The 72,089-nt window shown below is 46.6% G+C and overlaps 1 protein-coding gene across 1 annotated transcript; it reads left to right on the plus strand.

The window, feature by feature from the left end:
- The first annotated feature begins 4,251 nt into the window (after positions 1–4,251).
- LOC147417743 (U-box domain-containing protein 44-like) lies at positions 4,252–57,957 on the plus strand. Its single transcript, XM_086506684.1, has 3 exons — positions 4,252–6,253; positions 55,450–55,753; positions 55,835–57,957. Exons 1-3 carry the CDS (start codon positions 4,997–4,999, stop codon positions 57,304–57,306), a joined length of 3,033 nt encoding a protein of 1,010 aa, XP_086362810.1. The 5' UTR covers positions 4,252–4,996; the 3' UTR covers positions 57,307–57,957.
- Positions 57,958–72,089: the final 14,132 nt, after the last annotated feature.

Genomic DNA, 72,089 nt, shown 5'->3' on the forward strand with positions numbered 1-72,089 from the left:
CAGTGGGCAGTCTCATGTATGCTATGGTGGCCACAAGACCAGACATTGCTTTTGCAGTGGAAGTGGTGAGCCGATATATGGAAAATCTTGGCAGCAAGCATTGGGAAGCAATGTAGCACATTCTTAGGTACCTCAAAGATACGGTCGGTAGGTGTTTACGCTTCGCGAACAGTGATGCATCCATCATGGGTTATGCGGATGCAGACTATGAGGGTTGTGTCGACAATAGGAGATCGACATCTGGCTATGTTTTTCATATTTGTTGGAGCAGCAATATCTTGGAGGTCATGTCTTCAAGATTGTACGTCGTCTTCCACTACGGAAGAGAGTACGTTGCATCGTCGGATGCAACTAAAGAGGTTGTATGGTTATCTCGCTTGGTCAGAAATCTTGGCATTGATGAGACTCCAGTAATATATTGTGATAGTCAGAGTGCTCTTGCATTGACAAGGATCCCGTGTTTCACTCCAAGTCGAAACACATTGAAGTCAGGTATCATCTCATCAGAGATTTCTTGGCCAAAAAGCTCATTGATTTGATCAAGGTACACACTGACGACAACCCATTAGATGCTTTGACAAAAGGCTTAGCTTTGGAGCGGTTTACACATTGCAGTGAGTTGATGGGTATAGGTTGAAGCCACTAGATTGCTTCACGGTTGTACATACTAGGTCATTTGGGCTGCGTTGGCCTTCAAGTGGGAGTTTGTTGGGATTCAGGCCAACTGGCCGGACATCCCACTTACTACTAACCCATCTACTAACTTAACCTATGCATACACTTATTCTTTACTACAACAGAATAAGGAGCTGCAACAACAGGATAACATTGTTGTACGCTCCACCCAAAGCATGTCTCTCTCTCTCTGCTCTCGCACTTGCACTCGCACACGCTTCCCGCGGCACCTTCACAAGACACTTGTTTTGAAATTCATGTTGTGATCAGGTTTCCAACCAGTCTAGGGAATCTCATTGGAAGGAGGCATGCATGTTCTAAAGTATATTAAAGGTACTTTGGGCCATGCCATTTTCCATGGCATTGGAACAAATACCCTAAGTAGGTATTGTGACTCTGATTGGGCAGGAGATTTTGATTCTATAATGTCAGTTTTTGGATATCGTTTCTCACTTGGTGTTGGAGTGTTTTCCTAAATTAGCAAGAAGCAACCAACCATTGCTCTTTTTTTAATAGAAGTGGAGTATAAAACTGTTTATTTGTAGCTTGTGAAGGAGTTTGGCTCAAGAGAGCTCTCATGGACTTAAGTGTTCCTATTGATTCAACAACGACAATAAAATGTGACAACTAAAGTTGTACGACAATTGCCAAGAACCTTGTCTTCCATGCATGCACAAAGGATATTGATATCCAATATACTTATGTTCAAAAGATTATTGTTGAGGATGAGATTGTGGAGCTAGATTAGCGTCCTACTAAAGATAATTGTGCACATATCTTCACCACAGCTCTTGGGAAAGACCAACTACTTTGACACCTTCATCGATTCATAATTGACGCGTGGCCAACATCATCAATTCAAAGTTGATGAATGGCCAACATAAAGCATTTTTGGGTGTTCATTGAGGGAGGGTGTTAATATACCTGCAATGTGCACCTACCGGCTTTGTCCACCATCATGCATGCTATACAGATTGTAAGGCCCCCATATGAGTAGAAGCCAATAGTGCACATCTATTTGGTGGATTCTAGCTTGCACACGAATGAGATATTTATTTGTGATTGTGGATGGTACGGAGTTAATTCGAGAGCCCCAACTTGGGGTCTGGGGTTTTGAAAGAATATTCCTTACAATATTAGGCCATATGCACATTCCATGAGTACTATGAGCGGTGGTCAGTGGTTGTCGGCTGTGGTTGGCATAGCCAATACCGCACATGCTACACACACGCCTATTTGCCACCTACTCGTAGCACCATATAAGGATGCAACTCCATGAACCATGGCATCTTATATTGAATGATAACCCACCCCTTGTATTCCTACCTATTAGTTTTAGTTGTCTATATCACCATCTAAGCTCTATCTTGAGAGCATATCGGTGAATGGAGCCATGAGCATATTGGTGGATAGCGCCATCACTTTGTAATAGTGCTAATCTAAATTATGGTTTGTCACTAATCTAAAGTGCATCGTATCTCCTTCTACTCTCCTTGCTACAAGTTCTTATTTGTTCTACATTTCTTATACCATTGCCCAACAAAAGAAAAAGGTTGTGGCAAATATTCAATCCAAAGAAAATGAGAGGCACTCCTCAAACTCCCATTAAACTGATTTTCTCTCCATATAATTGGCCATTCTAGAAAAAGAAGGCAAAATAAAGAATCAAAAGATTGATGAATACAAAGACTTTTTGCTGAAAGGTGCATTCATGAAATTTTAGTGTCAAAAGCATGATGCTACCTCAAAAATTCCTAGGGCATTCCTTGTTGTTAGGGAGCGGGATTTTATTGTGTGAGCACCCTCTTACAAGTGGATGCCCAGTCAACTTGTGATCTATGATAGAGTATGCAATCGAATTCATGTCGAAGCCTAGTGTGCAATCTACTTGGCAATCCCTGTGACATCATCACTTATGTGTGCATATATCCTTAACACAAAGCTATAAATTGAGCTTGTCTATACACTCAATGATCAATCAATGATCATTGTGTGCCTATGCTATGCTCTTGTGTGTATTAATTATCTAAGTGTGTGATTAGCATTCTTAGTCTCTTAATCATGCCACTAGCATGAATGTTGCATTGGATTACCCACCATAATCCAATAATAATTGTGTGTATTGATTATCTAAGTGTGTCATTAGCATTCTTAGTTTATTAATTATGCCACAAGCATGAATGCCGCATTGGATTACACACCACAATCCTACACATCTAAATTTCGGTGTGATTTTACAACACCAAAACAACATAAAAATGGGTCTTGAAGCCTTCGGAAATGTGCTAAAGGGTCAACCAAGCGAGGGGGAAGTGGGTTGAGACAAAAGTAACCAAAACTTCAATGAAAAGTGGTACTAGTTGATCCAAATTCACTTTTGGGACAATGTTAGTTCCCATATGCATTCAGTCATATTGGGGTCCAATTACATTTTGTGATTTATAATTCCTCTAGTGTTATTGAATCCCTTGAGTCCTTTAGTCATAAAAGGGTATCTCATATTAGGTTGACGTGGTAGGGATATTTCTCACGTGTATAAGTAGGACTTGAAACGTAGTTTTGCACTTGCAATCTACATTTGCTTTGTTATTAACACAATGGACAGGGGTTGCAGGAGCTTGAGCCTTCTGTCCATGCATATGAAGCGGCATCTCTCAAGAAATAAGCAGGATATTTTGAATTTCCTCAAAGGGCGGAGTTGAGACCTTTCAAGTTTTACTACCTCCCCCCCATTATCCTCATGAATTCCACTCCTCTCTTTGAAAATTTCAATAGGGTAAGAAGTGCTTTCTCTTCCCTAATGGTCTCCTCGCGACTAAGATCTACTCTAAAAGGAATCTATGTTTACAAATCAACACTAAGAATGTAGCAATCTTTAGCCATTAATTTGTTTCACAGTGTGAATTGAGAGTTAACTGGGTGGAATCTATGTAGAAGTAAAGTTGATGTGGCCTTGAAGTGAACAGAGAGTAATCTAGAAACACAAGGAGACTAAAGAAACTTTTTGGTAAGGACAACACTAAAGGGGTAATAATGGACAATGTCATCATGTCTGATCACTTTACCGTAGTTTTTTTAAACCATGTAGACCTCCTACTAATGCAATTTGAACAAGCTTATCATGACCTCGTTCTACCCATAAATCTCTCTTTGAGGTTGAATGTCCTTTAGAGCATGGTCACGCGAGGCTTAGTTCTCACTAAGCTTCGACAGCTATACTGACAACAGCGCAGAGCGTCCACCGCCGGGCAGGTAGAGAGAGAAAGGGCAAGGCGCAGGTAGGAGAGAGAGAGAAATAGTTGACCGGGAGTACACCGGCATAATTTTGTGACTATGCCTAAATAGGCATAGTTGGCGTACTAAGCCGGTGAGAAACTTTGGAAAGCTGCCATGCATCAGGGCCTGTCGGCTGATCTATGGAGAACTAAGCCTCGCGTGACCATAGCCTTAGTATGATAGTTTTTTGAATAGTAACTTCCAACATGATTGTGGTGGTGGACCGTGGTGGGGTGGGGGGAGGCGGGCCGCGGGCCATGTTCAAATGGATCAAGGTGGAGGTGAAACTTGAAAGTCGTGGTGTTTCAAGTAGTCTTTAAGATAGTCAAGCCAATTCACTGGAAGCCCGAAGTAATGGGCGTATCGCGAGCATTGGTGTAATGAGCAGATCGACTACAGTTCTCTGTGACTAGCAGAAACTCTAATCAGCAGGGGTTTCAAGTTCTTAGCAGAAATTGGTGCGCTTTCCGGCTGTGGAAAGTACAAGTTATTTGGGTTCAATCACATGATAGCTGTATTGCAGGAGCTCTGCGATGGTGATCACCAAAGTTTACGCTTTGCAGGCCTCGTCTTCTCTTAGGTTGAAGCTGCAAGTGGTTCTGCCCTCTATATGCAAAACTTAGCTTAATTCAGATGTGACTTCTAGCATGGAGATATATCACACAGCTGCGAAAACCTGACATGCCAAGTATGTAAACAGAAGAACAAGACAGAGTTCATGCAACTCCAGGGTTCCAGTAGTTTAACTTTGCGCCACATGGTTATTCAGAACAAATCTTAGGCTGTTAAAAGAAGAATTCTGGTGAGTTGCTTGCTGTATCTTGCACCTAAAGAGACTTTTTGGTTGCTTTTCATTCATCTGCACGGAAGCTTTGAGAGTACGAATTACAAATGCATCATGACATAACAGCTTTTGATCAGCGCTTGGACCCCCCTCTGGAAGTCCTGAGGTAAAACATGGGTCCAGGAATACAATTGGTGCACTTTTTGGGTGGATCCAGAGCAGCTTATTTTTTGCCTTATTGATCATCGTTCCAACCTAAAGATGTTGAGCAGCTCCAGAGATGATGGGCTTTTGCTCACTTCACCGAAAGGAAATGGGGAGGACACTGCTTCCGAGTGTCTCAGTTTGGTGCAAAGTATGCATCATTACATTGAAGAGACTCGAAAATTGGCTCTAGAGATGACAGTTAATAAGGCCAGTTTTCTTATGATGGTGTTGCACTTGAAGGAACTTACACCTGTGCTTGAATGTCTAGTAGAAGTGCCTGAACTTCTGAAAGTGCATTCTATCTGGCCAATGGTAAGACAGCTTGCAGAAACTCTCAGAGCTTTATACGACTTTACCCATGGCTGCTCTTCAAGAAGTCGAATTTTCCTTCTGTATAACAGCTATTCAATAGTCGATGAGATCAACAAGCACTTCCATCAGCTAAGTCTCTGCTTGGGTGCTATTCTTGCTGGCTCTGATCTACGTTTGGACCTCAAAAGCTCCATGCAAGCTATGCAGGTGAAGTTCATGTCGTCGAGTGTATTCCACGAGCCAGGTTATAGTGCTTTGTCTACAGAGATCTTAACTTGCATGAGTGATACCAGCTGTGATGAGGCTTGTACAACTGGCCTATTAAGAAGCATTGCAGAGTTCCTGCAAGTTCCAGAGTTTGAAGCAGCAGAGCTTCAGCTGGAGCTTCAGGATGATCTTGAAAAGGCAGAGGCAAATGGACTCCCTATTACAGATACTTTACAGGCTCTCAATGACCTCTTTAGCTCAGCACAACTTCTGAATGAAAGGAGGCGGCTTGCTTCTGTAGACTCTCCTTTGCTCCCTACTGGCATCTCACCTATTCCAAGCTCCTTCTTTTGTCCTATCACCAAATCTATCATGCGTGAACCTGTAATGATTGCTGAAGAAGGCTTTACATATGAGAAATCTGCAATTCTGGAGTGGTTTAGCAGAGGTCACAAGACATGTCCAGACACTGGCAAAGTTTTGCAAAGCTTGGCACTTGTTCCAAATTTGAAACTTCAACAGGCCATGGATGAGTTTTTTGACCACATGTATCAAGCACAGATAGTATATGTCCTGCAGGCTTTGAGGAATCAAAGTGTGGGGATGACGGTGGAACAGGCAGTTCATAGTGTAAAGAGGCTGACAGACTTGGGTTCTAAATACAGGCAATTAGTGTTCTCTCTAGATGGAGTGGAAGTTTTAGTTGGTCTTCTTAAGCCCTCTGCTCCACATGTTCGAGAGATGATCATCAAGATCTTGATTGATGTGTGCACCGCTGGTGATGTACAAAAGGTAAGGCTTGCATTTAAATTTGAGTTTTGTCTTGAGTCTGAACACCTATCAGTTTGTGCTGGTTTCTTCTGATCCTGGAGTTGGTCTCTGTGTGAAGTGCTTGTCTGTGATGCCGAGCAAACCTTTTTTGTTTGTCTTGGCTTCAAGCATAATCAAATTTGGGTATGCCTTAGTTGCAGGGGCTGGCACCTTTGATGATACCCAATTGTTGTAAATGTTGTGAAGCATTGGCAATTATCAAGGTGAATGAATGTAACTGAGGTACAAAGGGAGCAAACAGTTTTTGAGATGGACTCTTGTTCATGATAGATCTGGTTTCAGCTTCTGGCTTTACGCCTTGTCTCATACTGGTCAAAGATCTGCTTTTAGCATGTGGCTGTGGAGCTAGGTATTTGTTAACGTGCACCTTGTTTTGGTTATCACTTGGTGATTAGTGTCTTTTATACCTTATGTGTGGATGTTCTTCTAGGCAAGATGGCTCTATGCATATGGCATGCTTAAAATTGTGCCATTTGTCTGAGGGCCGTGAGAGCCATTTGACACCCAGCCAGGCTCCTGTTGTCATGGAGGAACTTTGATTACGATTGAAACTGTCACCAAAGGGAAGCTGGAACCAACCATTGAATTCTAGAGATTCTTGCAACTGTAGCCTGTGAGAGGAGTCCCAACAATTTGCATGAAAAGAGCTCGTACATATCACAGTTAAACATAACCAATTCTTGCTCAGCTCCTTGGTTCTTTCTATGAAACTGAATGCGCCTTGCCCTTAAGGACCAGATAGAGACTCTGACGGATGTCTTGATTCTTTTAATCTGTTTTTTTTTTTTGTGCAAAAAACGAGATCCTTCTATTAGTTAATGAGTACTGCCCAAAGGCTACAAACCACCTACGAGAGAGGACTACAACAGAAAAATGGGGAGACTCTCCCAGTGAGAAAAAATATGTACAATGAAGGTTAGATCACGAGATGGGAGGGGGAAAATGCCACGCTGGTGGCCTGTAGTGCCAAGATGTGGAAGCAGAGGACCCGCCAAATGAACCAAAGTGTCAGGCCGCATATGAGCTCCCAACACCACTCTCTGCCACTGCACCACTCCTGAGGGATGAGCTCTGTGGCAAGCTGTAGTGTAGGTCGTCCCTCCTGGGCCACTATCATCCTGCTGGTGGAAGGCAGCTCAAAGTGGAGTGCGGGGCCTGTGACCACAAGTGTACTCTTGGGCTGTAGAGAGGGCTAGCATCAGCCGGAGAACCCGAAGCCAACCTGCTGTGCCATGGGGCAGTCCCATAAACAATGTCACTGACTCTCCACTGGATGGCCACAGGCCGCACATGCTGCCGAGAAGCCGTTGAGTACCAACCAACTCCCAACTGCTGTAGCCCTGTGCGCTACCAGCCACTGAAAAATAGTAACTCTCCTCAGCTGCTTGCTGTCCCACAACCGCTCCCAAAAAACTGACAAGTACTCAGCCTCCTCCTGCCAGTGAAGTGCCGCAGCTGGGTGAGCCTCTCTGTGCTGTCAGTATGTGTTGCCCCAATCAAGCTGTGTACTAGAAAAAGGGAGTCCCTGTATGGTCGGCTAAAGAGAAAGGATCCCCCCAAAACTACTCTCCTGGGTCCCACTGCACTCGCGCCAAAGGGCAGCTCACCCACGTCCAAAGCTGCGAGTGTCCTGACTCGAGGTCTGCTGGGTCAGGATCGATGACGCAAGTCCTCCCATAGATGCCCACAAGTCTAATCCTCTGAAAACAACACTCTGCAACCTGTGGCGCCTCTACTGAGACTGTGAAGCCGGCCCTCCCCTTGAATCTCGAAAAACATGGGGGGTACTGTCTCCGAGTAAGCCCTAACTGCAATGAGGACCTCCAAGTGCATGAAGGCCCGCATCCACCTAGGAGCTGCGGCCTCTAGAGGGGTGCAACTCAGCTGGGATGGCCTCTGTAATATGCTGACACATGCTCTGTACTCTCCTCATGCCTCGTAACTAGATGCTCTAGACCTCCTGAGAGAGGTCTAAAAACTGTAGCTGTCACAAACTGGTGACGTGGCTGCCCAGTTGGTGATGTGGCTGCCCTGTACACACAGCCTCCCCGCATGGACAACCCTTGGAAATGACCCCCCGAATTGCTGACGTGACAGGCACTGTACGGATAGCCCGCGTTTTGGGACGCATTTCACGGAATTCCGTACTGCTGATGTGGCAGTTTTTACGGCGCTGCTTTTGGGCAGTTTTGCGTGGCCTGTTTTTGGGTAAATGATCTGAGAGACCAGCCTCTCAGATCATTTACCCATCTCATTGTTTATCTCCTTCACTAGATCCTCTGCACAGAGACGAGGCTGCCGCATCCCTGATAGTGTTCTCACCACTGAAGTTTTGCAGCAGCAGATTCGTGACTTATGGTCCACGGGTGCTTCTTATTGTGGTCCCCCTGGAGAGTTCCTTGCTCATTGCATTACTCGGTCTAGTATTTATTGCCGTGATCAGACTGCTATTATTCATCGTCAGTTGAGAGTACGCGAGTCTGATCTTCACATTCCTCTTGGTTGCACACAGCGCTTACTTGAGGAGTGGCCTCAGGATGCTTCTCTCGCTGCTAGACAGACAGAGCTCACAGAGGAGATTCGTCACGTACAGGAGGCTAGGTCTGAGTTCACTCATCATGCTTCAGTATCTCATTGGATAGCTAAAGCTGATCGAATGAATAAAGCCTTCTTCACTGCGCATAAAGAGCGCCCACCTGGCACCACCCTTCGGACTTTGTGCGATGCTCAGCGGACACTACATATGCATCCTGATGTTATTCTTGATATGTCTGCAGATTATTTTGAGGCATACAGACACTATGGCAGAGATCTTGTTGGCACCCTTCCCACGTGCAGAGCTTCATGTTGCTATCGAGAGTCTAGATCCATCCTCCTGTCCAGGAGAGGATGGCCTCACTAGAGCTTTCTTTTTGACTTATTGGGATGTATTGCATATACCACTGCTTCGCGGTTGTTAGGACATCTTTGCATCAGGATATATGCATCCGGATCTTTGTTCAGGTCTCATATCTCTTATTCTGAAAGGGGGTGACACCACTCAACTCCGCCAGTGGAGACCTATTACCCTACTCCCTTCGGTCTATAAGATATTAGCGTTACTGATCAGTCATCGCTTGCGACCGTTCTTACCAGATATTATTCATACTTCTCATACAGGCTTTGTCATGGATCGATGCATACTGGATAATATCTTCACTTTTTATGAGGCAGTAGAGTGGGCCAGATCATCTTTTGAACCTCTCGCTTTTTTCATCCTTGACTTCGAGAAAGCATACGATCGTGTTGAGTGGGACTTTCTTGAAGGATCATTAGCCAGGATGGGTTTCCCTGCGAGATGGATCTCCGGCATTTCCGCTCTGTTCAGGACTGCCAGCAGTGCTATTACTATTGGTGGTCGTGTCAGTCGTAGTTTTGAGCTTTCTCGATCTGTCCGTCGGGGATGTCCTTTAGCAGCATATCTGTATCTGTTTGTAGGAGAGACTATGTCCGACTTTCTTCGTGCTCAGAGTCATGCATTTCGTGGCTTGACCATGCGAGTACCTTCAGCTTCGGACCTTATCGATCAGGAGTTTGCTGATGACACTATGCTGATGTTGCGCTATTTGCTAGCAGCTCTTGATGCCATGCGGGAGGCCCTGGAGGTTTTTTGCATTGCCAGTGGTGCACGCATTAACTGGCATAAATCCTATGGGTTACTGGTTGGCAGTGATGACATACCTACTTGGGGGGTAGCTGATGGTTTCACATGGCTGCAGCCGGGTCAGACATGTAGATATCTGGGCTTTCAGGTTGGATTTGACGTTTCCTCACAGCAGCAGTTTGCACCCATACTACAGTCTATTCGCAGGAAGCTATGTCATTGGTCTTCACGTCATCTGTCGGCTGGCCGTGCATTGGTCGCCAACCAGGTCATTCTGGCTACAGTATGTTATGCGGCCTCTTGTTGGATGCTACATTCTGGTGTGATAGCTCAGCTCCGCCGACTAGTGCGGAACTTTTTATGGAGTGGCACAGATGGGACTATTGATACTCGTGCTCGAGTTCGCTGGTCCACGATTATTCGTCCTAGGTTAGAGGGAGGCCTTGGGAGGCCTTGGCATTATTGATCCAGAATTACAGAGCCGCGCCCTTTTTACCAAGCTTATTGTTCGGGGTCCTTTTCCCGGCCAAGAACCTTGGAAGATGCTTCTTCAGGCTGCTCTTTGCACAACGACTCCACGCCTCGGCACTAGAGATGGTCATACTTGGCATACAGGGTATCGTTTTCTCTTTACGGATGCCCCCTTGTTCACCAGCACTCTCTCACCCTTCATCCGATTGCTCCTTTCGATTGGGTTTCCATGCGACGGGCTATCATACGCTCACCTCCTTCATGTCGTGAGGAGATTGAGCGCCAGCCTCTCATTTGGAATGATGCAGTTCTTGATTCTTCGGTTAATCCACCCTGTCAGCTTGGAGAGAGGACTCACATTGATTTGGCTGCTTGGGACACTGGCCTTGCTGCCTCTATGCGGTTGTTTCATGAGACACGTATGCTGGATGCAGATTTTGTGGCAGAACATTATGACATTGGTTGCGGGGTGACAGACAGACTGCTTGAGATCGACTCCGCCGTTCCTTCACAGTGGGACGCAGTCATGCGCGGCACGGTTCAGATGCCTCCACATAGTGGCTGGGAAGGTCTCTTTGCTCAGAGCACTCTCTTATTAGTTCGTTTAGACACCATGCTGTTCACAGTTGATACTGACTACTCTCAGGGGATTCATGCTAGATTGACATATGATACCACCTCTTCGCACCTTGTCTACCCCGACGCTCGATGGGAGGCCATACGAGTAGCTGGCTCCCGCGGGAAGCGTCGTTGTGTTGACCCCCGTTTCGCTTCCGCTGATGCCGCACTTTGGAGGCTTTGGGTGTGGGAGGGTCGTGCCCTATCTCAGCTTTACTGGGACCCAGGAGAGTGGCATTGGCCTCACTCTAACCCCACCGGTGCACCTGTATCATTCTTTGAGTACACTGTCAGAATTGGAAGATTAGCATTGATGAGACAGCACCCAGAGCAGCCCACTCGTATGCGTTTCTGGTTACATTCAGGCCTCTCCCATGCCTATCTACAGCAGTTTTGGTCAGCCATCTGGGATTTACATGCGGCTCGTCGTATTTCTTTTTCATGTGGATGATTGCACATGCAGGACTTCCAGTTGGGACTTGGCTAGCTAGTATGGGTCATGATCCGTTATGTACTCGCTGTCCTTTGCGACTACATGAGTCACCTGCACACTGTCTTTGGCATGCTCATCTTCTCATGTAGTGTGGCTAGCAGTTTGCTTTTTACTTAGCAGAGCCGGTGTTCAGCATGGATTTCTCACTTGGGGATCTGTCTCATGGTTGATGCCGATGCCCAGACCCGCATCTTTTCTACGAGGGCTCAGACACAGATCCAGCTCTTATGCTTACCTCGACTGGTTATCGGCGAGGGACTTTGGCTATGTTACCACAGATTGCTTGGCAGGGGGATCCTCAGACACGTGATGAAGTTTTTTCAGTCATCACTAGCATTACACTAAGGAATGTTTGGAGAGCTCGTTGTCTTCACATTCTCAGTGCGGCTCCACAGCTCCTTCAGGATACCCTCACTGCCATTTGGCTGGACATCATTCACACCCTGATTTGGCAGTGGGATTCTTCCTCAGGTACATCTCGAGCAGCCGAGGCTCGTCGATTTGCCTTCCTTCGGCGTTGGGCCCGATCTCCACTCTTCTTCACACTTACAGGTGGCCAGATTACATGGCATTATGCCCCCCCTCGGTGGTTTCTCCTCCACTCATCACACAGACCACCATGAGATTGTTCTTTGTCACTATAGTGGCTCTCACCCTTACATTCAGCTTGTACACCCCACGTGATAGGCTATTTTGGCATCCGCTGGGGATTATATTGTGCTCAGTAATATACAGCCCTGATTTTTCCCAAAAAAAAAAAAAAAAGAGAGAGAGAGAGAGAGAGAGAGAGAGAGAGAGAGAGAGAGAGAGAGAGAGAGAGAGAGAGAGAGAGAGAGAGAGAGAGAGAGAGAGAGAGAGAGAGAGAGAGAGAGAGAGAGAGAGAGAGAGAGAGAGATGAAATGAAATGTTATATTAACTTCTTCAAAAGGCCAAAATGACCTATGAGACCAAAAAGTTACAATTGGTGAATCTGATACCATGTCTGAGTACGGAAATTACAAAGTTACCAAGTTAGAGAGAACTAACACTAAAACACTAAGGAGAAAGGAAAGGAAATAAGGGGGAGGGAAGGGGGGGTTTGTGGGTTCAGATGAAATCTCTCATCGGTCGTTGTCGGATCTCATCGACCTCTTCCATGGTCAGAACTCTGGTTGGGCGTCTTGCATGTCGAGCTAGAGTGATCTTTATCTTTTGTTGCAACTTTCGTCGGTAGTGGAAGACCCCCCGAGGTCGTGGACGTTTGGATCTGCCAAGTTCAGTGGCTCTGTCAAGCAGTGTACCTCTAGTATGAGTAGGCTGTAATGACCGCTCCGTTTGCTCTCCTTTGTCTGGTGTAAAGAACTTTGTGATTCGTCTCTGAGACTCTTTCCCTTGATGTCCTCAGCAAGCTCTCCCTAAGTCTGCGCAGCTCTAGCAGGAACAATCCGAGACACTTCTGATCCTTATATCTCATGACTCTAGAAAAAGGTCCAAACCCTTCTCTGAACAGGCAGTGGAAGCGTCCGCGTATCTCATAGTGTGCCGGGCAGTGGCATGTGTAGTGCAGCTCTCTGGCTCTAAGTTACATAGGTGACATATCCTGGCTCCTGCCGGCACCCCTCGAAATCGGCTAGTCTCGATCTGGAGCTGATGTGAGGATGTGCGTATCTGTCCAATAGCGCATCTTATCCCATGAGATAAGTGTGTATCCATGTATGCTGGCCTAGTCACAAAGCCGTCCTCCGTGAGTTGGAGAAGATGCTCTCTGTAGAAGGCCATCTTCGTGCCCAACTCCTGTGTCAGCTGTATCCATGTGCTCCTGGTATTTAGTTGAATCAGAGCCTTACGTATGAGCCTGGTGATCTCTGTCCGTGTGAGGGACAAGGAGGGTGCATCCAAGGAGTATTGAAGCGGAGGTAATCTGTCCATGTTGAGACCATGCGACTGGAACCATGATGCCATCTGTCCATACCAACATGTTGTATCGCCTTGTACAGCTAGTTGTCGTGATGACTCCAGGGCAAGCCGAGCGTATCTATCTCTGGGGAGATCCCATAGACCGTGCATAAAGGAAACTGATCTTGTCAGTGCCTCCACCACGGGGCGGGGGGGGGGGGGGGGGGAGGGCGGCTAGCTCGGCTCGGATAATCTCATGTGGTACTGAGGCCTTAGCCCGAATCATCCGAGCGATCATAGAGACCAGAGGCCTCTGCATACATCTCCATCCATCTGTGTTGCCAGATCTCCCATGGTGGTCTACTGAGGGTCCCCATACCTGAACTCCATAGAGCATAGCTGGAGTCACTAGAGTGTCAAAGAGCCAAAGCTTTGTTCGCAGTTCCTGAAACTGAACCTGCGAACACATCCTCTCCAGTCCTCCCAAAGTTGCATATGCTCTCGTTAGTCTAGTCTCTGATGCTCTCCTTAGTAAAAATACCGGTCCACCGAATACTACCCCAAGATAGGTATATGCATCTGTGTACTCCACAGTCTCCTGGCCATACATAAATGTGGGTGCCGACCTCCTGACCCACTGTCACCATAACCTTGGTTTTCCCCAGATTGACCGACAATCCACTGTCACGAGCAAATGTATGCAGAGCATCCAAATGACGCTGCATCCCCTCTAGGGAGTCTGAAATCAGCACAATATCATTAGCATATAGTAACAACAGAATCCATGTCCCTGCTAGCTGAGCCCCCCTGTCCCCCTGCCGGTCTACATAGTCTGAAAACTCATCCACATACATCCCAAAAAGAGTCGGGGATAGTGGGCATACCTGCTTTGCTCCAATAGTGGAGTGGACCATGTCAGACATTCCCTCAGTGGTGCGTACCCGCCCCATCACTGTCTTGTATAGAGCCAGAATACCCCATATCAGCTTTGTAGGCACACCCATGTCCTGTAGTCTGTGCATAAGTCTGGCTCTCGGCACTGTGTCAAAAGCTTTGCGGAAATCCACAAAGCTACAATAGATTCTCTTGCCATGGTGTCTACCCTCCTCAATAATAGCTCTGAGTGTCAGAATCTGGTCAAGAGTGGAGAAACCTCTCCTGAAACCTGCTTGCCCTGGTGCTCTTTATTCCCTCTCGCTCTGCCTATCTACTTAGCTCCTGCTCAAGAACGGATGCATACAACCTAGCTAATATGTGGCCAACCATGATGGTGCGATAAGTCGCGGGAATCATGGGATCTCCTGACTTGAAAATAGGCACAATCGTAGACATACTCCAGGTCTCCGGGAAGCCTTCGTACATGGCTCGATTAAACATCATAGCCAAGAGCTCTGCAAGCATATCCTTGGCATGGATGAAGTGCTCTGCTACCAGACCATCATGATCATGCGCTCTCCTTGTCTTCATCCTGTCAATGGCTTTCCTTACCCTCTCGGCAGTAAAGATAGAACATGTCTCTGGGCATGTCTCTAGTGGGTCCGGCAGAGGTGGTTGCCCTGATGCTGTGTAGAGAGATGTGGCATATTCCCCCCATGTCTCAGTGGAGGTGACCGCGGGCGGTGGTGAATGCTCGTGGAATAGCCTCCATACTTCGCCTGAGTCTTGACTTATAAATAGCTGATATAGATCCTGTTCTAGCTGAGATAGATAGGCCCTTTTCTTTTGTCGCACTAGGCGGCGAAAGATAATCCATGATTGTCTATGTGTGGTAATACCCGTGAGCACTTCCCTCTGTATTTTGATCCTTGTCTCTCTGCACTTCTCATCATACCAACTGTTCTTGGGCATGTTCCCAGATCGTCTCCGTGTGGGCTGGCTGTGGGGGTATGCCTCTAATGTTGCATCATGGAGCGTCTCTGTCAATATCTGAGTGAGTTCATCTAGTGGCCGTCCCGGCTCCTGGGTGCATAGCTGCTTGTATATCTCATCCATATACACAAAATCCGTCTCTCATGAAGGTATACCGAGTGTGTGTGGGGACCTCTCCTAATGGAGCTGTGCTGAATTGAAAGGTCAGGGTGAAAGACACGATAGCATGATCAACTGCTACTCCAACTGGCCTAGTGCCCACCATGAAATCCTGAAAGAATGGAATGAGACCTGGCTGGGCCATAACATAATCCACTGTGCTGGCCCCATGTCGGTGTGGAAAGCAAGTAAAACCTCGAGCTGTCGAAAATCTTTGTAGGCCATTCACAATGGCCAATCTGTGTGCGGTTCCCATATCTATCAAGTATCTGCCATATTCAGTGTATTCCTCATCTTGTGATAGTCTGGATAGACCCATCTCTGTGACGTCCATCTCCCTGAGCATCTCTTCGGAAGTATCATAAAATATTGTTTGGTGTTCGGCAGTCCTAGCATTGAAATCCCCTAGTATGATAATGTCGCCATCCTTGGAAAACTCCCATATGTCATTATCCAAAATAGCAAAGGGGGATTGTCCTCTAGGTGATGCATATACTGACATACTAGGAGGAAAGTAACAAATAGCAAATGTAGAGGTATCTGCCCGTCTCTGCCCTGAGCCTCACCCACATGTACCTAGCCTGTTCGTCCTTGCGTGCTATATATATCATTGGCTGCAGTTCCTCCCTGAACAGAACTTCCACTCCCCTTGAGCCCCGTCCTCGATGCTCCGATCTGGTCTCCTGTCTGTAGGCTGTCTCCCATCTATATCCGCTCACCTGTGGCATGGATTGTCACAATGCTTGATGCGTCTCAGAGTAGAAAATGATGTCTCTCTTCGTGAAGCTATCCTCAAAGGCCCCTACATCAAGACGGAGTGACCCGTTACAATTCCAGGTTGCCATCTTTAGTGTGGTCCCATAGGTCTCGCACCGTCATGCGGGGTGTTGTTCCAATATCACCACCTTTCCATCCCTGTAAAAAGCAATCTTCCCCTTTTTCCCTTGCTGCTCTTATTTCTGGCATTACTTCTTGCATATGAGCAATCTGCGAGAGGGTGAGGTCATCTCCAAGATAGATGCCCGTCTTCTTTAGAGTCTCTCTCTTCTTCAAGAAGTCTTTCTTCGCTTCCATGGAGGGGAAGCGGAGAATGAGTGCCTTTTCCTTCGAGGTTTCTCCGTTGCTCCCACTTTTCTTAGTGCCCACCCTCCAAGCCCTCGTATGCGTCTGCTCGTTGGCCCCCACCAAGGTCATGAGTTCTTTCACCTCTTTGTCTACATTATCTTGGTCTCTGAGGCCACATATCCTTACGTGTAGGGCCCGAACACGTCTCCTTTGCTCCTCTTCTAGTGTCAAGTTGATGATGGTTGGTGCGGGGGTGGGAGTTATTTCCTTGCCTTTCCCTTTCTTGACAATCTTGATCCATTTTTCGGCCTTTTCTGCTTTTTGCTGGGTCTTTGTGATGACATCTACCCACAAGGTTGTCATTTCTTTTTGTTGCTCCCCACCTTCTTTGATGGCCCGTACTTGTTCCTTAATCGTGTTAAGCTCTTCAATGACAGAGGGTTGAAGTTTTCCCTCTTCGAGGACATTCTGCGATCGCACCTCTGCAAGCTCTTTCTTGAGTAGTGCGATTTCCTCATCTTGGGCCTTCACGCGGTCTTCGAGTGTACGTATCGTGCTTTCTTGTGCTGCCACGCGTGCGTCGAGGCCGTTAATAGTACCTAAGAGGTGGCGGTTGATCTTGCCGATGGACTCGCTCAGTTCTTCTTTGCATTTTTGGATGGCATCCTCCATCGGGTCATCCTTGCTATTCGGCTTTCTCATGATTGAGAGGCCGCGACAGAAGAAAAGGGGGGGGGGGGATAGGGGGTACCGGAGAGAGAGAGAGAGAGAGAGAGAGAGAGAGAGAGAGAGAGAGAGAGAGAGAGAGAGAGAGAGAGAGAGCTAAAAGCTCTGCTTATTTACTCAAGAGAGAGCTCGTGAGAGACAGAGAGCTTTGGCTTTATTTTTGGCAAGGCTTTTGATTTTGAAGCTTTTGGGCTCTGCTTTTAACATTCCTTGTAAACCTATTTATTAGTGGTTTGGGCTCTCACTTTTTAGAGCATCTGGATGCAGAGTCTGTACTTTGAGTTGTAGATTAATACAAAAGAAATACTGAAAGGGGCGCCAGTCTTTGGGGCCAATATCTCTAGGCACGGAACTCCGCGCGGGCCAGTGTCGAATCAATTGTGAACTGTGAACTGTTTTGAAGTGTATTTTTGTGGTGTTGCGGTAGAATCGAGTGTCCAAGTCTGTTAGAGTAGTATCAAAGCACGACCGATTTCTCTTCTACGGGAAATCCGATCCTTTTTTGGTGGCACCTATGGCTTCAGACAGAGATCAATGGACTTTCTCTGCATCCGGAGATGCGGGAAGAGATCTCAACAAAGATTCACGCGAGCCGCCTCGGCCTACTCAGGCGGAGATCGAAGAGATGGAGCGTCGACGATTGATCGGCGATGCAACAAAGATATGCTAAATTTTGCGAAGGATCCGAAATTTACAAAATATATGAGACAGACCTCCTTCGACGAGGTGCATGCACAGTGGCGGCAAACCACAGAACCACCCCTCAAACCGGTACTGAAGAAACCTCCTACTCCAAGGATGTATACAGAGCAAGAATTAGAAGAGGTGGTTGATGCACGAATTGCTCAGCTTTTTGACGCGCTGAACAAAGCAGAAAAGTACGACAAAAAGCAAAAGAAAGGTGATGACTTCCCGGGTTATTTGGGTCGTCAGTTTACATTTTCGTTGGCATGAAAACAGAAGAAGCGTGTTCGATTTGAAGGAGTACCCAGTTCTTCTTCTTCTTCTGATAGTTCTTCTAGCTCCTCTGACTCGAGCAAAGAAGATAGAAAAGGCAAAAAGAGAAAAGCAAAGCTTCGGAAAGGGCAAGAAAAAGGCAAAGAAGCCTAAATCTCGCCCCGTGGTTGGCAGTTCTATAGAGGACTCGTCTTCAGATAGTTCGGACTCTGACGACAGCAGCTTTTATGCAAAGAAGAAGAATTTTTATAAAGCCAACCAGTATGACTTTCTGGAAAATAAAAGCAAGAAAGTCCGAGAGTTTAAGGAAGGTGGACAATCAATTAAATTTGACACGTTTGCTGGTTATAGAGATGCTTCAAAGGCTTTGTCTTTTATGTAGCAGTTTGACATAGCTCTCTCAAGAGGGCGTTACTCAGAGCCTCCAAGATTTGGAGGGCTGCCTCTTACTTTAAGGGAAATGCTCGAACTTGGTGGTCCACGCTTCTATTAAACAAGACAACGCCAGTTAAATGGCTGAAATTCAAAAGGCTTTTTATTTCTTCTTGGTTGACTCGAGAGTATGAACGCGACATACGAACTGCTTGGAACCATCTTCGGATGACCGAGAAGGATACAGTGGATGCTTATTGCGAGAGATTCTGGAGCTCTTTTCTACCCGCCTCTTCATTTAAGAAGATCTCATTCAAAGAACAGATTGAGCGGTTTACCTTGGGTCTTACTACAGAGATCCGAGATCACTGCAGACAAAAGTCAGCTTCCATTCAGGAGCCATCGAGTCATGCGAAATGGGGTTTTGCCATTCACTCAGGCAGTTTGACCTACCCCACAGATGAAATCATGACGCAAAGGACCGAACAGACATCGAAAAATAAAAGTAGAAAGAGGAAGAGCAATCTAGAAAAGAAAGAAAAGGATGCATGACCCAAGCTCACTCCTCAAGAGAGAGCTCTTTACATCAAAGAGGGGAAGTGTTTTGGATGCGGGGAAACTGGGCATATCTCCGCAAAGTGCCCTGAAAAGGCACCGAATGACAAGGACAAAGAAAGGCTTGAGAGTTCGAAAGCAGCTGAGGAACGTGGACGAAAAGGCAAGATGAAAATAGGACTGGTTCCAAATTGCGTGGATATCGACCCAAGCACGATGGACGAGAGTACAGAACTTTGCCGAGCTTGGGGCAAAGTGAAAGACCAAGAAGCCGTGATCTTCTTTGATGAAGGAGCCAAGGCCAACTTCATTTCACATGAATTGGCGGCGCGGCTCGAGATCACACCCGATCGGATGGGACCACTAGCAGAGGCAGTTCTAGTGGCACCCGGCAGGGACGTAGCCATTACACATGTCATTGGCAAACTTTGGTTGCATTGTCAGGGGTATATGGGGCATGAGGACTTCTACATAATGCCTTTGGAAGGTTGTGATGTCCTCTTGGGAATTCTTTGGTACCATAAGAACAATGCCATGGTCGATTATCGGGGGAGAAAAGCAACTTTGACCATAGAGAAGGGTAGAACCATTGTACTCGATGTAAAACTTAAGGGCAAGTCTGTTTATTGTATCTGCTTCGGCCATTTCAAAATTAATGATTAATGAAATCCAGTTTGTTTGTTTACTCTATCTTTTTGAGAGAGATGAATGATGAGAATAGGACAAATATATCTGAACTTGATAAAGAACGCCAAGATTTTCTCCACACTCATGCTGATTGCTTCTCAGAGGGCCTGCCAAGTGAGTTACCACCCGCTCGTCTTGAGGATCATACCATTGATCTGATACTTGGAAGCACACCACCGAACCGGCCACCTTAACGTGTGAGCCGAGCCCAGAACGAAGAAATTATGAACCAAGTGAAAGACCTCTTGGAAAAGGGTCTTGTCCAGCCTAGTACTTCACCGTACTGCTCTCCTGTGTTGTTGGTTTTGGAGGAAGACAGATCTTGGAGAATGTGCATCGATTATAGAGATCTCAACAAAATCACCATCAAGAATAGATTTCCGATTCCTAGGATCGATGATATACTTGACCGACTACAGGGACCCTCGTGCTTTAGCAGGATCGACTTGAAAAGCGGATATCATCTGTCACGTGACACATCCAACCCTATGTGTCCGTGGACAAGCTACAACATGATCAGGGTTCAGTCAATCTAGTTAGTCTAGATTTAGAAGTGATCTGGCACTTTTGTGAGTCTATTCGTACCGTGCATGCCCAGTCACTTAGTGTAGATGCATATCCTTTGGTTGCACACAGCATGATCATCAGTATTCCCTTCAGAATCCATCAGATTCGGTCAGGGGAATTTTCCAGTGCATTTAGCCTATTTTCCCTATTTTTGGTATTTTCACTTATTATTTTTTAGTGACTTTCCAACAAAAGTAGGTAGGGAAATTTTGCTAAGTTAATATATAAGCAAACCCAAGTTAGCACTTTCTGGTAGAAGAGGCAGCAGGAGCTTCCCGCTCAACAGGCACCTTCTCAGCAGGAACCCCTTAGCACCCCTAGTGTTTTTGGATCCCCATCCTTGCCGCATCAGCCCAGCGTTTTAGCTTCACCATACAATCTCCCCTCTTGGCGTTTCCTCCCCCAATAGCCATCGCTAGAAAGGCCTACCTCCTGGCGTTTTTCCCCATGAGCGGCAACCCGACACCGGCCACAAGTGACAAGCCCTAGCGTTTTTCAGCCAAAAACACTGCAGCCTCATTGGCGTTTTTCAGCCCAGAACATAGCAAACAAAAACGCAGATTTTCAGCAGTAAAAAATGCAGATTTTCAGCAGATGAAATCGCAGCAGATTCAGCCCATTGGTTGCAGAAGAACCCCCAATTTCAGCCCATAGAAAACACAGCCAAAACAGTCATTTTCAGCCACCGAAACAGCCCCGAATTTCAGCAGTTAGAAGACCACAGATTTCAGCCATAAAGTCGTCGTCGTCATCACCGTCGTCGTCATTGTCATAGTCCAAGTTGCATCAGTCCATTGCATACGCATTGTACCACTTTGTGCAATCAAAAAGTAGACCACTCTCTCCGACGAGAGTGGGGCCTTCGGAGGAGGGTTTTACAACATCTCTGGTGTCGTATCTCTCTTCTCTCTCTATCTCTCAGTCTCATACACTTGCACGCACATGTCCATTCACTTTGTTCGTGATCATAGCACTTTCCATTAAGAACGGAAGGCTCTCCCTTCCATAAGAACTAAAAGGAACCTTGAGCACAATTCGGAGCACTCATCTTGAGCAAAGTGCAAACAATCATTCCGCTGCACCTTACATTGGTATCAGAGCTTTGGCAGTGTTCTGTATCACTCAAGGAAAGAACCACAAGAATCACAAGATTTTTTTTTGCTTGTTGAGGTCGCACGAACCCAAGTTCGCTTGGGCATGTCGATTCCTAATCGTGTTTTGTTGAAGAGTGACAGGAATCCCAAGAAAGAAGGGCTTGTCCAGCTTCCCCTTGTGTCTCTTTTCACTCATTGAGAGCGGACCGTGCACATAGCGGCCGGCCAATCGACGTGAGGTGGGAAAAAGCAACCTTGGTGTGAGCGCAAGGCCGCCAAGGGGTGCGCCCGCAGAAAGGAGTAGAACTCAGGTGAAGAGAAGATCCTTCTCAAACGCGGTTTGCAAGCGAAAGAAAACCTCAAGAACCTCAAGAACCTCAAGAACCAAGACCCCCAAGAACCCAAGTTCCTCGTGAACTTAAGAACCCAAGTGTCACGGGGACGTGGCAACTGTTAACTATGTCACGAGGACGTGGCAACTGCTAACTTTAGTTGTTGGTTTCTTTCCAAGGGGTTTTGTTTTATTTTTGAGACCCTCTTCTTGAAGTAGCAGACGGTCAGACATTGCATGGCCAATGTGAACGGTAGTTTCACACGCAGATGGGTAGTGGTCGGCACTGGAATTCGTATGGTCAGAGGATGTCTAGGCTCAGAGCAAGATCATATAGGTCCCCCCGTCGCACTTAGCAGGTTGGTGGATACTAGGAAGTGAACTCAATAAAGGCCTAAAGTCAAGGTGTGACTATCAACAGAAAAGTATCCAATAGTTGGGCCACATTGCATTTTTGGATGTGGTCCCAATGAGGATAGATGGTCAGAAGACCAGTGGGAGCCCAATGGAAGCATCCCCTAAAATTTAGGGAATTGCTATGTTGGGCCGAGAAATGTGTTCGCGTCATTACCTCCGGTATGACTAGGGGAACATTTTACAACTCTGCCGCGAAGTCAACTGGGCAACCGATCAGGATATTTTTAAGCGGCGAACCCAAAACGGGAAAATGCTTGTAAATGCGCCAAGTGTCACATTTTTGTGCACTTTCCAATGCAAGGAGGAGTTGGCGCTGAATTTAGAGAAGGGAGGCTCATTTGCAACACTCGGTCACATGTTAAGAGCTATGGAGTGCTTCCTTTCCCTCTTATGTACAGTGCGGTGCCAGGAGTGATGCCCTACACGCTACGCACTGCCCTCTCTCTCCCCTACGAGCAGTATGTTATGTCCCACTATTGGGCTTTTCATTTGACCAATGTACAGTTATGTGGGTTCATGCGCGATTGCCGAGGCAAGAGCCTCTTGCACAGGTACTGGATTAGCTAGCGGCTAATCCCCCGCAGGTACAGGTGAATTCGGAGAGGTTTCACGCCAGAAATCTCGTCCGATTCAAAGGGCAAGTAGCCCTACAGGTGCGGGAGCTCGAGGTCTTGCTACAGATGCAACCAGCACGCAAAACAGAGCCCAAAACAGGGAATTACAGCCTGCTGTGTATTTTTGCAGGTTTAGGGTTTCGGCCCTAAACGGACCCTAATACCTCCAAGAGGTTCGGGGACGTGAGGGGACCGCTGTACATGTGAACTGGCGCATTTTCGGGGCAGAAAACAGAGAATTCAGCGTGTTGCAGATTCTCGCCAGGTTTTGCAAAGTGTCCGTATGCGTCGGGAAAGTCACCTATTGCGTGGGGATACTGACTGCAAAGCGTCCTAGTACAGTTATGCTGCCGAAATCGGGCCAGAACATGTGTTTCTTAGCCTAGATTGTGGGGGGCAGCTTGTAGGAGATCACAGGTTTTATTCCCTCTATTAAAGAATAAAGAAATACCGAAAGGGGCGCCAATTTTGGGGCCTACAGGTTGTTGGTGTCTGCTCGGAGCATTCTAGCTTCCGAGTCGTGTGTGTACTTAGGTGTTAATCCTCGTTACAGGTTACCTTTGCAAAGTGCTCTGTGTGTCTGTCTGAAGTAAAGAATTTCGGGTGAAAGCCAACGTCTACCGCCCCACTATTGGCCGGTTTCATTTTTCCGTTGCCGGGACATCAATCACTTTTTCCTTAAAGAGTGAGCTTGGATTGTTTTGGGTAAAGAGAGAGTGCAAGAACGCGGGGATTACTCTGTGGCCGACAAGGGGAAGGGAATTATGGAAGAGGGTTTCTCTTCAAAGGACAGGCAGGAGATTCCTATGGTTTTTGAGATTTGCGAGAGCTCACGGCCACGTCAGTCTGTACCTCTTGTCAACGTGAATGTCCCTCCAGTAGTACAGGGCTTTATGACTGGGCAACTTGAGGATGATGCGTTCAAGACTCAGTTAGTTACCGCGGTGAATGTCTTTTCGCAACTGGTGCAGAATCCGAGGTTTATGGAGTTCTTGCAAGCGCCACCAGTGCAACAGCAAAATAGGCAACCTACGCCGCGTACGGAGCTTGTTGATGCTCAAGCCCATGTGGCGCAGGAGGAAAGGGAACACTCACATGTTGCGGAGTCGGGGGCTCCAAAGCAGGTTCCTCCCGTGCTTGAACAGGTGGCTAGAACGCCTATTCCACAAGTTATGCCAGTTCAGCCCGCCACCTTTCAGAGCCAACATGCTGTCTTGAATGGACAGGGAGCTGGATACCAGGCAATGCACTCAGTTTTTCCACCACGCACGGTACATCCTGGGTATTTCGGGGGTGGATCAGTGTTCCAAAGTATGGCTGGTTATGCGCCTGGAAGTCAGCCGTACATGCCAGGAACAGTGTTCGGGGGTATGCAAGGCATCATGCCAAACCCCATGTATGGTAGTATCGGCATGCAGCAAGGTTTTCACTGCAACCAGGGCCAGTTTGGGGTGCCACAGGGTCATTTTGGCATGGCTGTTTTTTCTGGAAAACAGCTAGATATCGCACCTCTGACGCAAAATGTGAATGGCCAAGATGTGCCGATCATGCCTACTACAGTGCCCATGTTGCAGACCATTCCGTATGACAACTTGGGGGCACTAGAGAAGCAGAAGGCTTACAAAGAAGGTGGTGCAGCTGTAAAGTTCAGTACCTTCAGTGGTTTCGAGGATAAGACGAAGGCTCTTACCTTCCTCCAGCAGTTTGATACAGCTTATGCGGGAGGGAATTTTACAGAGGCCTCGAAGGTCAGGAAAGCTGCCACTTTCTTAAAGGACAATGCGCTTACATGGTGGACGACATTGTTAATGCAAGGACAGACACCCGCCACTTGGGTTTACTTCAAGCAAATGTTTGCATCTGCTTGGCTATCAAATGAATTTGGAGCCGACGTCATGACAGATTGGCACCATCTTACTTCAGCTTCGTGCAAGAGCTTGCTGGAGTACAATAGGAGGTTTTGTAAAGCGTTACTCTCAGTGACCTCCTACAGATTTGTGCCATTGACAGAGTAGATAGAGAAGTACTGTTGTGGGCTACCTAAAGGGCTTCGCGATTACTGTACAAAGAATAGAGTGGCTACCCTCACTCACCTTATGGAGGTTGCGAACACTGGTCTTGCCTTGTTGAAAGGAGAGGACAGTGGATTTCCAAGCAGTGACAAAGGAGGGCAACAAAAGAAAAATTCAGCGAAGAAGCCCTTTGTGAAAACGGCTCCTGATGCGTCACAGGGGTCAGAAAAGGCCACCAAAGATAAGGATTCAGCCGGGACTTCTGGAGCGCAGGCAATGAAACAGAAAAGGAAACCTTTCGTGCACAAGTCGCTCGAGGAAAAGAAGGTCCTAATGACTGAGAACAAATACTTTTATATACGAGCAGCCCGGTCACTTTTCTATCAGTTGTCCACAAAGGAAAAGACCAGCTGACTCAGAGGATAAAGAAGACCAGAAAGGCAAGAAGCCTAAACCCACGGCAGGTTTAGTGCCAGACATGGTGGGTGACAGGCCCAACACAGATGCCAGTGAGTTATGCAGGGCATGGGGTAAAGTTAGGGATCAGACGGCACTCATCTTCTTTTATCCAGGTGCCAAAGCCAACTTTATCTCACCAGAGTTAGCTATGAAGCTGGGCATCAGAGTTGAAGAGATGGGGTACATAGTAGAGGCAGGGTTGGCATGTCCTGGCCACTCAGAGTGTGTTACTCCCATCATTGGAAAACCGCGTCTGCATATTCAGTCGTATGTGGACACTGAAGAGTTTTACATCATGCCGCTGGAAGGTTGTGATGCCTTGTTGGGGATCCCGTGGATGTTCCGAGTGCATGGAGTCTTGGACGCCTGCAACAAAAAAGATCACTATACAACATAGGGGCAAAACTCACATCTTGGATGTAAAGCTTAAAGAAGAGTCAGTCCCTATTGTATCTGCTTTTGCTATCACTTTTGTAATAAAGAATCATCTTTCTGTGTACTTGATTTTTGCACGTGATGTCTCAGATAGTGATCAATCAAATTTATCTGCGTTAGATAAAGAAAGGTCAGCATTTTTGCAAAATTTTGGTGACTGTTTTTCTGATTCATTACCGTCGCAATTGCCGCCCGAGAGACTTGAAGACCATCGGATAGATTTGGTGCCAGGGTGTAGCCCACCAAATAGACCTCCCTACAGGGTTAGTGCGGCGCAGCAGAAAGACATTATGGGCCAGGTTGAGGAGTTATTAGAGAAGGGGCTGATTCAGCCTAGTTCTAGTGCTCCTAGTGCAGAAGAAGGATGGCTCATGGCGCATGTGTATTGATTATCTTGCGTTGAATAAGAATACCATCAAGAATAGGTTCCCTATTCCTAGAATTGATGATATTCTCGATCGTTTAGAGGGTGCTGCAATTTTCAGCAGGACAGACCTTAAGAGTGGGTACCATCAGATTCGTACAAGGCCAGAGGATGTGCACAAGACTGCGTTTGGAACGACATTTGGTCTTTATGAGTTTCTAGTGATGCCGTTTGGGCTAACAAATGCTCCTGCCATGTTCAACAGAATGATGGACCGGATTTTCCGCTTGCATCAACAGTTTGTTGGAACATTCTTCGATGACATGATAGTGTATTCGAAGAATGAAGAGGAGCATAGGCGTCACTTGACCATTGTGTTCGAAGAGCTGCGCAGTCACAGGTTACTTGTCAATCCTAAGAAAAGCGAATTCTTCCTCGAAGAGATCCACTTTCTTGGCCACATAGTTTCAAAGGATGGTGTTAGAATGGATCCCGCAAAGGTCCAAGCTATCAAGACATGGCCAGACTTGAAGACTGTGCACGATGTCAGAAGCTTCTTGGGATTGTGTTCCTACTATAGAAGGTTTATCAGAAATTTTGCAGAGATAGCATCGCCTCTTCACGCTTTGCAAAAGAAAGAGGTCACTTTCAGATGGACCTAAAAAGAGATTTCAGCTTTTAGTCTCTTAAAGGAAAAGTTGACTTCAGATCCAGTTATTGTTTTGCCAGATCTCAGGAAGTCATTTGTGGTCCAGTGTGACGCGTGTGGCAGTAGCATCGGAGCAGTGCTAATGCAAGATGGACGGGTAGTAGCTTATGAAAGCCGAATTTTGCAAGGGCTAGAGAGGACTATGCAAGTCTATGAGAAAGAGCTCTTGGCCGTGATTCATGCGCTTTCTAGTTGGAAGCACTACCTCTTAGGGGCTGATTTTGTTGTCCAAACAGATCATCAGACCTTGCGATACTTCTTGACACAATCAAAGTTATCCGAAAAGCATATGCGATGGGCAAACATTCTTTCCATGTTCCACTTCCAGATTATGCATGTGGAAGGCAAGAAGAATGTTGTGGCTGATACATTATCAAGAAAGCCACAAATTTCAGCTGTGTCAATTCCTTATCATCATGAGTTAGATGACATGAAGGAACAATATACTGTTGATGAAGATTTTGCAAGGATCTTTGAACAGTTACAAGAGGGACAACATCATGAGCACTACCTCCTCAAAGATGGTTTTATGATGATGCATGGCAGACTTTGTGTCACTAGGCCACTGCGACATAAGGTCATGGAAGAGAGTCATGTCCCACCGTATGCAGGGCATCATGGCATTGATGCAACAATTAAAGCGGTAGAGACATTCTTCTATTGGCCTACCTTGAGGAGAGATGTGGATGCCTTTGTGCGAGCATGCATAGTTTGCCAAAAGGTCAAGTTTGACAGGCAAAAGGCACCAGGGTTGTTACAACCACTGCCGATTCTTCTATTGGCCTACCTTGAGGAGAGATGTGGACGCCTTTGTGCGAGCATGCATAGTTTGCCAAAAGGTCAAGTTTGACAGGCAAAAGGCACCAGGGTTGTTACAACCACTGCCGATTCCAGATAAGCCATGGGAAAGCATTGCTATGGACTTTATCTTTGATCTTCCAAGAACGCCAACAGGGAATGATGATATATGGACCATTATCTGTAGGTTCAGCAAGCAGGCCCATTTTATCCTTGTTTGGAAGAAGATAAAATCTGATCAGATAGCACGCTTGTTCGTGTACAATGTGTTTAAGTACCATGGTATGCCACAATCGATTATCAGTGATCGTGATCCTCGCATGACCAGTTTGTTCTGGAGAGGATTGTTTGAGAATATGGACACTACGCTCAAGTTCTCGTCTTTGTTTCATCCACAAACCGATGGACAGTCAGAAGAGGCTAATTCTACTGTCTTAGATCTACTGAAATGCTATGTGTCAGATAATAAGGGCAAGTGGGAACAGTATTTGCCTATGCTTGAGTATGCGTACAATAATACGATGCATTCGTCTACTGGCAAAGCACCTTTTGAGATTGTTGAAGGCGGCAAAAAGGTTCCTCCCATTTTGCATACAAAGGACAAGATATTTGAGGCAGATCGATATGTTGAGAACATGGATGAGATGTATAAGAAGATTAAAGTTGCCTTGGAGAAGACTCAGGCAAAGCAGAAAAAGGCTGCTGATCGTCACCGTCGTGAATTGTTGTTATCACCTGGTGATTGGGTTCTGTTAAGGTTCGAAAAGGCAAGGTTAAAGAAGATGAAGGGCAAGGAACGGCTGTTTCCTAAGCTCAGCATGCGTTACTATGGGCCTTTTCAAGTGCTCGACAAGATCAGCGATGTGGCTTACAGGCTGAAATTGCCTGATGCGTGGAAGATTCATAATGCGTTTCACGTGAGTCTTATTAGACCCTTCGTGCGTGATGTGCCAGAAAATATGCCAGATGAGGATCAGCCAGAAGTTGAGGAACTTGATGAAATCCTGGTACCTGAGCAAGTTTTGGCACATAAGGACAGAAAAGTTAAAGGACAAGTTGCAAGACGCTATTTGGTGAAGTTCAAGAACTATCCACCTATGGATGCAAAGTGGATGGAAGAGCATGAACTGTCAGAGTCACCAAATGTATTGCAGCTTTACCTTGAAGCCTTTGGGTTACAGCCTACTTATGCCCCAACCCAACGTGTGCAAAGGAGGGGTAATGATAGAGCTAGTACATCAAATGTACATATGAATCCAGTGTAATAGATGGAAATGACAAAAGTATGAAGGCCTCATTAAGTCATTTGTATCTATATGTTATGACCTTTCTTGCGGATACATGCGATGATAAGAGAGTGTTAATAGCACAAGATCATCAGTGGCGTGTATTTATGGTATGCAATCGAGGACGTTTACGATTTCAAGAGGGGGGTATGTCACGGGGACGTGGCAACTGTTAACTATGTCACGAGGACGTGGCAACTGCTAACTTTAGTTGTTGGTTTCTTTCCAAGGGGTTTTGTTTTATTTTTAAGACCCTCTTCTTGAAGTAGCAAACGGTCGGACATTGCATGGCCAATGTGAACGGTAGTTTCACCCGCAAATGGGTAGTGGTCGGCATTGGAATTGGTATGGTAAGAGGATGTCTAGGCTCAGAGCAAGATCATATAGGTCCCCCTGTCGCACTTAGCAAGTTGGTGGATACGAAGAAGTGAACTCAATAAAGGCCTAAAGTCAAGGTGTGACTATCAACAGAAAAGTATCCGATAGTTGGGCCACATTGCATTTTTGGATGCGGTCCCAATGAGGATAGATGGTCGGAAGACCAGTGGGAGCCCAATGGAAGCATCTCCTAAAATTTAGGGAATTGCTATGTTGGGCCGAGAAATGTGTTCACGTCATTACCTCCGGTATGACTAGGGGAACATTTTACAACTCTGCCACGAAGTCAATTGGGCAACCAGTCAGGATATTTTTAAGTGGCGAACCCAAAACGGGAAAATGCTTGTAAATGCGCCAAGTGTCACATTTTTGTGCACTTTCCAATGCAAGGAGGAGTTGGCGCTGAATTTAGAGAAGGGAGCCTCATTTGCAACACTTGGTCACATGTTAAGAGCTATGGAGTGCTTCCTTTCCCTCTTATGTACAGTGCGGTGCCAGGAGTGATGCCCTGCACGCTACTCACTGCCCTCTCTCTCCCCTACGAGCAATATGTTATGCCCCACTAGTGGGCTTTTCATTTGACCAATGTACAATTATGTGGGTTCATGCGCGATTGCCGAGGCAAGAGCCTCTTGCACAGGTACTGGATTAGCTAGCGGCTAATCCCCCGCAGTTACATGTGAATTCGGAGAGGTTTCACGCGAGAAATCTCGTTCGATTCAAAGGGCAAGTAGCCCTATAGGTGCGGGAGCTCAAGGTCTTGCTACAGATGCGACCGGCACGCGAAACGAAGCCCAAAACAGGGAATTACAGCCTGCTGTGTATTTTTGCAGGTTTAGGGTTTCGGCCCTAAACGGACCCTAATACCCCCAGGAGGTTCGGGGACGCGAGGGGACCGCTGTACAGGTGAACTGGCGCATTTTCGGGGCAGAAAACAGAGAATTCAGCGTGTTGCAGATTCTCGCCAGGTTTTGCAAAGTGTCCGTATGCGTCGGGAAAGTCACCTATTGCGTGGGGATATTGACTGTGAATCGTCCTAGTACAGTTATGCTACCGAAATCAGGCCAGAACAGGTGTTTCTTAGCCTAGATTGTGGGGGGCAGCTTGTAGGAGATCACAGGTTTTATTCCCTCTGTTAAAGAATAAAGAAATACCGAAAGGGGCGCCAATTTTGGGGCCTACAGGTTGTCGGTGTTTGCTCGGAGCATTCTAGCTTCCGAGCCGTGTGTGTACTTAGGTGTTAATCCTCGTTACAGGTTACCTTTGCAAAGTGCTCTGTGTGTCTGTCTAAAGTAAAGAATTTCGGGTGAAAGCCAACGTCTACCGCCCCACCACAGGCCGGTTTCACCAAGACCCCCAAGAACCCAAGTTCCTCGTGAAGTTAGAAGCTTCTTGGGATTGTGTTCGTACTACAGGGTTCATTAGAAAGTTTGCAGAGGTTGCTTCTCCTTTGCATATCTTGACATAGAAAGGAGGCCCTTTCTCGTGGGGACCCATAGAGGTGACTGCCTTTCAGACATTGAAAGAGAAATTGACTACGGGACCAATTTTGACTTTGCCGAACTTGCAGAAGTCATTTGAAGTATATTGTGATGCTTGTGGTCGTAGTCTGGGTGCGGTCTTAATGCAAGAAGGCCATGTCATTGCCTACGAGAGCCGATTGTTCTCAAGGCCGGAATTGACAGCACAGATTTATGAGAAAGAGTTTTTGGCGATTATCCATGCTCTTACTCAGTGGCGACATTACCTATTCAGAGCGGATTTTACTGTCGTTACAGACCATCAAAGTTTACGCTACTTCTTGTCACAGAAGTAGCTATCGGAAAAGCAGATGCGGTGGGCGAACATCTTGTCACAGTTTCACTTCCAGATTGTCCATGTGTAGGGACAAAAGAATTTGGTGGCAGATGCAGCGATGCTTTGTGTCGGAAGCCGTTGATTTTGGCTATTTCCGCGATACATCATAGGAGCGGCATTGCTACCACCTTGAAAGGGGTAGAGAGATACTTCTTATGGTCGAGACTCAAGAAGGATGTGGACTAGTTTGTGCGCAGTTGCTTGGTATGCCAGAAGGTCAAGTTTGACAGTCATAAAGCACAGGGATTGTTACAGCCTTTGCCCATACCCACCTGCCCCTGGGAAAGTATTGCAATGGATTTGATTTTTGATCTCTCGAGAACACAAAGTGGTCACGATGGTATTTGGACTGTTATTGACAGATTTAGCAAGCAAGCTCATTTCATTCCAGTGAAGAAAACAGTCAAGTCAGCGAGATTGTTTGTGGCCCAGATCTTCAGATTACATGGCATGCCTGAGACCATTGACTCCGACAAGGACCCCAGATTCACGAGTTTGTTTTGGAAGGCAATTTGGGAGAACATTGGTACGCGGTTGCAGTTCTCGTCATCTTTCCACCCGCAGATGGACGGACAATTTGAGATTGCCAATTGAGTGATTTTAGATTTATTGAAGTCTTACATCTCGGACTAGAAGATTCAATGGGAAAAATATCTACCTTTGGTGGAATTTGCCTACAATAACACGATACACTCTTCGACGGGGAAGGCGCCATTTGAGATTATTGAAGGTGCTGCGAAGGTTCCACCCTTCCTAAGCACGAAAGATAAGATTTTTGAAGCCGATGAGTACACGCGCGACTTGGACACGGATTTTGCGAAGGTCCGCGAGGCTTTGCAAAAATCTCAGGAAAGACAGAAAAAGGCAGCAGATCGCCATCGTCGCAATTTGAAATTGAAGGAGAATGATTGGGTGCTCTTACGTTTTGAGAAGGCATGCCTGAGAAAGAAAAGGGGAAAGGAGAGGCTTTTTCCACGATACTACGGACCTTTCCAGATCTCCGAAAAGATCAATGATGTCTCCTTCCGACTAAAGCTACCAGAAACTTGGAGGATTCACAATGCTTTTTATGTGAGTCTCTTGAAGCCTTTTAAAGGCGATGTGCCCAAAGATGGGGAGCCTGATGAGCAACCCGAAGTGGAAGAAAACGAGGAGATCCTTGTTCTAGAACAGATATTGGCACATAAGAACAGAAAGATTAAGGGTAAAGTGAGAAGGCGGTTCTTGGTTAAATTCAAGAACTATCCTGCATTGGATACGAAGTGGATGGAGGAAGAGGACCTAACAGATACTCCTTAGATTGTGAAACTTTACCTTGAAGCTTTTGGTTTAGCATAGTCTATTCTAAATGGAACCCCGAATTCAGCTTGACCGGATATCTGGTGCAGTGGGTATGCACACGAGGGGAGTAACTCCACTCCTTTGTCAACAGATGCCTCGATTTTGATACTAGAGTCACTGATGTGTCTTTGAGCTTCGGGGATACTGAGAGCTGACAGTATTCTGCTGTATGACTTTATGAAATGGAATTCCGGAAAATATGAAACTGACTTGTTCTTGACTTGTTTAAGTGCAGGAACTGATAGATGAATGACTGCAGCATTTTGGTCTGAATGATCTCGATAGACATGGTTGCAATAGGGATTAGTCAATCGGGCATCTATGAGGTCCTGATTAAATCTAGATGCGATTGCTAGTTGCATTGCCGATAAATCATCGTGTGAGATCCGAATGATGTTGAATGTGATTTGTCACGTGATGTCAAGTGATGTCCTGTGATGTAACTTTCGATTTGATACATGTGCTAGATGTGTGTTCCTAGTGGGTCGGTACTAACAGTTAGGGTCTGCTAAGACAATTTATGGCTTCTGTCTGTTTTGCAGGCGTAATCGAAGGCGATTACAATGCTTTCAAGAGGGGGGTATGTCACAAACTGGTGACGTGACTGCCCAGTTGGTAATGTGGCTGCCTTGTACACACACACCCTCCCCGCATGGACAGCCCTTGGAAATGACCCCCCTAATTGCTGATGTGGCCATTTCACGGAATTCCGTACTGCTAATGTTGCAGTTTTTACAGCGTTGCTTTTGGGCAGTTTTGCGTGGCTTGTTTTTCTACGCGAGAGAGAGAGAGAGAGAGAGAGAGAGAGAGAGAGAGAGAGAGAGAGAGAGAGAGAGAGAGAGAGAGAGAGAGAGAGAGAGAGAGAGAGAGAGAGAGAGAGAGAGCCTTATTTACTCAAGAGAGAGCTTGTGAGAGACAGAGAGCTTTTGCTTTATTTTTGGCAAGGCCTTTGATTTTGAAGCTTTTGGGCTCTGCTTTTAGCATCCCTTGTAAACCTATTTATTAGTGGTGTGGGTTCTCACTTCTCAGAGCATCTGGACGCAGAGTCTGAGAGTGAGTCCCGACCACTCGCTTGTACTTTGAGTTGTAGATTAATACAAAAAGAAATACTGAAAGGGGTGCTAGTCTTTGGGGCCAATATCTCTAGGCACGGAACTCCGCCGGGCCAGTGTTGGATCAATTGTGAACTGTGAACTATTTTGAAGTGTATTTTTGTGGTGTCGCGGTAGAATCTCGACTTGGAGTGTGCAAGTCTGTTACAATAGCCATTCACCGAAAGTGTAAGGTGCAGCGGAAGTGAATGTTGAACTTTGCTCAAGATGAGTGCTCCGAACTGTGCTCAAGGGTTCCTTTTACTTACGGAAGGGAGAGCCTTCCGTTCCTTTATTGAGAGAGTGCAATGGACACAAACAACGTGAATGGAACTGTGAATGGAAGTGCATGAGATTGAGAGATAGAGAGAGAAGAGAATACGACTGTCGACATCAGAAAAGTTGTCAAACCCTCCTCCGAAGGCCCCACTCTCTATGGCGAGAGCGGTCTACTTATGATTGCACAAATCTCTACAATGCTTGGACTTGCCGACGATGTCGACAACGACGAGACGGGCTGAAAACTGAAATGGCTAAGGGCTGAAATCTGCAAATCTTTATCTGCTGAATTCTGACTCTATGTCGGTGACGATGTCGATGACGACGCGCCGAAAACGCAGATGCTGAAATCTGCGTTTTCCGATCTGAATCTGTAAACCTTGATGGATTTTACCGTGTGGCAAGGATCTGCTGCGGGAAGGTGAGATCTGCGAGGTTCGGGACTGGTACTGCGGGTGCTAACTGCTGAAAATTGAAAACGCTTGTCTTCTTGTGGCCTTGTCGCGATGGAACTGCAAAAACGCTGAGGTCCAAGCTGATCCAAAAACGCTAGGGATTGAATTCTGTTGTCGTGAAGGGGTTTTGCTGGGTCTGCTAATGCCGAAGCTGCTCTGCAAAGCAAAAATGCCAAGGCTTTGTGCTGCTGTTCTGCTACATCCAAAAATGCTATGTCTTGCAATCTGCAAAACGCTAGGTCTTCTGATGGGGTTCTGCTGAGAAGTTGCCTGTTGAGCAAGGTGCTCCTGCTGCCTCTTCTGCCAGAAAGTGCTAGCGCTAGGTTTGCTTATATACAAACTTAGCAAAATTGCCATACCTACTTTCCAACAAAAGTCACTTAAAAATAATAAGTGAAAAATGTCAAAAATAGGGAAAATAGGTTTAATGCATTGGAAAATTCTCTTGATGGATTCTGATGGGAATGCTGATGATCATGCTGTGTGCAACCGGAGGATATGCATCTAATCTAAGTGACTGGTCATGCACAATCTGTGAACAGACTCACAAAAGTGCCAGATCACTTCCTATTCTAACTGAACTGAACCCTAGTCATGCTGTAGCTTGTCCATGGACACAAGGTTGGATGTGTCACATGACATCCCTCCTTTTCAAAGTGAGGTACTGATACTGAACTGTATGGCATCGAGGGAGATCGCCAACAGGGTTTGGAATTCTGGGAAGGACTCTTCGCCGGCCCACTCTGATGTGGGGGTTGTGCGGTACTTGAACTTCATAAAGGTCTGCAATGCTTGCTTCTTTGGGCCGTGCCGAAAGCGACAAAGTCTTCTGTGGCTCTTTCAATGCTTCAACTTCGTCTAGAGTCATGCTTCTTCTTTCTTCAAGAATCTCAATGGTTGAAAATTCCTGAAACCACTTCCAACACAAAAACATGAACATACCTATTCCATGTAAAGTGACTGGAAAAAGACTATTCTTTCGAACAAACTGTGCATGTAATGCAGATGAACAAAGTGACGGACTGCCAAACCGTTCATCGAACACACGCAAACAATGAGGTTGAATCTTGACTTTTTGATCTAAATCAATCAATTGTGGCAAATCATAATGGAAATGCCCAGGCTTGATGCTCAATCTTTCTTGTGCTCTTTCTACGACTGTGTCATGCCAAGGAAGAGACATGGAATGTGACTTCCTTGAATGCATACTTTTCAGCTTTTCATGAGAAATCTGCATACATCCGTGCTCATTCATGAGGGAAACGTGCTCAATGTACAATATGTCATGCCTTTGGAAAGGAATCACATAAGGACGGTGACTAAAATACAGGAAACGATCACGAATGAAACACTCAAACAATGCGTATTGACTAAGCATGCGAACACATAATACTTCTTGTGGGAGTTCTTTGGACCTACGCTTGAGAGCCAAGATCGGTTCTTCGTGATTGATCGAATCTGCAATGAGGTTAGCTTCACTAGAGAAAGTTTCAACTAACACATCATCCTTGTGAACAATCACATCATCTTCATGCAAATCATCATGCTCGTGAGAAATCACATCGTGATCATCATGCAAATCATCATGCTTGTGAGAAATCACATCTTGATCATGCAAATCATCATGCTTGTCGGCAACAAGTTGTAATAGAAGTCAAAACCTGCGCTCGCTGCTGCTACCCCCTCCCCCCCCCCCCCCCCCCCAGCGTTGCTCGCTGTCCACCCACCCGCTGCCTCTTGCCCGTCATTGCTTGCCCCGCCCGCCCGCCCGCGCTGACTGCTCGCCGCTGCCGCCCCCGCCATTCCCTCACGCTGCTGCCAGCGCTAACGCTTTAGCCCCCCCCCCCCTTGCCCGCTGTGTTTTTTTTCTCCGCCCAGTGAGCTCGTTACAATTTGGCCCCTCCAGCACTGCGTCAGTCATTGGGGCAGTGCTTTGTGCGCCTCATTGCAGCATCCTCCCGTCGCCCTCTTCTCATGCCACAGCAGTAGACACAGATGAAGGCTCCAGCTTCGCTAGAGAGGGACTCGTTAGAAGCCCCCTCGCCCGATCTCGCTGAGCCCACCATTCGACTTGCTCTCTTGCCGACATAGCAAGCAGCCTTGCCGCAGAGGTAGAGCGATTGCAGGCGACTTCGGTCATCTGCAAGATTCTCGGCACCCGACCTAGCAGAGGAGAGCTGCGAGACCTTCTCCAAGCCCGCCTTCTCGCAGAGGTGGGCAAGATCTTGGATGTCCAGATTCTCGGACGGGGTTACTATCAGATCGAGTTTGAGACCTTCGAGATGGCGTCCAAGGTCATAGCTATGAGTCCACTGGCCATCCGAGTATCACGCGCCCACTTTCGACAGTGGCGACATGGTTTTGATCCGGCTTCGGATGTTCTAGTAGAGGAGGCAGACATCCCCATCTCAATCTGCTTTCCGGGTTTAGGGAGGGAGTACTTACCACTTCTTTCTAGGATTGGCTCCGTCATTGGGACTGTCCTGGAGACACCTCGTACGGCAGCATCAGTAACTGCCAAGGCGGCAGGCATCCCCTCAGTTCGAGTTTTGGTCAGAGATGCCCCCACGCTCCTAAAGGTTATCCTTCTGCCTTGGGTGAGTGGGGGTTGGTTTAGACAGAGTGTGGAGTACTCGGGCCTCCTGAACCAGTGCTTCATTTGCCAACAGATGGGCCATCTAGCGAAGGTCTGTCCACGGAGGAGGCCGCGACCTGCACCACAGCCCCAGCCTCAGCCCCAGCCTGCCAGGGCTATCCCGCAGCCACAGCCAGCGGCACAGTGCACACATGCAGAGCCACCCTCCGAGCCTGGGGCTCCAGCGGAGGAGGGGTGGCAGTAGGCCCGTGGCCGACGACGCCAGGGGCCACAACGTCAGCTTGGCACTCAGAGTGGCCCTCAGGTGCCTACTCAGCAGCAGTGGGTTCCCACGGCGAACCGCTTTGGTCCTCTTGAGCAGGAGGAGATCCTTGCGCCAGCCCCCACCTCTGCTTCTCACCCTCGACAGCCGCTCCCCCCCTCTTCCTCATCCTCCCCGCCTTCTGCTCCCGTCGCTTCTCCACCTCGCCCCTCTACCTTTGTCGCCCCATCCCGCCCCTCTTCTCCTCCGCTCCCCCCAGCTCCTTCTGCCCCCCCTCCTGCTCCAGTTTCACAGTGAACGCAGGAGATAGGTCCCTCTCCGGCGGCTAGGAGATCTCTTGGTAGCGCCTTTGCCACGAGTCGCCTAGCGAGAGAGGGTCAGGCCTTCTTGCGGCCCCCTTTGCAGATTCAGACATCTTCCCTTGCAGCTATCCCTCGTGGGTTGACGAGCATTGACATCCGACTCCGCTGGGATTTCTTCGACTACGGGTTCACTCGTTTTCTCGGCGATTCCGTAGCAGACCATGAGGCAGCCTGCTTCAGGGTCCATGTTTTGTTCCTCGCCGCTAGGGGGACAGAGGCCTTGGACTCAGCAGTTGGTTTCTCCTTCCCCCTCTGTGGTAGGGCCGAGACAGAGTGGTCCCTCGACTCAGTGGTGGGATGGTTGCATACACAGGTCCTAGAGTTCTCACCACATGGGAGAACTTGGATTACAGATATGCTGCAGACTTTGTGGCCATTGGCCAAGTTTGCGGTGACACCCCCAGACTCAACAGGATGTAGGCACATTGTGGTGTACTTCTTTGCTGATACGCAATGTTTGCCTTGCTATGTATACATTCATGAAGACTCCTGGACAAAGGAGGTTGCTTTACGCACGGCTCGCTCTGCTTGGGCTTTGGGCTAGGCACTCACTACAGTTACGCCTATCTAGAGGACGCTCGGATGCGGATTACTCCCCATCCAAGCCAACCTCGAAGATAGCCCGTCTTGTTGCTGCGGCAGCATCTGTTCTCTCTCGCTCCCCATGAGGATCGTCTCATGGAACGTGTAGGGACTAGGTGGGCCCTAGTTTCAGCGACAGCGGGGCCGATTGCGTCAGGAGCTTCAGCGTTGCCTTGTGGGAGGAGAGATTGATCTCCTCATGCTTCAAGAGCACCATCTGTGTGAGAGCCGAATTCGGCGATGTGGTCAGATTTTGCGTGGACGATATGATACCTTTTGGTCAGCTGCTTTTGGACCTGGAGGCATCCAGGGTGAGGTATGTATGACTATTGTGGACTCATTGCAGCAGGCCATTGTGGGCAGAGGGATTATTGTGCCAGGCAGGGCTCAATGGATTACTATGCAGGTTCAGGGTGGCCTTGTGGGCTTCCTGAACATCTATGCGCCCAATGTGGCGAGTGCTCGTGCAGAGTTTTGGTCACAGATTGTTGAGTCTTTGCCGCAGGCGGATCATTGGTGTATAGGAGGGGACTTCAACATGTTGGAGGACCCTTCTGACAGGATTGGTGGTAGCCATGCTACTGTGCATGGAGTCGAGTTGGCAGCTTGGGAGAGGTTGTGTATGACTTTGAGAGTCTCGGATACATGGCAGCACTTTGGTTTTGTGAGGCCCCCAGACAGTCTTGCCTTCTCTAGATCGGACCGCAGAGTGGGAGGAGTGAATCTATCGCGGATAGATCGCTTCTACACTAGTGACCACTTCAGTGACTTGGGGGGATCAATGGGCATCCTGGCAGGGACATCCTTCTCGGACCATGCACCAGTGATCCTCACAGTGGCAGATAGGGAGAGGAGTGGGAGCACGATGCTTCGCATCCCAGAGAGGGTCTTGTTGGACTCAGCACTCAGAGAGAGGGTAGAGGCTCTCTGGACAGAGGGCATGGACAGCCAGGCTTCACCTGCAGACAGAGTGGCCTCAGGCCTAGCTCAGCTTAGCCACTTTTTTCTTCAGGAGTCTCTGGCTCGCCGGGCTGCAGCGAGAGAGGCGGAGCAACGTCTCAGACGAGGCATTGCTTCACTACAGAGGATGCAGGAGCAGCATCCAGACAGTCCATGGTTGGAGGAGCAGTTACAGCAGGCTCAACAGGAGCTTGCTAGCACAGAGAAGAGGCGTCATGAGTTTAATTTTCACCGACAGGAATCTCAGTGGACTCAGGTGGGTGACAAAGTGACTGGTGCTTTTTTTGAGACGGTGGGACCTTGGCACTCGCATGCCAAGGTCATTCAGTTGAGGAGGCCCGATGGGTCAGTTGCTTGTGAGCCCGAGGATATGCGTGCAGTTGCTACTGACTTTTACCGTGAGTAACTGTCGGCTGAGCCTTAGTCAGAGCGGCAGGATGCATGCAGGGAGCAGGTTTGGGCACAGATGCCTTGTCTTGTGACAGAGGAGATGCGCCAGAGGCTAGAGATGCCACTTCAGCTTGAGGAGCTGCACACGGCTCTTAGGGCCCTCCCTCGTGGTAGCTGTCCAAGTGAGGATGGGTTGACTCCCAGCTTTTTCTTGGAGTACTGGGACTTGCTTGGCTCAGATCTTTGTAGTGCTTTTCAGTACATTTTGCACACAGGAGTGATGCCTGACAGCATGAGTGAGGGCCTGATCTACCTCATTCCCAAGGAGGGTGGCTCCTTGGATGAGATTCGACAATGGCGCCCCATCACCATCCTCAACTCAGCCTACAAAATTCTTGCCAAGGCTCTGAGTTTGAGGATTCAACCACTTTTAGAGAGCCCTATACATGGGACTCAGACAGGTTTTGTCAAGTAACGCAGTATCCTTGACAACATCTTTACTTTCTGGGAGGCTTCTGCCCTGGCATGGCTCCGTGGTGAGGACCTTGTGATTCTTCTTCTCGACTTTGAGAAGGCATACGATTGAGTTGATCGGGACTTTCTAGAGGGCACTCTCCGCAAGATGGGCTTCTCAGATGCTTGGATCAGAGGGGTGTCAGCTTTGTACAGACAGGCTCACAGTCAGGTGCTTTTGGCATGAGGGAGAGGTGGGCGCTTCATGCTCACACGCTCGGTCACATAGGGTTGTCCTCTTGCCCCCTTTCTCTTTCTGTTCTATGCGGAGGCGATGAGCAGTTTTTTGGTGTCACAGCAGGTTGGTCTTCGGGGCCTAGCACTCCCTATTCGGTGAGATGAGCTACTGGACGCTGAGTTTGCCGATGACTCAGCCTTGTACTTAGATGGCCAGGAGGCCAATCTTCACAAATGTGAGCAGGCTTTGGAGACCTTCTGTTGTGCATCGGGCGCACTGATCAACTGGAGAAAGACAGTGGCTTTCTCGGTTGGTAGTGCTCCTGTGCCAGATTGGATGCCAGGAGAGGGTTTCAGGTGGATTCCCCCAGGGTTTGCAGTTCGGTACTTGGGTTGTCAGGTTGGTTTGGACTTGTCTCTCAAGCAGCAGATTGCTCCTCTTCTCTTGTCTATCAGGAGAAAGCTGTTACATTGGAGCTCAGCACGACTTTCGCTGGCTGGTAGAGTAGTAGTTGCCAACCAGGTGCTGTTGGCGACTGTGTGGTACATCGATTCCTACTGGATCTTCTCGAGTTCTTGTATCAGCCAGGTAGAGAGGCTGATTAGGAACTTCTTTTGGTCAGGACGTGACACTCAGATGGCCCGAGCCAAGGTGGCTTGGTCGGTCATCACGCTTCCTTGTTCTCAGGGAGGGCTTGGGATCATTGATCCAGCACAATAGAGTAGAGCCCTTCTTGGGAAGTTCATAGTCAGAGGACTTCTTCCAGGTGAGGAGCCCTGGAAGGAGTTCTTGCTGCAGAGGCTTCGTGCCAGGGTGCCTCAGTCAGGAGGCCCTTGGTAACCTTCGACCAGATGGATCTTTACAGAGATGCGCCGAGTTGGTTTGAGCAGGACACTGGAGGACTGCTTCGCTGTGAGTTTGCTTCGTTCTTGGGAGCTCTTACGGCGTGGCCTGGAGCAGAGACAGTCGATGTGCACGGAGGAGTGCCTACGGCAGCCCCTCGTCTGGAACGCCATGGTTACCACTCAGAGAGGCCACTTGGTTGGTAGTCGGCCTCATGTTTCCTGGGGTCCCATGGCAGCAGGTCCAGCGCGTTCTCTAGGTGACTGGCTAGAGTTCACAGGTTTGTCAGAGGAGGTGCAGGGTTTCCAGCTACAGGACATGAGAGGGGTGCAGAGCATGTGTCAAGACATCTCAAAGTCAGTTCCAGCTGAGTGGCTTACGCCTCTCGAGCCAGTAGCACCCCGGTGGATGGGAGCCTTCACACGACTGGAGGTTCTCATTTTAGTCAGGGCCTGCTCAGAGACTGTCCCAGCCCTGTTCTTTGAGCTTCAGGGTGGGGGACGATTACAGCGAGTTGCAGTAGAGGCCCCGCAGGTAGCAGAGTGCTGTTTCCAGAGGATCCGAGTTGTGGGCATCTGTGGGAGGACTTGCGTCATAGACCCTGACCCAGCAGCTCTTGAGACCGGACACTGGAGGCTATGGGCTTGGGAGTGTTGTCCACTGGCACGAGACTCGAGTACAGTGGGATCCTGGTGAGTGGCTATGGAGGGACCCCTTCTCTTTTGCAGACCACCCAGGAGTCCCCTTCTTTCAGTACACTGTTCGGCTTGGACGTCATATACTTGCAGCACAGAGAGAGGCCCGCCCCGCTGCAGCACGTCATTGGTAGAAGGAGGGCCTCACAGTCGAGTTCTTGGCAGTCTTTTGGCAGAGGCTGTGGGACTCCAGACAGCCGAGGCGCGTCACTTTGTTTCAGTGGCTGGTTGCACACAGAGCTACAACAGTAGGGAGCTGGCTTGTGCATAGTGGTCTCTCGGCCGCATGTGCAGCCTGTGACCAGTTGGTGGAGAGTCAGCATCATTTTCTTTGGGACTGTCCCTCGGCCCAGCAGGTGTGGCTACGAGTTCTTCGGCTGATGCCTACTCTCTCCACGGCTAGACAGTACACTTGGGGGGCAGCGGCTTGGTCCACTCTCACGGGCCCGGCACTTCAGTTTGAGCTATCTTCCTCCAGCAGGATGATAGTGATACAGGGGGGGCGACCTACACTCCAGCTTGCTACAGAGCTTACTCCACAGGAGTGGTGCAGTGAGAGAGAGGAGTGTTGGGAGCTCATCAGTGGCCTGACACTTTGGTTCATCTGGCGGGCCCGCTGTTTTCGCATTTTTGAGGCTCGCTCTGTGCCACCAGCAGAGACTGTTCGTGACTTTTGGCTAGAGCTGATCCATACTCTCAGAGGACAGCTTGAGGGACTACAGGGCAGCTCCGACCGCATGCGGGAGCTCCGCAAGGCTTTCGTTTGACTCTGGCGCCCTGGGCCTTTCTACACCATTGTCCAGGGTGTGCTCAGATGGCACTACCGACCACCTGTGTGGCTCTTCCCTCCTCCCATCCCTTGATTTAGCCTCATTGTATATATGTTGTTCTTTCATTGGGAGAGTCTCCCCATCATGTTTGTTGTAGCCCTCTCTTGCAGAGGTGGTTGTAGCCCTACGGGCAGCTTTCATTAACTAATAGAAGGATCTTTTTCTCGAATTTTTTTTTTCATCATGCTTGTCATTGTCATCCAAACCATCATGCTTGTCATTGTCATGTAATTCTTCATGCTTATCATTATCATGCAAATCATGTGTGTCGTGCTTTGGAGAAGTAGAGACTGAGAGAGTCTCCTTTTTCTGATTCTGTGCAAAGTGCCCCTGCACTTGTGATCTGTTCTTGCAATCAAATCTTGCTTGTCTTTCTTTGCTCTCGCGCTATGGCTTCCATTCTTGCGTCGTATTCACGATCTATGGCTGTCCTTCTTTCTTCGTAGTCACGATCTATGGCTGCCCTTCTTTCTTCGTGTTCTAACTTCCTGTCCATAAACAACTGCGGAAACTCCTTCATAGGAGTTAGTGCAATACTTGGCGTAGATGGGGAAGGGAGTGGGTCAGAAAAACCTCTTGGTGGGGAAAATTCTTCTTCGCCTCTCTCATGCTTATCACCTCCAAGCGAAGTATCCATTCCTTCGAGTGATGATCATTCATTGAAGTCGTGGGTTCTTGTGGGTTCTTGTGGTCTTGGGTTCTTAAGTTCACGAGGAACTTGGGTTCTTGGGGGTCTTGGTTCTTGGGGTTCTTGAGGTTCTTGCAGGTCTTGAGGTTCTTAAGGTTCTTCTTTCGCTTGCAATCTGTGTTCGAGAAGGATCTTCTCTTCACCCGAGTTCTGCTCTTTTCCGCGGGCGCACCCCTTGACGGCCTTGCGCTCACACCAAGGTTTCTTTTTCCCACCTCATGTCGATTGGCCGGCTGCGAAGTGCACGGTCCGCTCTCAATGAGTGAAAAGAGGCACAAGGGGAGGCTAGACAAGCCCTTCTTTCTTGGGATTCCTGTCACTCTTCAAAAACACGATTAGGAATCGACACGCCCAAGAGGACTTGGGTTATGTACGACCGCAACAAGCAAAAAAATTCTTGTGATTCTTGTGGTTCTTTCCTTGAGTGATACAGAACACTGCCAAAGCTCTGGTACCAATGTAAGGTGCAGCGGAAGTGAATGTTGAACTTTGCTCAAGATGAGTGCTTCGAACTGTGCTCAAGGGTTCCTTTTACTTATGGAAGGGAGAGCCTTCCGTTCCTTTAGTGAGAGAGTGCAATGGACACAAACAAAGTGAATGGACACTATGAATGGAAGTGCATGAGACTGAGAGATGGAGAGAGAAGAGAATACGACACCAGAAAAGTTGTCAAACCCTCCTCCGAAGGCCCCACTCTCTATGGCGAGAGCGGTCTACTTATGATTGCACAAATCTCTACAATGCTTGGACTTGCCGACGATGTCGACGACGATGAGGACGACGACGAGACGGGCTGAAAACTGAAATCGCTAAGGGCTGAAATCTGCAAATCTTTATCTGCTGAATTCTGACTCTGTGTCGGTGACAATGTCGATGACGACAACGCGCTGAAAACGCAGATGCTGAAATCTGCGTTTTCTGGGCTGAATCTGTAAACCTTGATGGATTTCACCGTGCGGCGAGGATCTGCTGCGGGAAGGTGAGATCTGCGAGGTTCGGGACTGGTACTGCGGGTGCTAACTGCTGAAAACTGAAAATGCTGGTCTTCTTGTGGCCTTGTCGTGAGGGAACTGCAAAAGTGCTGAGGTCTAGGCTGATCCAAAAACGCTAGGGATTGAATTCTGCTGTCGTGAAGGGGTTCTGCTGTGTCTACTAATGCCGAAGTTGCTCTGCAATGCAAAAACGCCAAGGCTTTGTGCTGCTGTTTTGCTACATCCAAAAATGCTAGGACTTGCAATCTGCAAAACGCTAGGTCTTCTGATGGGGTTCTGCTGAGAAGTTGCCTGTTGAGCAAGGTGCTCCTGCTGCCTCTTCTGCCAGAAAGTGCTAGCGCTAGGTTTGCTTATATACAAACTTAGCAAAATTGCCCTACCTACTTTCCAACAAAAGTCACTTAAAAATAATAAGTGAAAAATGTCAAAAATAGGGAAAATAGGTTTAATGCATTGGAAAGTTCCTCTGATGGATTCTGATGGGAATGCTGATGATCATGCTGTGTGCAACCGGAGGATATGCATCTAATCTAAGTGACTGGTCATGCACGGTCTGCGAACAGACTCACAAAAGTGCCGGATCACTTCCTATTCTAATTGAACTGAACCCTGGTCATGTTGTAGCTTGTCCACGGACACATAGGGTTGGATGTGTTGTGCAAGCTAGACCCTCTGCCATGGGACCCCAAGAAACGTGAGGCCTGCTGGCCACCAAGTGGCCTCTCTATGTGGTAACCATGGGGTTCCAAACAAGTGGCTGTCTCAAACGCTCCTCCATGCAAGTGGGCTGGTGCTGCTCCAGGCCACTCCTCAACTGCTCCCAAGACCTAAGCAGACTCGCGGCAAAGGGTCCTCTCAACTCCTGCTCAGGCCGACCCGGCGCATCTCTGTAAAAATCCATCTAATGGACGGGCTCCAAGGACTGCCCGTATGAGAAACTCGAGCACGAATCCGTTGTAGCAACAACTCCTTCTAGGGCTCCTCCCTTGGAAGAAGTCCTCTGACCACCAGCTTCCCTAGGAGAGCTCTGCTCTGCCGTGCTGGATCGATGATCCCTAACCCGCTCTGAGAACATGGTAAGGTAATGACCTGCCTGGACACTTTGGCTCTGACTGATTGAGTGTCGTGCCCTGACAACAAAATTTTCAGATGAGCCTCTCCAGCTGGCTGATACAAGAACTCGAGAAGATCCAACAGGACGTGATGTACCACATAGTAGCCGACAACACTTGGTTGACCACTACCACTCTACCAGCCAAAGAGAGCTGTGCAGTAACTCCAATGTAGCAGCTTCCTCCTAATGGAGAGGAGAGGAGGAGGGGAGCAGTCTGCTGCTTTGGAGACAAATCTAGGCCAATCTGACAACCCCAAATATCGTACAATGGTCCCTGGGGGTATCCAAGTGAAGCCCTCACCTGGCGAGCAGTCAGGCATAGGAGCACTGCCAACCCAGAAAGCCATAGTCTTTCTCCAGTTGATCAGTGCCCCTGATGCACAACAAAACCTCTTCCACTTCTGTTTGCTCCTCTGGCTCCCTATCCACTGGCACTTCACCTTTGAAAGGCCTCAATAGACTTGCATGAAATGCATTGTGAATCTTCCAAGTATTTGGTAACTTCAATATGAAGGATACATTATCGATCTTCTCTTGAATCTGGAAAGGGCCGTAGTATCGCATACTCAACGTTGGAAAAAGCTGCTCCTTACTCTTCCAATTCCGTAGGCAAACCGTAAGAGCACCCAATCATCCACCTTCAGCTGAAGCTCATGTCGATACCTGTCTGCTGCCTTCTTATGCCGTGCTTGAGACTTCTCGAGAGCCTCATGCACCTTCGCAAGAGCAGTGTCCAGATCTTGAGCGTACTGATCTGCTTCAAAAATCTTATCTTTGGTGCTTAGAATAGGTGGAATGTCACGTGACACATCCAACCCTATGTGTCCGTGGACAAGCTACACCATAACAGGGTTTCCGTCAGTCCAGTCAGTTTAGATTAGAAGTGATCTGGCACTTTTGTGAGTCTATTCGTAGACCGTGCATGCCCAGCCACTCAGTGTAGATGCATATCCTCTGGTTGCACACTGCATAAGCATAAGCATTTCCATCAGATTCCATCAGTTGGGGAATTTTTCAAGTGACTTTATCCTATTTTTCCCTATTTTTAACATTTTTCACTTATTTATTAAGTGACGTTTGTTGGGAACTCAGTAGGGCAAATTGGGTAAGTTAATATATAAGCAAACCCAAGTTAGCACAATAGGGCAGATGAGCAAGGAGCACAGCAGGCTTCCAAGCAAGAGGTGTTCCCTCCCTCTCAGCAAGACCCTCCCCAAGCCATCTTGGTGAGGCCACCTCCCTTGAGCCCATCAGCGTTTTCTGGGATCGCCATCAAGCCTATCTTCCCCTTGGCGTTTCTCCACTTGCAACCATCGCCAGAAAGGTCAGCATCGTTGGCGTTTTACACACCTGCAGCAGCCTCAATATCCAGCGTTTTTGGTCGCCAACAAGCAGCATATCCAGCGTTTTTGTACTTCAGTTTTCAGCCTTGAAAAACACAGCACAACAGCGTTTTTGTAGCAGATACAGCAGCGCTAATTCGCAGCCCTAAAACCTGTAAAGCATCAGCGTTTTCAGCCTACAACAGTAGCATAAAAACGCAGCCCTGATCCCTTGTCTTGAGCGTTTTTATCAAGCCCTAATACCTTCGACAAAACCAGGGATTTTCAGCCATATGAAGCAGCCCCAAGATCACCCAGATCCTCAACATTTTCCCCTTGTGGACAGCAAATAGAAGAGAACCAAATTCAGCCCTAAAGTCATCATCGTCGTCATCGACATAGTCCCCGTTTGCATCAGTCCATGCATCATCATTGTACACCTTTGTGCAATCAAAGTTAGACCACTCTCGCCGACGAGAGTGGGGCCTTCGGAGGAGGGTTTTACAACCTCTCGGGTGTCGTATCTCTTTTTTCTCCTTCTCTCAGTCTCATACCCTTGCACGCACAATCAAGGTGGAAAGGTACGTTGTGTACGACATGTTTTAGGTACGTATGGAACGTACTTCCGTACTGAACCACCTTTCAGGTACGTAATAGGTACGTACCATTTGTAAAAAACTCATGTTTTAGTGGAAAACCCTTAGACTCATAAGCAATCTACATTACAAATTACAATGCTGAAAATGAACATATTGACAATTGGACATAAAACTCAAATGCCTCAAGCCTCGATGATAAATCATAAAACAAAGTTCAACTACAAGCTGCCAGTTGGGGTTGGTCTTGTGTGGCATGATGAATTTCTGTGAAGAGTGCAAACACATGAGAAATAGAGGGAGGGTTGTCGCGAAGAGTACGCGCAACGTAAGGAAAAACAGTGGGAGGGGCAAGAAAGAGAGCGGAGCTTACCTTTCTACACGGGAAATGACTCTTGAGTCCTGTCTATGAAGTTGTAAACTTCTTTGCAATCTCTGTTGCTCTTTGGAAAGTTACGTGAAGTGAGTATAAGGCATACAGCCTTGGGCTATTAGCCTATTAGCATTCCAGACCACCAAAAGGCCCCAAATTGGCTCGCGTTCAAGGTCCGCACCCTAACGCTACACATTCAGATTTTTAAAACTACAACACCGTACGGTACCGACGTACCGTACGGTACGTACCTTACCGTACCGTACGGTTGTACCGTACGAAAGGTAAGGTACGGACGTACCTATGCAAACTTGTGCACAATATCCACTCACTTTGTTCGTGATCATAGCACTCTCCATAAAGACGGAAAGCTCTCTCCTTTCCTAAGAACTAAAAGGAACCTTGAGCAAATAAAGATCACTAATCTTGAGAACATACAACATTCATTCCGCTGCACCTTACATTGGTATCAGAGCTTTGGAAGTGTTCTGCATTACTCAAGGAAAGAACCACAAGAACCACAAGAATTTTTTTTGCTTGTTGCGGTCGCACGAACCCAAGTTTACTTTGGCGTATCGTGTTTTGTTGAAGAGTGACAGGAATCCCAAGAAAGAAGGGCTTATCCAGTTTCCCCTTGTGTCTCTTTTCACTCATTGAGAGCGGACCGTGCACTTAGCGGCCGGCCAATCGACGTGAGGTGGGAAAAAGCAACCTTGGTGTGAGCGCAAGGCCGCCAAGGGGTGCGCCCGCGGAAAAGAGTAGAACTCGGGTGAAGAGAAGATCCTTCTCCAACGCGATTTGCAAGCAAAAGAAAACCTCAAGAACCTCAAGACCCTTAAGAACCTCTTGACACTCTATAATCTCAAATGGTGCCTTCCCCGTAGATGTATGAATTGTGTTGTTGTAGGCAAACTCCACCAAGGGAAAATACTTCTCCCATTGAGTCTTCTGATCAGAGATATATGACTTCAACAAGTCCAAAATCACTGACTTTGCTATCTCTCATTGCCCATTTGTCTATGGGTGGAACAAGGACGAGAATTGTAGTTGTGTACCAATATTCTCCTACCTTGGCCTCCAAAACAAACTTGTGAAGCGGGGATCTCTATCTGAAACTATAGACTCGGGCATACCATGTAATCGAAAAATCTGCGAGACAAACAGTTTAGCCTAATGATCAGGTTAACTGTCTTCTTTACCAGAATGAAGTGAGCGTGTTTGCTGAATTTGTCGATGATTGTCCAAATGCCATCATGTCTACTATGAGTCTTGGGAAGATAAAAAATGAAGTCCATTGCTATACTTTTCCACGGTCAGCTAGGTATGGGTAAATGTTGGAGAAGACCTGGTGTCTTATGCCTGTCAAACTTGACCTTTTGGAATACTAAACAACTGTAAACAAACTCGTCCACATCCTTGTTGAGCCTTGGCTAGTAGAAGTAGGGCTCCATACCTTCAAGGTGGTGTCTATGCCGCGATGACCCGAAAAAGGTGGACAATGGCACTCTATCAAAACCTTATTCCGCAATGCTCGCGTAACACACAACATAGTTTTCCACATCAAGTGTTGGATCCCCATCTAGCAATGAAGAGAGGTGGTGGAGATGTGTCATCATCTGATGGTGGCATCTCATGGTTATTGGTGCATTTTGGCTTTGTTCTGGTCCATCATATATTGTCCTTGACCTTTTGTTAGTGAGTTGACTCCTCTTTGATCCAGTTGCCCCATTTTTAGGCGAGGTGGTACATCTATTAGCTTTTATGCCAATTGCCATTATTTTGTTGACATGGCTTATTATGAGCCAGGTCAGCCCGCCTCCCCTATTTGCAGGACTCTAAGCGATTTATCGATATTTCAGTGACAGCTGCCCCCTTATTCTCATGCTTCAAGCTGTTGAGTTACTGAATTCTCTCTCTCTCTCTCTCTCTCTCTCTCTCTCTCTCTCTCTCTCTCTCTAATACCTGCACTCTTTGGTGCTTCTAGGGAAGCACTCTTCAAATGACGGTATAGGAAGAAAGTCTGGGGAAGAAGGATCCTTGGTGGAAGAGCGAGCGCGGTTAACATGCTGCACAAAAATGGGTCATCTCTCTCTCTCTCTCTCTCTCTCTCTCTCTCTCTCTCTCTCTCTCTCTGGCGCGGGGCTGAGGCTAGGGGTCACATGACAGGGGCTGCAGGGCGCGCTCGTGAGGCTGCAGCAGAGGTCTCGTGCAGCACAGCACTCGCGTTGGGAAGCAGAGGGCCAGGTCGTGCAGGAAACAAAGGGGGCAATCTCATGCAGCAAACAAGAGGGTAAGGACGCAGTCTCTCTCTCGCAGCCACTTCAGCCACCTGCTTGAAATTGCTGGGAACAGTGGCGTGCTGCCTTATTCTACTGAACTGTAGCCATACAGCAGTTCGTACCTGCCCGGCATCGCCCAAGAGGTATCAGCAGTCCTTCACGCGGGCCAAAGAGGGAGAGAGAGCAGTGTCGCGTAGGACAACAGCGCGTAGGACAGATCGCCCTCTCCTTCTACGCGTAGAAGGACTTCCTACGCGTAGCAAGTCCCCGGCACCCCTCCTCCATCTACGCGTAGAGAGACCCCCATCTCCTACGTTAAAGTTTAAAGGTCTTTAAGCTTTGAATTAAACTTTTAAAGTTTAAAGGTTTTTAAGCTTTAAAATAAACTTTTAAGTTTGCCTTATTCTCACTCCCTCACCCTAGTACCCTACCCCACATTTGTGGCTCGGGTTCGATGGATCCGCCTACTGAAGGGGAAGGGCCAGGTGTAGATAGCTACACCACCCCAAAAAAAACGACAGCTACTTTCAAACGGAGAAACAGAGATCTGTACTATCACCAGGATCCTTACGAGTTGGGAAAACCTCGAGGATACATGATGAGCTACTGATGGAGAAGGTCCAGCTGATGCTCAAATCAAAGCTAAACTATATGAGGGATGACATCAGGAAGGAAATGCACGCGAATGCTGAGAGCTACAGGAACTCCATGTATGGAGACATGACGAGAGAACTAAAGAGAGAGATCCGGGGGATACAGAATGAGGAAATTCAGATCGTGAAAACGGAATTACGAAACCTAATCAAGGCCGAAGTAAATGTAACAGAATGCGTTATGCAAAAGAAACTCGATGAGGCAGTAGCAAGTTTTGAAGCATGGAGAACAAATATGGAAAAGCACATGGGGGAAAAAGATGCAATAATCGAGGAGCTAAAAGGAGAACTTGCGGCTTGCAAATCTGCAACTAAGGAGAAGGGAGACGACCAACCTTCGGTACTGAAGGAGCTCGAGGACATGAAGGATCATATGAAAGCTCTACGAGAAGGAGATGAACAGAAATCGAAAACGGCATCTTCATTGGCGGAACGTCTTGTTAAGACACAAGAAAGGTTGATGAAGCAGAGAAATGGATTGAGGATGCGAAGAAAGGGAAGGCCCAGATGCCTGAGACCACACCCACCTCCACCATTATTAATATTACCATTGAGGAAGAGCAGAAAAGGAAGAATCGGGCTCTGCATGTGTGGGTCGCAGGAGTCAAAGACAAAGAGAATGTAGATGAAGAAGTGAGGGAACTGCTACAACGCATGGGCATCACAGAGCCTACTCACACAAGTGCGTGGAGAGTGGGCAAGAAAGGAATCGACGAGAAGGGAAACGTAAAGGATAGGGCACTTATTCTCCGCTTCCCGAATATAGAAATAAGGAAAGAATTTCTAAAGAAGAGGCCAACTCTTAAGAAAACCAGTATTTTCCTGGGAGATGACCTTACATTGGCACAAGTGGCACACATGCAAGAGTTGATGCCAGAGATCAGGGCAGCAAGAGAAAAGGGGAAAATCGCCTTTTATAGACGAGGGAAAGTAGTGGTTCTGGAAAAGCGCTCATCATGACGGTGCGAGACCTATGGGGCGACGCTCTGGATAGCGGCGTGGAATTGTAATGGATCATATAGGCTAGATGTAGGTGCCTTTGAAGACAGCTTTAGGGACAGAGACATAGTTTTCTACTCAGAGACACACCAGATACCGGGACAGCTTATGCCACATGTGAAGGGGTATTTATGGGAAACAGCTGGTCGACCAAATAAGAGATCTATGCGATAGCTGGGGTTCAGGAGGAGTAGCAGTCTTATTTAAAGAGGAGCTGAAACCACTACTACAGATTATCAGGAAGGATGAACAAGCAAGGTATATGTGGGTGAGAATGAGAGCCGAGACAGGTAGATTTCTATGTATCGCTATATGCTACTTCCCTCCAAGTACATCAGTCTACTCCTCACCTAAAGGACAGTCCCCTTTCTCCATACTGAATAATGACATATGGGAGTTCTCTAGAGATGGAGACATCGTTCTCTTAGGAGACTTTAATGCCAGAACGGCCAACTCTCAAGCAGTATTCTATGATACTTCTGAAGAAATGCTCAGAGAAGTGGATTTATCACAGGAGGGGCTTACTAGAAACTCACAGGATAAAGAACACACTGAATATGGGAGACATCTCATGGAAATGGCAACTACACATGGTTTGGCCATACTTAATGGTCTAGGGAATTTCCCTTTATCTAGGGGATTCAAATTTCACATGCTTCCCGCACAGGCATGGGGCCAGTACAGTGGATTATGTCATGACTTCACTAAGCTTTATTTCTAGTATCGAGGACTTTAAGGTGGGACCCAGACCGGTTGGGATTGCAGTGGATCATGCTCTCTTGACCTTATCAATCTCCTTCCAATACAATGCCTCTCAAGTACAAAGGAAGAAGACACACACAAGATATACTTTCACGCCAGAGACTGATCCAGTCTATGTGGAAAAGATCCATAATAGGATGTGGGCAGCCGAGCCAGTATATACTGTAGAGGAGATTACTTCTCAGCTAACAGAGGATACTACATGGAGCAGCACAAGAAGCATACCCACATACTCAGCTTGATCAGAAGAGAGGATCTGGGAACATGCCTCAAAACAGTTGGTACGACGAGGAATGCAGAGAGACGAGAACCCAGGTCCAGAAAGAGCTTACACTTGGGATCATCACATATAAGCAGTCTTGGATTGCTCTTCGGCGTATAGTACGTCGCAAGAAAAGGGCATTTTTAGCCAAACTGGAGAAGGATTTATATCAGCTCTTCTTGAGTCAGGACTCACATGAGGCCTGGCGTTTATTTCACGAGCACTCATCGCCTCCGACAATTACTTCTCTTGAGATTTGGGGTCAATATGTAACATCATTATATACGGTATCTGGACAGCCTCCATTACCAGATCCGCTAGAGCCATGCCCTGCTACTAGTACTTTCTTTACTACGGAAATGGTGGAAAAAGCCATTGCTAAGATGAAGACAAGAAGAGCATATGATCATGAGGGTTTAGTAGCAGAACATCTGAACCATGCAAGGGATCTACTTTCAGAAGTCCTTGCTCGTCTGTTTAATCGGGTCATGTGTGAAGGATTGCCTGAATCTTGGAAATTATCTACTGTCGTACCTATTTTCAAGTCAGGAGATCCTATGATGCACGGGAACTACTGTACCATTATGGTGGGTCACACATTGACCCGACTGTACGCATCCATTCTGGAACAAAAACTGAGTAGATGGGCAGAGAATGAGGGCATAAGGGCAACAGGACAAGCTGGATTCAGGAGAGGTTATTCCACTTTAGATCATATTCTTACGCTCAGAGCCATTATTGAGGAAGGAAGTGCAAGCGGGAGAAGGATGTATTGTTGCTTTGTGGATTTTCGGAAAGCTTTTGATACAGTACCAAGGGCCAGATTGATGCGCAAAATGCAAGAGTTAGGGGTCCCCGAAGAGATTATCTGGGGGATCATGGCCTTATACGGGTCAGTAACTGGTTATGTACGTACTCCAGAAGGGGATTCCGACATTGTTCATTCCACCGTTGGAGTAAAGCAGGGATGCCCACTGTCCCCTACTTTATTTGGTATGTATATAGATGAGGTATCAGATTACATTGATAGAGAGGGTGACAGAGGTGCCCCACTTGCAGGGTCATGGATCCCTTTGTTGTTGTATGCAGATGATATTGTATTGATAGCAGAATCACCGGATGGAATGCAGAGGCAGTTAGATGCATTACATAAATTCGCGGAGGACAGCGGACTGTCGGTAAATTTGGGTAAAACCAAAGTTATGGTGTTTAACACCACACCGCAGTGGGTTAGGAGATCGGCACCTACATTTGCATATGGCGAGGATACAGTAGAGTACACAGATGCATACACATACCTTGGTGTGGTATTTACAGGACCGAAGTTTACTCTTAAGAAAGCAGCAGATGCTAGATTGTCTAGAGCCTTTGCGGCCTTGGGAGGGTTGGAGAGGATGTGTTCACAAGTGCAGTTTCGGGAACCACGAACAAAACTTTGGCTCTTTGATACTGTGGTGGCTTCGGCTATGCTTTATGGGGTCCAGATTTGGGGACCATCTGTGGATCAGGATACTTGGAAGTCAATGGAGAGACCTTTGGTATCTATGATTTCCCGAACGATTAGAGCCAAGGCCTCTGTACCACACGCGATTACCCGAGCGGAACTAGCTGCCCCTCCGATCACTCTAGCTCGACATGCAAGACGCCCAGTCAGAGTATTGACCATGGAGGATATTGATGAGATTCGACAGCGACCGATAAGAGATTTCATTTGAACCCACCACCCCCCTCCCTCTATCTCGTTTCAGTTCCTTAGTGCTTTAGTTTTAGTTCTTTGTACTTTCCGTACTCAGACATGGTATCAGATTCACCAATTGTAACTTTTTGGTCTCATAGGTCATTTTGGCCTTTCGAAGACATATTAACATTCATAACATCTCTCTCTCTCTCTCTCTCTCTCTCTCTCTCTCTCTCTCTCTCTCTCTCTCTCTCTCTGTGTTTGCCTCCTCTACCTACTCTCATCTCTTCATTCCTTCACTTTCTTAGTGAATGTTGACCTTTAAGATACAGAAGATAGAGAAGTGAAGGTGGTTAACGCCCCCCCCACTTCGTTTCCAGAGTGGTATGCTTCTTTGTTTCAAAAACAATGTGTACAAGAGATTGTAACCTGAATGCTCATGCAATAATGATGGTACCTTGAAATTTGAATGAAGGCAAACAGAGAGATGACTTGGCACGCACTGCTAACTCTTTTTGAGACTTCACTTTTCTACTCAGTCTATCCTCAATGAGCCTCCTCTTGGGGCTGCTGTCTAATCGGAAAGGCTAAATCTATGCTTGGGAACATCGTATCTATCTCTGGATAGGCTGAAAACACCTTCTTTGGGACTGATACTGAATATATGGCCAAATGCTTCTATGTTGGGCCTCAACACCAATGCCATTTACTGTTGCAAATCGGCAGATCGACTGGGCTTGTATGGGGTGCAGAAACGCAGATCTCTGGCTGCAATCCTATTTAGTGATATTTTAGTTGAACCTCCCTTGTGATTTAAGAGGAGGTATCAGCTATCAGTGATCCATAGAGGTGGGCATGTGTTTACAGTTTCTCTAAATGTCGACCTGCCTAATTAAGAAGAAAGAGCATTTAACTTTACTGGTGCAATTCCTTGGTGCAATCAATGCTTAATGTAGTGGTTAGCTCTGTGAAAAAGCTCTTTGTTTACAAATTTATATAAGCAATAAGTACTTAAAGGGAATGACCAACCCTTGCAATCAATTCAGCTTGCCTGGTGTAACAAAATCAAATCTGAAGGTACTGGTTAGCTGTTTGAAAAATGCCATTTTCACAAATATAAACACATCAGGCTTTTAAGAGCTTTGGGCTACTTGATTAATTGTCCGATTGACACCTTTTTGTCTTTTTAATCGCGAAGTCCAGATATGGTTCGGCTAGTTTCTTATGAGCGTGTCCCTTTTTTGTCTTCAGGTAGCTATTGTAGAATCTGGGGCTGTCCGTTTATTGTTGGGTTTTCTGCAAAAAAATCCTGCAGAGAAAAGTAGTTCCCTGCTACTTCTATGTGAGTTATCAAAAGTCCCAGCCGGCAAGCTAGCCATTACTTCAGAAAAAGGCTCTATTCTTGTCATTGCAACTGTCCTCAATTCTGCCCCAGAAAATCGCAGGCCGCAGATCAGAGTCCTTTTGGATAATTTGTGCAAGGGTGATACAGAGATGATACTTGAAGCGGCCAGATCAACTCTTTTAGAGCCTCTGGTTGTTGGCTTGATTTCAGGTACACATAGTTTACTATCCGATAACGCTTCATTTAAAGCTTGTACCCTTTTTATAGTTTTGATGGATGTGTTTCTGCCAGGGAATGAGAATGTAAAGCTTGAGCTTGTCTCTGGTGTGTTGGACTCCTTTGATCTCAACGAGTTCAATAGTGCTGCCCTAGTTAGTGCAGGCATTGTGCCGCCATTGTTGAGCTTGGTTCAAGAGGGAACGTCTGAAAGCATGCATGCTGCTGTGAAACTGCTATCACGACTTTCCTGCACAGAACAAAACAAATTGCCTTTAGCAAAAGCTGGTGCCATTCGCATCCTTGTGAAGTTTTTGTCTCATCCTATAGATGAGGTTAAGGTAGATGTTACTTCAATACTTTCCAACCTTGCCACAGACAGAGACAGTGCCCTTGAGATTGACTCTGAAGGAGCAGTTGGCAGACTCTTTAACATGATGAAGTCAAAGGACACTCTTTTACAGGAGTATTCCTTGAAAACACTCGCGTCTATGGCGAAGGATAGTGGAACTGTGCGTAATCAAGTAACAGAATTGGGGACGATTCGCACTTTCTATGCTCTTTTAGAGAGCGGCAAGCTATCAATAGCAAGTCGCAGAAGCTTGCTTTGTTTTTTGCGTGATGTAACCAAAGATTCAGATAACTTAAGCGCTGTAGCACCTTCAGAAGCAGGTGTTAAGTACCTCATTGATCAGCTGGAATGTGATGCGATAGAAGAAAAAGAGGCATTGTTTGCCATCCTGGAGGCTCTTTCACAAGCTGAAGAGCTGGCAGCTGTTATGTTTTCGGATGAGAAGTTGTTAGTAGTTTGTGCAGACAATGTAAACCGATCTAACTCAATGATGCAAGAGAGTGCTGCTGGTTTGTTGGCGAAATGTGCAAGTTTTGGGATCAGAAGAACTAATGTGATGGCAATATTCATCAAATATGACCTATTTTCAGCTTTTTTAGTCCTGATTGATAATGTAGCTTGTACCAAAATGGCAAAGCAGCTTGCAGCTGAGGCAATATGCTGCCTATCCTCTTGCACTGTTGATCTATCCACACCAGTGTCAGCTGTAGTGGGGTGCTTGGCAAACATGGGAATCAAGAAGCTCCAAGCTTGTAGAGTGCATGGTGGGAAATGTAATGTCAGAGAAACATTCTGCCTAGTGCAAGCAGGTGCAATCCCTTCACTTGCCAATTTGATCAAAGGCGACGACGTGAAAACAGCTGGTTGGGCTGTCAAAGCACTTTACACCTTAATTGACGGCACTCGAAATGATCGTAAAGGAATCGACCTTCTCGTTAAAAGTGGCGTGGTAGTCCCAGTAGTAAAGCTTGTGGGGAAAGACCAAAGCTCCACAGAAGTGTCAATCAAACTGCTTGAGAAAATCTTTAGAGTGAGGAAATATAGAGATGCCCGAAATTCGAACGTTGCCAAAACTGTCCTGATGCAAACAATGGCAGCAGGTAATGCAGAGGTTCGCAAGCTAGCTGCTACTGCTTTAATGCATCTTGGAATGATACCCACAGATACAAGCTACATGACTGCAACTTCTACTTGAATAAAGGATCATGATAAGCTGGCTGGTCTATCAAAGCATGAGACACACTTGGCCTTGTTGCGGAAAGCAGCTTGCTAGCCCTAGTAGTAAAGCTTGTGGCTGAAGGGCAAGGCTTCGTTTAAGTGTCAGTCAAACGGCTGGACAAAAATGGAGGGAGAAAACATAGAGCACCAGAAACTGGAGTGCTGTCCATGTCAGCAGCTGGTGCGAAGGTTTGCAAGCTAGCTGCTAATGCTTTAATTCATCTTGATATGATACTTCGATATATCTACCTGACTAGTGCGACGTCCACATTGTTCAAGGGTCGTGATGAGTCTTGATATATCAAGGAGAGGGAAATATAATTATGATCAGTGCCTCAATTTGGTGAGCCCTATATCACACCTTTCCCCCCTGGCATTCTCTTATTTCAATGGCAAATATTCTTACCGAGGTTTGGGTCTCATATCAAGCCACAAAAGGTAACAAATCTTCTCATATAGATGCCTTGTTACCTTGTAACTTTATGTAAAGTGTTCCTTGGTAATTGTTCATTTGAGGACTCAGTACAGTTGTACTGACCATGCTACAGTGTATAATTCTTTCATGTGCTTACATATTTGACCAGAATAACAAGAAGCAAAATAATGGAGCTATTAGCTTTTCAGTAAATGTGTAAGAACCTGTGTGTGCGCGCTCACGTCTGGATCCTGTTTGTGTGTGTGAGAGAGAGAGAGAGAGAGAGAGAGAGAGAGAGAGAGAGAGAGAGAGAGAGAGAGAGAGAGAGAGAGAGAGAGAGAGAGAGAGAGAGAGAGAGAGAGAGAGAGAGAGAGAGAGAGAGAGAGATGAAATGTTATATTAACGTCTTCAAAAGGCCATAATGACCTATGAGACTAGAAAGTTACAAGGTGGTGGATCTGATACAAAGTCAGAGTAACAAAATAACCTAACAACAGTACAAAACAAAACAAAGATATATTCTATGGGATCTTGGATTGGTCAATGTGATCCAAGCAAAAAACTAAGTAAGCCAAAATGGGCGGCTTGTTGGGATAACTGAATCACAAAAGATCTAGCATCGGTCGTTGGCGAATCTCATCAATTTCCTCCATGGTTAGTAGTCTGACCGAGCGTCGTGCATGCCTGGCCAGCGTGCTCCGAATCTTTTGTCGTAGCCTTCGTCGATGCTGTGTAGTCTTTCGCAGTCGTGGGCGCCTGGATTTCCCCAGTTCAATCGCTCGGTCGATCAGTGTGCCTCTCGTGTGAGACGAGGGGGAGCTCTGCTGTGGGAGTGGCTCTTGTGGCTGTCCCGTGTCTGCTCTGAAGAAGTCTGTGATCCGTCTTTGAGACTGGCTGGCCTTGCCATTCAGCAGGCTCTCTCTGTGTCTGCGCAACTCGAGCAAGAACAGACCCAGGCATCTGTGATCTTCGTATCCCATTATTCTTGAGAGTGGTCGAAAACCCTCTCTGAACAAGCAATGGAAGCGGCCTCGTATCTCGTAGTAGACGGGGCAGCGGCATGTATAATGCAGCTCTGTCTCAGGTTCCAGGTCACACAAGGGGCATGTCCTAGCCTCTGCCAGTACTCCGCCGTATCTCCCAGTTTCAATCCGTAGCTGGTGAGACGATGTGCGTAACTGGCCAATAGCACATCGTATCCCATGAGACAAGTGGGTATCCATGTACCTTGGTCTCGTTACAAAACCATCTTCCGTGAGCTGGAGAAGGTGGTCTTTGTAGAAAGCCATCTTCGTGCCCAATTCTTGTGCTGGTTGTATCCATGTCCTCCTGGTGTCTAGCTGGGTCAGGTCTTGGTGGATGAGCTTGGTGATCTCCGACTGTGTAAGATTGAGAGATGGTGCATCCAATGAGTACTGGAATGGTGGCAGCTTGTCCATGCTGAACCCATGCGCCTGAAACCATGATGTCATCTCCCCATACCAGCATGTTGTATCTCCTTGTATGGCTAACTGTCGAGAGGACTCAAGTGCTATGCGAGCATATCTGTCTCTGGGAAGTTCCCATGTGCGGTTTATGAAGGAGACTGATCTGGTGAGCGCCTCCACCACCAGTGGGGGGGCCGCTAGCTCTGCTCGGATAATGGCCCGTGGTATTGATGCCTTGGCTCTAATGAGCCGCGAGATCCTAGAGACGAGAGGTTTCTCCATGTTCCCCCATCCGTCTGTGCGGCCCGGCCTCTCGTGGTGATCCAATGAAGGTCCCCATATCTTAGCCCCATAGAGCAATGCTGAAGCCACCAAGGTGTCAAAGAGCCAGAGCTTCGTCCGGGGCTCCTGAAACTGGACCTGCGAGCACATCCTCTCCAATCTACCCAATGCTGCGTGGGCTCTAGTCAGTCTGGTCTCTGCTGCTCTTCTGAGTGAGAATGTGGGTCCCCTAAAAACCACTCCAAGGTAAGTGTAAGCGTCTGTGTACCCCACAGTCTCCTGGCCGTATGTGAATGTAGGTGCTGACCTCTTGATCCAGTGTGGGGTGGTATTAAACACCATAACCTTGGTTTTACCAAGGTTGACAGACAAACCACTTTCGTGGGCAAACGTATGCAAAGCATCCAATTGACGTTGCATTCCCTCTGGGGATTCGGAGATCAACACAATATCGTCAGCATATAACAAAAGTGGAATCCATGTCCCTGCCAGCTGTGCACCTTTATCCCCATCGTTGTCAATGTAGTCAGAAACCTCATCTACATACATACCGAAAAGAGTAGGAGAGAGCGGGCAGCCCTGCTTCACCCCAATAGTGGAGTGAACCGGTGTAGAAAGTCCCTCCGGGGTGCGTACATGCCCTACTACTGATTTGTACAATGCCATGATCCCTCAAATGAGCTCTGTGGGTACTCCCATTTCCTGTAATCTGCGCATCAATCTGGCTCTGGGTACTGTGTCAAAAGCTTTGCGGAAGTCCACAAAGCTACAATAGATCCGTCTCCCATGAGATCTGCCTTCGTCGATGATGGCCCTGAGTGTCAAGATATGGTCAAGAGTAGAGAAGCCTCTCCTGAACCCTGCCTTCCTAGTTGCACGCATTCCTTCCTTCTTTGCCCATCTACTCAGCTGTTGCTCAAGAATGGACGCATACAACCGTGCCAGAGTGTGCCCAATCATAATAGTGCGATAATTCCCAGGCTCCATGGGGTCTCCTGTCTTGAAGATAGGTACGATCGTAGATAGGCTCCAAGTGTCCGGTAGGCCCTCACACATGGCACGGTTAAACATAACCGCTAGAAGTTTTGCTAGTAGGTCTTTGGCATGCATGAAATGCTCAGCGACTAAACCATCATGATCATATGCTCTCCCAGTCCTCATCCTGTCAATGGCTTTCTTCACCATCTCAGCGGTGAAAAAAGCACATGTGTGGGGGCATGGGTCGGGGGGGTTGGGGAGGGGCGGCTGTCCAGGTACTGTGTACAAAGATGATGCGTACTGACCCCAAGTCTCTGTGGAGGAAATAGCAAGGGGGGGGGGGGGGGGGGGGGGGGGGGACTGCTCATGAAAGAGCCGCCACGCCTCACGCGAGTCCTGACTCAAGAATAGCTGGTATAGGTCCTGTTCGAGTCGAGCCAAAAAAGCCCTCTTCTTCCGCCGCACCAGGCTTCGGAAGTCAATCTGTGACTGTCTGTGAGTGACGTCCCCCAAAAGCACCTCCCTCTGAAGTCTGGCTCTAGTTTGGCGGCACTCCTCATCATACCAGCTGTTCTGAGGCATGCTCCCTGATCGGCGGCTCTGCTTAGGTTGGGTGTGTGGGTATGCCTCTGCTGCTGCCTCATGTAATGTCTGTGTCAGTATATTAGTTAGCTCCTCCAGAGGTCGCCCTGGGTCCTCAGTGCATAGGCGTCTGTAGATCCCGTCCATGTATACAGAATCCGTCTCCCGTGTGAATGTGTAGCGAGTAGGGGCTGCTACCCGTGGCCTGTGTGCTACACTGAACTGGAAAGAGATGGTCATTGACACCAAAGCATGATCTACTGCTACCCCGACCGGTCTGGGCCCAACTGTGAGATCCTGGATATTAGAGATGAGATTCGGCTGTGCCATGACATAGTCCACCGTGCTGGCTCCATGTCTGTGTGGGAAGCATGTAAAACTTCCCGCAGAGCAAGAAATCTCTGTAGGCCGTTCAAGATGGCCAATCCATGTGCAGTGCCCATGTCTATCAGGTGTCGCCCATACTCAGTATATTCCACATCGTGTGATAGTCTGGAAAGGTCCGTCTCTGCAACATCTAGCTCTCTTAGCATCTCCTCTGAAGTATCATAAGACACTGCCTGGTGATGGGGCAGTCCTAGCATTGAAGTCCCCTAGGATGATAATGTCACCATCCCTAGAGAACTCCCATATGTCATCATCCAAAATAGAGAAAGGGGACTGTCCTCTGGGTGCTGCATAAACTGATGTACTCGGGGGAAAGTAGCAAATAGCTAGATAGAGGTATCTGCCTGTCTCTGCTTTCAATCTCACCCACATGTACCTAGCCTGCTCGTCCCTGCGGGCTATGTGTATCAGTGGCTGCAGATCCTCTCTAAATAACACTGCCACTCCCCCCGAGCCTCGCCCTCTGTGCTCTGAGCGTGTCTCCTGTCTGTAGGCTGTCTCCCACCTGTATCCACTGATGTGAGGCATGGATTGCCCAGGGGCTTGGTGTGTCTCAGAGTAAAAGATGATGTCTCTTCCAGTAAAGCTATCCTCAAAAGCTCCCACATCAAGACGCATAGATCCATTGAGTTCCAGGCAGCTACTTTGAGTGTGGTCCCATAAGTCTCGCACTGTCATGTGGAGCGTCGCTCTAGTATTACCACTTTTCCGTCTTGGTAAAAAGCGATCTTGCCTTTTTCCCTTGCCGCTCTAATCTCCGGCATTACTTCCTGCATATGAGCGATCTGCAAGAGGGTGAGATCATCCTCGAGAAAGATGCCAGTCTCTTTAAGAGTTGGTCTTTTCTTCAAGAAGGACTTCTTCGCTTCCATGGAGGGAAAACGGAGGATGAGTGCTCTTTCTTTTGAGGTTTCTCCACTGCTTCCATTTTTCTTTATGTTGCCCACTCTCCATGCCCTTGTGTGCGTCGGCTCATGAATCCCCATCAAGGCTGTGAGTTCCTTTACTTCCTCGTCCACATTGCCTTTGTCTTTAAGACCGCAAATTCTCACATGTAAAGTGCGCACCCTTCTCCTCTGCTCCTCCTCTAGTGTCTGATTAATGATGTTGTTGGGTGTGGACGTGGGCGTTATCTCCTTGCCTTTCCCTTTCTTGGCCACCTTGATCCATTTCTCGGCTTCGTCCGCCTTCTGTTGAGTTTTGGTAAGAACATCCACCCAAGAAATCGTCATTTCTTTGTGCTGCTCTTCTCCCTCTTTGATGGCCCGTACTTGCTCCTTGATCGTGTTAATTTCTTCGATTACTGAGGGTTGCAGTTCGCCCTCTTCTAGTGTGTTTCTTGATCGTGCTTCGGCGAGATCTTTCTTGAGTGACGCTATCTCTTCCTCTTGGGTTGTCACTCGGTCTTCCAACGTGCTTATCTTGCTCTCTTGGATCAGCACGCGTCCTTCGAGCATGTTTATTGTACCCCAGAGATTGCGGTTCATCTTGGTAATGATCTCCGTCATTTCCTCTTTGCATTTTTGAATGGCATCCTCTAGGGGGTTGGCTTTATCGTTCATCTTCCTCATGCTTGATCGCCGTCCGCAAGAGGGTGGCGGGAGAGAGAGAGGGGGGGGTGGTGGCGTGGGTGGCGTGGGGGGACAACGCGCGGGGTAAGAGAGAGAGAGAGAGAAAATGGAAAAAACGTGAGAGAGAGAGAGAGAGAGAGAGAGAGAGAGAGAATGGAAAAAACGTGATAGTGCGGGTGAGAGAGAGAGAGAGAGGGGGGGGGGGGGGGGGGGGGGGGGCGGCGAGAGAGAGAGAGGGGGAGAGAGAGAGAGAGAGAGAGAGAGAGAGAGGTAGTGCGATAGACTTAATTTTAACAAACGATAGACTTAGACGATAGACTTAATAGACTTAAAAGACTTAAAAAATGGAAGGTTAAAAGGTTAGTGCGTTAAGAAAATTAAGAGAGAGAGAGAGAGAGAGAGAGAGAGAGAGAGAGAAGCAGCACTGGGAGGCGATGGGGTGAAAGGGTTAAAATGTAAAGGTAAAGGGTTTAGGCCATAGGCATTGGCAGCGCGATAGAGAGAGGGGGGGCCCTATCGCGATAGAGAAGGGGGGGCGGGGGGCAGCGTGCGGGGTAGCGGGGGGGCGCAGGGGGTGCGGGTGCGAGGCGGGAGAGCGGTGTTGAGGGGGCTGCGTGTAACAGCGCGCAGGCAGCAGGAGAGAGAGAGAGAGAGAGAGAGAGAGAGAGAGAGAGAGAGCTTTTGTAATGACACTGCACAAACCCAAATCTGTGGGAAGCTACTCCTTGAGACAGTGCACACACCATCTTCCCGTCATCATTGCTGTTACCTGGTTGCTACCACTGCGATGTCCTGCTCTGCCCTTGTGGAATTCCCCTGCAACTTGCGGCTCCTCTGTTGTCATTGCTGTTTCCCAGTTGCTATGTTGTGACGTCCTGCTCTGCCCTCATCGATTTCCCCTGCGACCTGTTGCTTCCAGTAATTTCTGTTGCCTGTTCGCTGCTTGTGTGCTCGTGAATGCTTGTTATTGAGCGTCTGCTTGTGATACTTGGTTGTTTGGTTTTCTTGTGCTGTCTGTCTGCTTGCGAGGGGGGTGGGTAGGTGTATGTGTGTTTGCTTGTGCCTGTTATTTTCTGTTTTTCCTTGTTTGTGGTGGATGGGTGTTTTGGGTCAGGGTTGGTAGGTTGGGTGGTAGTTTTCTCCTCCTCGCATCATCCTGCTGTTTTGAAGATGCTGGTGGTCACCTTGTCCTACACGGTTGTTCTCTTAAGCAATTGTTCTCTTAGGCGTTCCTGAAGAACTCTGGAATGATGTGATCCTTCTCCATTGCTCCTCATTTAGTGTATTGCCAATAGTTTAGAGATGCTAGAGTTTATTTTTTCCTCTTTGTAGGGGCCCATCTTACATGGAGTGATGTGGTTCTTCTCCATTGCTCCTCATTTAGGGATGCTAAAGTGTAGTTTTTTCTCTTTGCACAAAGCCTTGTTTGTGGGTTAATAAAACCTAGAGCATTGATACATGGTTTTGTGGATAATCCCCTCGGCGTTCTCCTCCAAATCACTTAGGCTCCATATATCCTTCAATGCACTCAACATCATGCAAAAATTGACCTTGCATATTATTTTTTGAGTACCATCCCTTGGCTCACTATTAGCAAAGTGTGAGAGATCCTCTCATAATCCCCAAGGTTCTTACTAGATGATCAAGTCAAATGGCTCCTTTGCAAGCATTTGACATTGTTTATACTTTGCTGTTGTGGTAGAATAGCTTTTATGTTTTAAATTGAGAGCTTTATGAGATTGTATCTCAATCACTATGAAGTCACCTACTTTCTCCTTTCACAAAATGCATCAGTATAACCACTTTAGTTACTTCTTTGTCTCCAAAGCAAAGCACAACTTCACAATATGCATAAAAATAACTCATGTTTTAGTTCGTTGTTCCAAATCCAATGCACAACTCTTTTGTACTACTTGAGTACCTCATCACACCCTTCGCTACCTCCAAATGGTTCTTACAAAAACCAACCATATACTTATGCTTAATACTCCCAATTGATTTTTGAAATGTTTGAATCAATAGACATCAAACTACCAATGGTACATCCCTAAAAAGCCTTGAAAAATATTGCGTTGAGTGTCATCTAGGTTGATTTTTTTCAACAAGAACAGAATGTATAGTCTCAATCTCCTTGATCAATTGTCAGAGCTAATCACGTTTTGAACGAATTTGGGACATTCATTTTGGCCAGGTCTCACACTATGGCACTTATGAATCTCCCATTCTATACATAGGAATGTTTTGAGTGCTCAACATGTGTATTTTTTTTGAGATAAGTATCTTCTCACATTTTTCTTGCATAATATGCTTATCAAAATTAAGATTAGCTTTTGCCAATAAACTAAGGTGTAGCACTTTTTTTTCCATATAGGTGACATAGTTTTGTTATACTCCATATGCACCATTTTTTCAATTTTCTATGTTAACTTGAAGAAATTTGAATAATGATAACATGCTACTTGTGAACCAAAACACTCTAAGTTTTTCCTTTCAAATTCAATAAATTCATGTGGTCTATTTTTTTAAATGTTATAACATGCATTGTGTCTGGCAAAAGATATAATTGTAACACTTCCCTTTACTTGATGTGCCAGCTCTCATTCACCACAGCACTCCAGGGGGGATTTGTTACCATATACATGTGCTAGTGATGTGCATGAACACACGTAGGACCACCGGGACAGTTTTTCCCTTACTAGGAAGTTTCCCTCCCTCATGCATTGTATATACGCCCATCACTCTAGGGCTAACCTATCTTTCCATTACACACTAAGTAATACACTCTCTATTGTGTGCATTAAGCTTCCTTCATCTTCTCCAAGCTGTGTGTGTTTTCTTGCAACCCTAATTCAACAAAAACTTCCTTTAGGTTCACCTAGAGTCAACCATCGTCTTTTAAAAGGTGCATGGTTGAGACGTGTCAACTTTAGCTATGTAGAGATGTCTTAGGAGTAGTCGTACTTGCCAAGAACCTTTAGACTTTGATTAGGTTATTTTTGAGTGCTTGATGACTTAGGATATGCCACGTTGAGAGTTGAAACTCATTTCATAAGAAAAACAAGAAACAAACCCATGTTTGTGGACACTTTCTAGTACCTTTTTGCCGATTTTCCTAGGAGTAGGGTAAGTAGACACCAAGGTGGATTTTTTATCTATCTCACCCTCTAAATTATCATCAATGAAGTGATTTAAGAAATTTTAGACTTTTCACGCTCGAGACTCATAAGGTAAGATTGAGAGCCTAAAAATAGCATTTCGCTCAAAACCGGTCTTGGAAAAGCTTTGGAAATTCATCAATAAGTTTAAACCAACTTTTGTAGTAAATTTCAAGGTTTGGAAAAAAAAAAATATTATCTCTTTAGTGATTTATGTATAAAATTTTGAAAATTTCCCAAGCCTAAATGGCATCAAAATTTCAATAAAGTGCGTATAGATGCTAAACGTTATTTTTTTGAGGCTTAAAATTGAACTTTTTAGCTGAAGTACATCTTGTATAGGTGAAGTATAAGCACTTGTAAAAAGGTTCTAAATTTTTTGAATTCATTTAAGTGCGATATTTGAGCAGAAACAGCTTTCATCTTTGACTAAACGTAATCAAAGGTACTTATATTCAAAATTGAATAGAATTTGATGAGACCTCTCGACAAGTCTTAAAATATCTTGTTTTGACAACGTGAGTGGAAAAAGTTTAAAAAAATTTGCAAATGTAGACACTTAGATAATAAGCACGCTTATTATCTTGAGTCATACAAGTGAAAAACTTTCAGCATTTGGCAATACCACATGCTAGAAGATAGCGTATTAAGACCTTGATTCAAGTTTGAATTTGTTTGTAGTTGCAAGTATCAACTGGGCCTAGATTTCATTGAAGTCCGACTGTAGACACAAAACCGGCCTACAAACTTGGAAAGAAAACCAAACTTCATAAATCTTGACTATCGAGTTATTTACAGTGTGAACATCTAGTGCAAGTCAAAACTGCTCCATTTTGACCTAAGAGATAATAAGCGTGCTTATTATCTCCTACCTTGAAAATTCAACTTTTCAATTTTTTTTCAAAGGGGATTGGATCTAAGTAGTAATAGAGTGCTTGTGTGAAATTTCAAGTGATTTGAAAAAACTGTGACTTGGATAGCCACTTGAATTGCATCAAAAACTGCCACACACAAAATTTACTAGGAATCGAGCTAAATTGATTCAATAATTGTAAAAACTCAATCAAAGCTTATTGAACATACAATTGACCACTGGGAAGCAACAAAAGTGAAAAATAAGGCTTCTTTAAGCAATTAGATAATAAACACGCTTATTATCTCATGTCATCCATAGATATCAATTTTGAATTTTTTTGGTTGCCAAGGTTAGAAGACCTATCATATTGATAGCGTTCAAAATTTGGAGTCATTTGGACATTGTTTGCTATGAGAAATTGGGTTTTTAGGAATTCAAGGTTATAGATTGTGGCTAATTTTGCAAATTCAAGATTGAAAATTTTGATCAAGATTCCTTGTACATACTTGTAACTAGTAGACTAATTTGTATACTTTTGATTATACATGAGTGGTTGAGATCAAGCTTGAGTCAATAGCCAATTTGGAACCGGACCTTTGAAACGGGTGGGTATTGGCTCTGAAGTCCATTTAATTATTTCATTGAGCATTTTGGGTCTTTATGTAGCTTAGATTAGGCCATGTAAAATCAAATCAAGGCTTTAACAAAGAATCCAAGAGTAGAGTGTCTACTGAGAAGAGCATAAACCAAGGGGGACTGTTAGAAACCATAGTTGAAGAAGTGGCAGACACTCACTCCGACTCTAATTAAAAATTTCCTTTTCTACTCACTCAGAGAGTAGAATCTCGATCAGGTTCAAGAATATATTCACCTTCTATAAGACCAAAAAGTACTAGGCTCAAATTTATCTCAATCCTAATGAGGATTATGTGGTTAGAGTCAATGACGACACTATCAAATTTTAAGAGGATATTAAAGCCAATAAAACCTTCTACATGGATTCAAATAGAGTGCAATATCTAAAAATTGGAGATCCTAACATTGTGGACAAATGGGGGTTGGAAGTTGATACCTTGATTTGGAACATGACCATCAAAGAGAGACCACCAGTGTTAGAGCTAGAAGAATATGATCAAGTAGATGTCAAACCTCTCAAGCGCACATTGTAATGGAATTTGCCTTAATATGTGAGAGTAGCGGAATTTAATGAGAGTACTTTCAAGAAATGATTTTGTGAGCATAGCGGGTTGACATAATTGAAGTAAGCAACATAATCATAGCAATTAGTTAACTTGGCATAGACAATACTTTTGCAAGAGAGAGAGTTTAGAGAACATGACAACAGTTGAGGACCGGATTTATGTGGAGCCGGTCCCCCGTCCAATAGGCATTTGTATTATGATTTCTCCCATTAAGAGAGACTTGTTACAATACATTCTTTGTGTTCCTTGTGACCTAAGTGATGCAATGAAGATGGAAAGCTTCATGCATCACAATCATAACATAACATGAACTTGAAGAAAGCTTTAACTATCCCAAGCCTCAGTCCCAAGACCTCAAACACCTTCGAAGGTGGAGAGAGCTAGCAGGGAATGAGGGTAGGGAAGAGGAAGAAGAAACATTTCGTAGGAGAAAGAATTAGTTCCTCACTTATCATACTCTTGTTGCTAGCATACATAATAGCATAGTAATGAAGAAGAAGGAGATGGCAAGCTTAAGCATTGAAGCATGGCTCTTGGTTGGATTTGCACTCCATAGCCAAGAGTGCTGGTGTAGGCTCTCAACCTCTACTTGCTTGGAGAAGGAGAGGGAGCTCTTGCACTTTGCATAGTACACAATGAGAGTGTTTGTGAGTGTGTGTGGGTGAGTATACCCCCTAAGCACCCCCCTAGCTTGCTTGGGTCGACCCCCCCTTGTAGCTCATGCTTGAAGCTCATTGGACCCCTCCAAGCCTAGCCAATCACAAGCAGGAGCCATTACAAGCAACATGGGTAGCCTTGGGACAAGTGTCCCCCTTTCCCCTTTGAGAGAGAGGACTTGATAAATGCAAAAACAATTAGATAATTCAAGTAATTTATCATTGGACCCCTTTGAAGCCTAGCCAATAGGCTTCAAGCAACACATGAAGGTAACATGGGTAGGGACCTGACATGTGTCCTTGCTGCCTCTTCAAGCTGGGGCTTCCCTTGTGAGTGTGAGTGTGTGTTCTCTCTATAATCCCTAGGAAAAGGGCTCGCCCTCCCTCTTGTAGGGATGCTTTTGACTTTAGGAGCTCAAGCACCTTAGTCATCAAGCATGACAAAGCACTTGGACTAGGGGGTGTTCCCACGAGCATCTCATGCAAGCACCTCAAGCACCTTAATCATGTAGCAAGTCAAGCACCTCAAGCATGGAGTAAGTCAAGCACCTCAAGCACCTTAATCAAGCACCTCAAGTAGGATAAACACCTCAAGCACGACAAGCACCTCGAGCTTGGGCCGGGTTCCCACCTCAAGCTCAGCCCTAGCTTACCTAAGGTCAAAGGACTTTTACACACATTATTGGAGGTCTTCAATGAAGCTAACACTAAGGTCTTATGCTCCATTGGTTAGCCTTGCTCTTTGATAGACCATCTCCCTTTTGGGCCCCTTTACCATTGGCCCCGTGTTGAGATAGATCTATCTTAACACTTGTTCCCGTTTATTCTCCCACATTAAGTGATCAATTTAATATGATAAAATCATTTGGGTTGGTTAGATATTAGATTTTATGACATTACCTCTCTCTTGAAATCATAGTCGTCCTCGACTATGAGGTAGCAGAGATAAAGTCTTAGTCATTAGTCAATCGTACTTAGCGGGTAAAGGATCCCTTTTTACCCTACGACATCTTTCCAAGATGGATGACTAATCCATTTGGTGCTTGGGAGACATAGCTGCCGCAAGCATGTCTGCTCTTTAGTCCATTTCATTCTCCCAAAGTAGAGTGACAAATTCTACTTGGTGTTTGAGAGACGTCGTCATCACAAACATGATTCTAAGCATGCATACTAGTTAAATTTGTGCACAATTAAAAAGAGGACTAGTCATATAAGACAAAAACATGAGTCATTTAAAAGAAATTTGTACATTTGCTTACTCTAATGTAGCATGTGTAAGCATTGACAAAGGTTCATACTATCCTTAAGTTGTACTCCCTTGCATCCATCTAGCATCTTCAAAAGGATAATTTTTGAACTTAATAAGATACCGTCGGATTATCTTACCATGTCGTAGTACCTTGTCTTCATGCCGAAGGACAGCTTTGGGTTGTAGCACCTCTTCTTGGTCTTCAACTTCGGGAGGGTCTTCAATAATAGGTTCAGTTGGCGCGGCTCTCCTTTGTAGGGCTTAAGCAGGCTTACATGAAAGGCATTGTGTATAAGCCTATGGTTGGGCAACTTGAGTTGATAAGCCGTCTCATTAATGGCTTCAAGATTTGGAAAGGACCATAGTATCTTTTTGCTAGTTTAGTAAAAACTTTTGATGGCCGTAGGATTTTTGCCCGTCGTTTGCCTTAATCGAGCCTTAGGAAACTTGAGTAAGACCCAAATCATTTTCTTTGAACATTAAGGCTCTTCTGTGATTATCAACAACAGCTTCTTGCCTTTGTTGAGATATGGATATAGCCTCCCTAATCTTTTGAAAAGATCTTGTAGGTCACGGCTATACTCATCGGCTGTGAAAGATCTTCCCATGTACTTTGAGTAGCAAGGGACTTTTAGGTCTTCCCTCAATGATCTCAAAAGGTGCTTTTCCCGTAGAAGTATGTACAGTATTATTGTAGGCATACTCTACAAGAGGTAAGTACTTTTCCCATTGTGAGCGTTGATCTACTCGGTAACCATAAGTCTTGAGTAATCAAGTATCGTAAGATTGGCTATCCACTTTGGCCATCCTTTTGTGGGTGATAGGCCGAAGAGAAATTCAATCTTGTTCCTAGATTTTCAAAGAGACCTTTCCAGAAATTACTGGTCATTCTAGGATCTCTATCTGACACGATGGATGTGGTAATCCATGGTGCTTGAAAATCTGAGATATGAAGAAGTTGCCATTTGGTGTGCCTTATAGTCTTTTTGACAGGAATGAAATGTGCTTGCTTGCTAAACCTGTCAACTATTGTCCATATTCCTGTATTCCCATGGATAGACTTGGTAATCCAAAGATTTAATCCATGGATATACTCTCCCATGGTGAATTTGGAATAGGCAATGCTGGAGTAATCCAGGTTGCTTCCCTCTATCATACTTGGTCTTTTGACATACTACACATTTTGAACATACTCTGTATGTCCACTTTCATGGTAGGCCAATAGAAATACGTCTCTACTCCTCGAGAGTAGGTTGAATACCTCTATGCCCCGCATATGGAGGAGCATGGGATTCATACATAACCTTCTCACGAAGGGAATGGGTAACACATAGCCTATTTCCTTCCGTGGAGAAGATAACCATCCTGCAAGGTGAGTGGTTCCTCTTTCTTCCCCAAAGCAAGGGCTGACCTTATGTCTCTAAAGTCAGGTCAGTAGCATACTCATCTATCATAGAGGATAGATCATTGTGAGTAGCTATAGACACCGCATTAACTTTTGGTCGTCGTGAAAGTGCATCGGCAACTTGATTGTGCTTACCAGCTATGTGAGCAATATAGAAATTAAATTGCGAAAGAAAATTTGCCCACCTCATTTTGTTTGTCGAAAGTTTGGTTTGCGTCATGAAATACTTGAGACTTTGTGGTCGGTTCGTAGGATAAATGGAGTCCCCAATAGGTAGTGCTTCATGTGTCTAGGGCATGTAGAACAGCTAAAAGCTCTTTCTCATAAATGCCCAAGACTCGTTCATCACCATTGAGCCTTCGGCTCTCATATGCTATGGCATGCCCTTCTTGAAGCAAAACCGCTCCAAGGCAATCACCACACGCATCACATTGGACCTCAAATGGCTTTGAGAGATCCGGAGCACGAGGACTGGTTGGGAAGTAAGCTTCTCTTTGAGTTTTTCAAAGCATTTTGATCCTTAGCAGTCCATACAAACTTAACGTTCTTCTTTGTTAAGTCGTGAAGTGGTCCTGCTACTTGAGAGAATTTTGCT

The sequence above is a fragment of the Adiantum capillus-veneris genome, chromosome 30, assembly GCF_014529385.1.
Source record: "Adiantum capillus-veneris isolate H3 chromosome 30, ASM1452938v2, whole genome shotgun sequence".
Classification (NCBI taxonomy): Eukaryota; Viridiplantae; Streptophyta; class Polypodiopsida; order Polypodiales; family Pteridaceae; genus Adiantum; species Adiantum capillus-veneris.

What these genes read in the sequence shown, in the direction of transcription:
- LOC147417743 (XM_086506684.1), top strand. Translation starts at nt 4,997, where the DNA reads ATGTTGAGCAGCTCCAGAGATGATGGGCTTTTGCTCACTTCACCGAAA. An exon ending in CCGCTGGTGATGTACAAAAG is followed by an intron (nt 6,254 to 55,449) that starts GTAAGGCTTGCA and finishes TTTTGTCTTCAG; the next exon opens with GTAGCTATTGTAGAATCTGG. An exon ending in GGTTGTTGGCTTGATTTCAG is followed by an intron (nt 55,754 to 55,834) that starts GTACACATAGTT and finishes TGTTTCTGCCAG; the next exon opens with GGAATGAGAATGTAAAGCTT.